This window comes from Perissodus microlepis, chromosome 23 (assembly GCF_051167445.1).
Source record: "Perissodus microlepis isolate ML-2025 ecotype Zambia chromosome 23, ASM5116744v1, whole genome shotgun sequence".
Taxonomy (NCBI): domain Eukaryota; kingdom Metazoa; phylum Chordata; class Actinopteri; order Cichliformes; family Cichlidae; genus Perissodus; species Perissodus microlepis.
Window position 1 is genome coordinate 13,490,619 of NC_140482.1, and position 57,354 is coordinate 13,547,972.

Sequence of the window (57,354 nt, forward strand, 5' to 3'; positions counted from 1 at the left end):
TATGTATTTATATGTATTGCATTTATTAAAATGCTAAAATTGGCCTACCATAATTTTCTACTTATTACAGTATGATTATAATTGGTAGAGGATTATGATAGTTTATGGAGATAGAACCATAACCTACTACAGCTGTACACAGTTTAAAAAGCTATGGATTCTAATATTCAGCTTGACATTAGACTAGGATAAACGGTGGTTGGCCTTTACAAGTAAAAGGTTTGCTTTTGCAAGGTCATTGACCGTTTCAGGTCACTGGCCGTTTCAGGTCACTTACCTTCTAACAAAACAATCCAACCCCCTGTTCCAACAAATGCATAATCTGTTCAATAACAGCACGCAAAGAGCTGCCAAGGTATTCAGTGTTTCAGCTTCTTCGCAAGTGGCAAGCTGTGACAATCACCAGGGATTAAACAGCTTCATGTTAGGATACTGGACTGCCAATTTAATCTGACTTGGATTTATGATACACCTCAATCAAGGATAAATAGGATAACAGATTTGTAAGATATTCTCTGTGCAAAAAACAAACAAAAAAAGCACTCTGGTACTAGTGGGATTTCAATTTTGTTTTCCTTTTCTTTTCCTAGATGACTCAACATGCCAACGGGATCTGTGAAACTGCAAAGCATAAAACAACTAGGACAGGAAAACCACAGCTATGAGGTTTCAGATGAAGGTAACGTGCTATTTTTTAATGTAGAGAACTTATTAAGAAAACTGAGATATAATCAACAATGAAAATTATGTTAAACTTCATTTTATAAAAATTAGTTTCAATGACAGATATAAATAATGTATCTGTTGTCTTACAGAACCAACTGGCTCATATATGTAAGTTTAATGTTTTATTTATTGATCATGAGAAATTTTAGAATATCTGAATTTTCTAAGTAAAATGTCATAATCATTATCAGTCTTATTATTTTTTTCTGGATCAACTAATAATTTAATGCATTTTAAAAAGACTGTGTCAGTAGTTTCTGTTCTTTTTGCTCAACACATCACTGTCTTTAGATTCAACTCAATCACTTGAAAGTTTGGTATATCGCAATCTTGTTAATACAAGTTTGAAGGGATAGAAAAGTACTCTGTTTTACATAATAATCTAATCATCTGATTTTTCCTTAAATGACACTTCTTATGAAGTCTTGATCTTCCTGAATATTTAATAGATCATTTAATTTCAAATTTGCTTTAAATGTTAAGCTTAAATATTCAATTCAATTCAATTTTATTTATACAGCGCCAAATCACAACAACAGTCGCCTCAAGGCGCTTTATATTGTACAGTAGATTGTACAATAAATATAGAGAGAGTTGATAAGCAATCATCAATTGATGACCCATTAGGTATAAAGATATGACTTGTTCATTTCTTGATAAATACATTAGACTCATGAATTCGTCATAAGCCCTGCATGAATGTGTTTCTCAAGTATCTGTTTGTCTAATTACTCACTGTCCTGTTTTCCAGAACAATTACACATTCCAAGAAGGATGAAAAGTAAGTAGCAAAGAGCAGGCTCTGAATACTTTGTCACATTTGAGTAAATAATCAACTCATTGGACTTTTATGTCAAATAGAGCTCAGAAAAATGATGAGCAACCAGCCATTAGAGTCGGCTTCTTTGAGCTGGTAAAAATGCCTTACACTGTTTGCAACGTGCCCTCCTTTATCAATTTGGATCCACCTAATCTAGTGTGTGCTTTGTGTTGATGCACCTGCCCAGTTCCGCTTTGCCACGTGCAAAGACATACTGATGATGGTGGTGGGTTGCTTGTGCGCATTGCTGCATGGCTCAGCCCAGCCTCTCATGCTGCTGGTGTTCGGCCTGCTCACTGACGCCTTCATCGAGTACGACATTGAGCTACAAGAACTGAGTGACGACCGCAAGGAGTGCGTGAACAACACCATCCAGTGGAAAAAGAACTACACTGCAGCGTACAACCTGTCAGCGCCCATAAACCAGTCAGATATCGGCCTTCTCAATTCAACTCTCGAGATGTTCATACCGCTGGAGAACAGAACATGTGGGTAAGTGGGTTGTGAGAAATAAAATATTTCATTTGTCAAAATGAAATATAGTTCAAGCTGTGGCTTCTGTATTGTAATCTCTATGTGTTTTGTAGTCCTCATGTGTGACTTTTGAATAATATGTGTGACTTAACTTACAGGCTTCTTGATATTGAATATGAAATGATGATGTTTGCCTTCTATTACGCTGGGATTGGAGCAGCTGTGTTCTTGCTAGGATACCTTCAGGTTAGTCACGGAATATTTTAATATAAACAAACTTGTGTTATAAGTCATCCTTTACTCATTAAAAACACCCATCAACTGCACTGTGACTCAGATCAGCACATCCATCATCAGCTCGAAAAATTTTTCTTTTAATGAAATTGATATTTTTAATGCTAAATTATGATCCCTGTATTTTACTATTTTACAAAAAGCTGAAAAAAAGTAAAACACTTTTTTTTATAGATGCCACAGTAGTTATTTATTTGTATTGTTCTTTTAATTTCCAGGTTTTGTTTGTTTTTTTTTTACCACAACACACAGGTAATGATTGATTGTAATTTGCAACACAGATTGTGATCATTCTAACCATTTAGAATGGTCCCAAAGAAGTGAAGATGTAAGTTGAAAGCGAACAATGCAATCTTCCAAAGCAGGGGTGGGGAAATCCAGGCCTCCAGGGCCGGTGTCCTGCAGGTTTTAGATATCACTCTGGGTCAACACACTTGAATCAAATGATTAATTCATTACCAGGCCTCTGGAGAACTTCAAGACATGTTGAGGAGGTCATTTAGCCATTTAAATCAGCTGTGCTGGACACATCCAAAACCTGCAGGACAAGAGCCCTTGAGGCCTGGAGTTGGACACCCCTGCCCTAGAGTCATAATCAGGAAAACCTGATGAGCCTAGGTCTAATCTATTAACGTGGCTTTCCACTATCTCTCCTTGCTCTGTGCTGCTGTTTCTTTATTCTTATGCTTTTTCATTGTACATGTACAATGACAGTAAGAGGCTATTCTATTACTGCTATTTTATGTCCAGTTCACCGCAAGTAACAACCTGGACCTGTGGCATTTTCTGTTTTAGAAGTGTAGGTGTTAGTGGGGGGATGTCTAACCTAACTGCCAAAAGGACATTTGGAACAATACTAGGGAAATGTGCATTCCTGGAAGAAAAGTAAATAAAAAATGGCATGACCTAAAGAGAAGTTGTATTGGGAGGCTACATAGCACTGAAATTTGAGCAACAGTCTATGGTTTCTAGGTTATTTATCATGATCAGGCTAACCTGAATCTGAAGATCGCTGTAAGTGATGATAGAACCTAAAAACCCTGGGTAAATTGAGAGTTTACTAAAAGCCTCATTCTACCTTTTGAAAAGCTGCACAGGATAAAAAGTGAAGGATTTCAAATAGGTCTGGTGCAGGACTTGAGCAGCTTCTTCTAGTAAAAGATTCCAGGTCATCTTTGATTTCCTCCAGCAATTAAGAAATAAGATGGCTTGAAAATCGTTAGTCACTGTTCTACTAATGCCTTCTTTATTTCCTTACTTTATTTATTTATTTATTTTTTATAAATGTCACTGCTGACAGGGTAACACTTCTGACACACCAACCAAATGAGAGCAAATGTAAATATTCCAGTCCTTTTTAAATCCCAAATATGCCCTTGGTTTCTGCTCAGGAAATATCACATGACTCTGTTGGCTAGTAAAAAATAAAAAGAAATTTTGCACAACATTGCAAAATAACCATCTGGATTATTTTCTCAGCAATGCTCCTCCTGAGCATCAGAAGACTATGTGGAATGTGCATATCTCTTCAAATGCTTAGTGTTAACCTACCTCATAAGCAATGAGTGCCCTTTCATGCGTTAAGTGCCCCTTTAGCTGTTTCACAGGTGTAATTTGTCTTTTTATAAATCAAAAACGAGGTCAGGAGGAAGAGTGCAGGTCCTGATGACACCCTGCTGCCCTGCTTGCTTTTATATTTGCTAATTAACAAAAGTGAACATAACCTCTCTTCAACAACTGACAGATCTCCCTGTGGGTGACTGCTGCTGCCAAGCAGATTCAGCTCATCAGGAAATTGTACTTCAGCAAAGTGATGAGGATGGAGATCGGCTGGTTCGACTGCACCTCTGTCGGGGAGCTCAACACTCGCATGTCAGAGTGAGTAGAACGTGATGATATGGACTACTATGGTTTATCTGTATTACAATTGTTATATCTCTATTCTAGTGACATAAACAAGATCAATGATGCCATTGGGGATCAAGTTTCCATATTTGTGCAGCGTTTCACCACCTTTGTGTGTGGTTTTTGCGTTGGCTTTGTCAAAGGATGGAAGTTAACACTTGTCATCATCGCAGCAAGTCCGCTGATTGGTGTCGGAGCAGGTCTTATGGCTCTGGTGAGACTTGTTTGATATTAAGATTCCAGCTTGATTTTATGACAAAACAGCTTTTTGACTATCCTTGTTGGGGTTGATTACTTTGACCTCAGGGGGTAAATCGTCAAATTCATTTCTCCTGTCTTGTTGAACAAACCTCTCTTGACTTGTCAAGACTTGATTTAACTTTACATTTCAGCTTCACTTCTCCTCTCCATTAACTTGGCATCACTTTGTTGTAACTAGTTTGTGGCTAAGCTAACTGGGATGGAGCTGCAGGCCTATGCTAAAGCTGGGTCTGTAGCTGATGAGGTCCTGTCCTCTATCAGAACTGTGGCTGCTTTTGGAGGAGAGAAAAAGGAAGTGCAAAGGTGAGGTATACAAGAAAGGTACAGCATGTTTGCTATTTTCTTTGTACTTCTAAGGGTAGCTCAAATGAACTCTTCTTTTCTTCTAAAGGTACGACAGGAACCTGGTCTCCGCTCAGCGCTGGGGCATTAGAAAGGGTTTGATTGTGGGGTTTTTCACTGGCTTTATGTGGCTGGTTATCTTCCTTTGTTATGGTCTGGCCTTCTGGTATGGCTCCTCACTGGTTGTGGACACTAAAGAATACACACCAGGAACACTGCTGCAGGTATCACATATATTATGCCAAAATATGAATCGCAGCCTATAATAACGGGTAAATCCTGCTTATCTAAATTTTTAACTTTTTGACTTTTCTGCCCTATTTATTTTGCTTTACACGTGTTTATTAGTGCAAGATAAAACAACAAAGTGGCACTTTAAAATAACCTTTCATCACTCTTGATAAAATCCAGATTTGTTACACTGAAGAGTATAATATACTGACTTTTATATGTTATTTCAGGTGTTCTTTGGGGTTCTGATAGCAGCCATGAATTTGGGGCAAGCCTCTCCGTGTCTGGAGGCTTTTGCGTCAGGTCGTGGAGCTGCTACTATAATCTTTGAGACTATAGACAGAGTGAGAAGACTTGACTTGATATCTTTTAAGCCTTTCCACAGAAAACCATTGACCTTTTTTTAACATTGCACCTTTTAAAATGATACCAGGAGCCAGAGATTGACTGCTTATCTGAAGCTGGATATAAGCTCGACAGGGTCAAAGGGGACATTGAATTTCACAATGTCACCTTCCACTACCCATCCAGACCTGAAGTAAAGGTACTTACAGACATCTACACACATATGCATAGTTGAGATGGTTCTGGTTTCAGGATCTTGTGACAAAGTGTCCTGTCTTTGCTAAGATCCTGGACCAGCTCAATGTTGTAGTGAAGTCGGGGGAGACCACAGCCTTTGTGGGGTCAAGCGGAGCTGGGAAGAGCACCGCCATTCAACTCATCCAGCGTTTTTATGACCCTAAAGAGGGGATGGTAGGTGTGAAGCTCCAAATGGTCACGTTCATCATTCATCAGACTCTTTCATCAGAGTGTGGTGATTACCTGGATACACACCTCCATCCTTTGAAGCTTTATTCTAGCTATTTTTAAAATAACCATCCCCTAAGGCTGATGGAAGTACACGATAATCCATTTCATCATTCAGCAAATGGATCCTAACAGCCTCATTTTTTACTTTTACTGGAATTACAGGCCCATACACCCCACACTGTCTTATTTCTTTAAGCTTCTTGAGTAGAAAATAGCCTGTCATTGCCCGATGAAGGGCATCCATAAGACTAACAACCCTATGATTTGAAACTAGGATTGTTGCAAAGACAGAAAGAAACAAGGAAATACATTATAGCAGCAAAGTGCTGTAATAGCATCATCCATCAATTTTAGCACAAGCACCTGCTCTCTGTGGCCTCCATCTCAGGTGACCCTGGATGGTCATGACATCAGAGGGCTGAACATCCAGTGGCTGCGTTCTCTGATCGGTATAGTGGAGCAGGAGCCTGTGCTGTTTGCCACGACCATTGCAGAGAACATACGCTACGGTCGCCCTGGTGTCTCTGACAAGGACATCATCACTGCTGCAAAGGAGGCCAACGCGTACAACTTCATCATGGACCTGCCACAGGTGCAGATGAGCAATAGGCTTTTAAGATTTATAGGTGATCACAACGTTTAAGCACTGGCTGACAACTTTTTTCATTCCTTGATAGAAATTTGACACCTTGGTCGGGGAGGGTGGAGGTCAGATGAGCGGCGGGCAGAAACAGAGGATTGCTATAGCACGAGCGCTGGTCAGGAACCCTCGTATCCTGCTGCTGGACATGGCCACCTCAGCTCTTGATAACGAGAGTGAAGCTGTAGTTCAAGAAGCTTTGGATAAAGTATGTCTGGCTCATCTACAACTAAATTAGATATTTAATGACAAAAGGTTCAAAATTTGTAAGACTTCTTAAAAAAATGGCTGCCACCGTCACTACAAGGGCCAAATACTGACAAAACTAAAATTTTCAGCCTCTGTTTTGGGAATGAAGAAGAAATGATCAAATATAAGTAAGTCTTTAAGTATTTTAAACTTCCTTACAGGTACGAATGGGCCGCACAACTATCTCCATTGCTCATCGTCTGTCCACCATAAAGAATGCTGATGTGATTGTGGGCTTTGAGCATGGCCGGGCCGTAGAGAGGGGAAAACACAATGAACTTCTGGAGAGGAAGGGTGTCTATTTCACTCTTGTCACCCTGCAGAGCCAAGGAGACAAGGCTCTGAATGAAAAGGCTCGGCAAAGTAGGTCCAGCCCTTTGGGAATGACGAAATCCACTCTGCTTCAATCTAAATGTTTTGAAAGACTTATGCATGTAGAAATTACAAGAATCTAGTGAATGTGACCATCTCCTTCTATTGAATTTCTTATTTCTTAGTGGCCGACCATGAAGACGAGCCTGAGAGACTAAAGCTATCTAGAGCAGGCAGTTACCGTGACAGTTTGAGGTATTACACAAACTCATGCCCAATCACTCCTTCTCTTCATCACATTTGCTCATTTTCTTGGTTGAGTTTTTATCCATTTTCTTGGGCCTGACTGTGCATCTAAATAGGATTATTATAGTAGTCATTTTGTAGCTGAAATTGACTTTTGTCAGTGCATAAACTGGCACCTTAATTTTCTTAATTACCCTTTTGCAGAGCCTCCATCCACAGGCGGTCCAGGTCCCAGTTGTCAAACCTGATCCCAGAAGCCTCCGTTCCAACTGGAGACATTTCTATATCTCGACCAGATAACGACAAGGTGTGTATGTGTGGGTGTGAGTGGGTTTGTGTTTCTTTTATGTATGAAAAGTTTGCCAACAAACAGCCAACAAAAGTTACAAACCAGTGGAGTATAAAACTACTTGTTTGTATTTGTAGTTTTTTTAATCCATGCTTAAACATTATATTATTATAATGCTCCTGCGTAATATAACTTTATATATTTATGCTCAGAATGCATTCCTAGAAGAGGACGATGAACTTGTGGAACCTGCTTCAGCTGCCAGGATCCTAAAGTACAACACACCTGAGTGGCCATATATGCTTTTTGGATCCATTGGGGCTGCAATAAATGGAGGGGTCAACCCCGTCTACTCTCTGCTGTTCAGTCAAATCCTGGCGGTGAGGTTCAAGTCTCATGTTTTGAATCTGAATCTAAAAGCTTGTAGAATGTAGGCATTAAGTTTTGGACCAAACCAGATGTACAAATCAAACGAGGGGCAAAAGCAGCAGTCAACATATAGTCGCACCAGAAGCTGAAAATGCAGTGTTCCCTTCATATTGTTCAGCATACAGTTTAGGTCAGGAAAGCATTTATGTCAACCTCATATAATTCACTCAATAATATTGTGAATTTCTAGTACTGACATTTTCCACAGGAAGAACAGAACAGAAGTGGTAAAATGGTTGCACAATCACCAAGCTAGCAGTTAGATGTAATTCAGTTAAATCTATTATTGCCAAACTGTGTCCTTCATCTCTTATGGTTTGGAGGTGCACTAGTGCTGCTGGAAAGGAATCACCATTGCTGAAAGATATATAGAGCAATGTATGCTCCCATGCACGAAATAATATGACCTGCAACTAAGTGCATAGACTTCAGTGCATTAAAAAAAACAAAACAATGTAACTATATTTACATACAAATAATTAACGTTAGGTACAATAGAATAAACAACATTTTTTTTAAATTTTAATTGTTAAATAACAATTTTTAAAAATTGTTATTTAATATTCATTATGTTGATGTGAATGATGGTTTTTTAATTATTCAGTTGCCCTTTTTTTATATCCTATAATATACTTAAAATTCCTTCCTATATAATGTGTTTCTCTTTTCCTGTAAAATACCCAGAAGTCCCCAGGAAACCACTGTTTATTCCGGGCAGGGCTAGACTGGCCATCGGGCATACCGGGCATTTGCCTGGTGGGCCGCTCGTGATTTTTCGTTTTTATGGGCCGATGGGGTTTTACTTCTTGTCCTTTTTTAACGGTATAAATGAACGGTGGTGGATTGGCCAGTTGGTCATGATCGACTCTGGGCTGGACCAATTACAGCCCAGAGTCTAATTTTAAAGTTGAGTTGAAAAGGAACGCGATTTGTCACATACGACTTCAGCTAGAAAGTTGCTAATTCAATCATGAAACTGATCAATGATCAGCTGATCGGCTTTTCTCTCTGCGCCAGAAAGAGGAAACCGATGGAGGTCGCGCTAAACAACAGCAGCACGTTTAAGCTTGATAAGCTGTTGTTAGAATTTATTTAATATTAATTTCTAGTATCAGCTGATGTTTGCTGGAGCCACAGCCATAAAAGCTGCTGGTCATGATATCAGTTTGTATATCTGGTGAGAGGGAAACGTGAAGATGAAGCCAGGAGATGTCCTTATTGAATCATCAGAGCTGAACAGGTGATGGAGAAACAGGTTTACCCTTTAGGTGACATGAATGAGTTGAAGGGAAGCTATGAACTGTTTCTGAGAGACAAATAACACCAGGATCCTTTTCTAAGTAGCTGACAGCTGGTAACTGTGCAGGGGCGGGTCTAGCAAAGTTTTGCCAGGGGGGCCAGGTAGGGCATTAACAGGGAAAGGGGGGCACAAAGAAATACTTTTCTTTCTTATTCTCATTTAAAATGTCTAGCTTTTAACAAATAATTATCTGAATCTTACAACCAAAGTTTTCATCTGATGTAAAATGTATAGAAATCCATTATTGTATTCAGTAAATATTACGTCTAGTATATACCCTAGTAAGTTATAGTATTCTTTCCTTTGTTAAGGTACCATCTGTGCAGTCTGCAATTCTGTTGAAGAAAGATGTTGAATCTATTTAATTACTGGAGAAAAATTATAGATTTCTGTGCATTTTTTTAATACGTGCATTAAATTAAAATCGGTTTTGTCAATTAATCGTCTTGAGGCAGAGGGTGGGTGAGTGGTTCCCTATTTTTTTTCTTTTCTTTTTTTGCTGGGAGTTGGCAACCCTATTAGTTAGGTATATGTAATTATAAATTAGGTTGTTTTATATTTTTGCTAAGTACTGTTTAGAATACCGGAATAGGGAGGATGGTGTAGGTTTAAGTTTTTTGTAAAGGCTTTATGGCTTTTCCTACAATGCCATGGTGGGCTGGTCACTAGTCAAAATGCCCAGGCTGATTTTTTTGTCCCAGTCCAGCCCTGATTCCCGGTCACAAGGATAATACCGTCCTATTTTTACTCTAGTGTAAATGACAGCTGGACATGTGTGAGTTAGTGTGTTAAGCACTCTTAGATTTGTGTGTCTCTTATCTTTTTTATGACACTGACATATGCACATGAAATATGGCTATAAAGTCATGTAAAACTGTACATGAGACTCAAGCTCTTACTTCAAATCAGAAGACTTTGACAAACGACTGGTTTAAATTGATAGTTTGACAGTGAACTGTGATATTCATTTTGCAAATTTCATTCTAATTAGCAGCAGTGACCAATACATTATCTGTGTAAATGATATGTTAGCTGGCTAGTATAATGGAATGGCTTTTATATAGCATTTTCCTAGTCTTACTAATCACTCAAACCCCAATATTCAAACAGCCCTTTATTCTATGACTCTGAGTTTAATCACATGACAGCTTTAAAAACTCTAACCCTGTCAGTTTGGTTTGCCGTTAGTTTGCTGACTTATTAAAATGAATTTTAATACCCACTAAATATTTTCCAGTGTAAATGTTTCGTGCTATCCCACCCTTGAGGTCCTGTTAAACCATCATCAGATTCTTTTAAGTACAGTGACACTGTGAGCTGAAATAAAATAAAATCAAATAAGTCAATGAAATTCTTCATTTATTTGAAAGCACTTTTTAAATGCCTATATGTGTTTTAGACTTTCTCAGTACAAGATCCTGTGGCTCAGAGGAAGGAGATCAACAGCATCTGCCTGTTCTTTGTTGTGGTTGGCATTGTCTCTTTCTTCACCCAGTTGCTGCAGGTAGAGTAGTTTGCTTGCAATACTGATTTCTTTAGTGCTTCTTTGCAGCCTTAACACCTGCTGGTGGTCAAGGTTGAAGGAAGGTCATAAGAGACCTGTTTATTTTGGTAAATAAATGCCTTCTGCTGAAGGAAAACATTTCCTTACATCCTGCAAAGCAAAGGCGGTTCTTAATACTCAATTTATGAGTGGGAAACCTTTTTTTTTTTAGGTTACTCATTCAGTAGATCACATTCGGTATGAAATCACTGTGGAAGTGTTTTGGATTTAATATTTTGGGTGTGCCTGTGTCTCCAGGGTTACGCCTTCTCTAAGTCTGGAGAACTGCTGACCCGCAGGTTACGTCGGCTTGGCTTCCAAGCCATGCTGGGCCAAGAGGTTGGATGGTTTGATGATCACAGGAACAGTCCAGGAGCTCTGACCACACGTTTGGCCACTGATGCCTCACAAGTGCAAGGAGTGAGTTATAGCTTTAATGAAAAAAACAAAACAAAAAAATAAAGTACATGTTCATGTATATTGGGCTATAAAGTTATGCTTATAATTAAATCAGCTACTTGGATGCTGAAACTAAAGACAGTATAAAAAATGGATATGCTGTGATGTCACCCATTGTTTCTGATAAGATTATTTATAGTTTTAGCTTTAGTTTAGCCTAACCTTGGCTATCAGCTAGCCATTCCTTGATATCACTGGTATCACTGGAACTCTTGCTTAAGCTGCTGAGCTTTCTGTTTCTTTTTACACGTTTCAATAAATTCTAAAAGGTCATATTCAGCTTAGAATGTAATTTCTATCATTTATGTAGTTTATGTCTTTTCTTTTTAAATCACAATTTTAGCCTAAATTGCACGTTTCTTAATTCTAGCAAGTTTGAGAATAAACAACTGAAAATAATTTTGTAATAGCTTGTTTGTTATTTATAGAATCTTATATGTATAAAAATTTTGTTCAGTCCATGTGGACAATCACCAGAAGTCTGAGTCAAGTGACATCATTGCTCTCTTCCTCCAAGGCTACGGGCTCACAGATCGGCATGATCGTCAACTCTCTGGCAAACATTGGCGTTGCACTTATCATTTCCTTCTACTTCAGCTGGAAGCTCACACTGCTGATCCTTTGCTTCCTGCCGTTCATTGCTCTGTCAAGTGGCTTCCAGGCTTCAATGCTCACAGGTTTCGCCAAACAGGACAAGGAGGCCATGGAAGCGGCTGGACAGGTCAGATATGATTCCTATTTTACTTGCATTTCATATCAGTTTACGTCATCCTCCAGTCTGAAAATAGTACAAGTGCATTATTCAGATATAGAATGACAAGTAAAATGCATCATTACAGTCCCTAACTACAGTTTTAGGCTGCAGGTTTCATCCCTGCAAAAACCTGCAGCTGAACATTTATCGGGGTCCAGGGTTCAATTTAATAATTTTTTTGTTCCTGTAATTTGGGGAGTGAAGTATTCAGTTAATACTATCAGGCTCCAATGGTGTAGAGGCCAGCCATGTTCAAAATGCAGTCAGGATGCTACTGATAAAATTTTAGGAGAATACAGTGGGCTGAAAAGTTCACAGTAAAAAGTGGACTACAAACTTTCTTTATGCTATGTGAATTATCCTAATGCAGTAAGCCCAACCCATTTAAGTAAAGTGGATTAGATGTAAATTTAATAATACCTAAGGGCGGAAACTAGATAACTGTAGCTGCAAAAAACAGGACATAGATAAGAAAGAGCAGCTACGTTATCTACATCCTTTTCTCCTTTGCACATTAAAGCACACAACAACTAGGCTTGCTTTAGACTTTACTCTAGTCCTTTATGCGCAGATTTCTGGTGAAGCTCTGAACAACATTCGCACCATCGCTGGCTTGGGGAAGGAGAAGACCTTTGTGGAGATGTATGAGGCCCAGCTGGACGCGCCATATCAAGCAGCCCTGAAGAAGGCGAATGTATATGGAGCTTGCTATGGTTTTTCCCAGTGCATAATTTTCTTGACAAACTCAGGCTCCTACAGGTTTGGAGGTTATTTGGTGCAAAACGAGGGGCTCCATTTCAGTTTGGTGTTCAGGTGAGAGTCAAGTCAATGTATATGATGTGTATGTCTAATACTAGTCTGCATCATCTTAAAAAGATAACTTCAGTAAAGAGTTAAAAATTATTTGTAATAAGGACATCTTTTTTTAAAGGTCCCCCAAAACACATACTTGAGACAACTTTGTAGATTTTTCTTCTTGTAAATTGTGCATAAACTTGTTGATGGCTCCCAAAAGCATTTGGTCAAAGTGAAACTTGCTAAGGTACATTTAGCCTACAATTAGTGGGAGTGTAAGTATAAATTTGAGCCTGTATGTATAATTTCAAACTTGTATATAATTGTGGACAACAATTGAGTTGTTAAAAAAAACAGCAAAAAAGATTGTTTCGTTAAAGTCATGAAAAATGCATCTTGGAGGAAGAACAATTCAAAGGGTTAATTTAAGTCCAAAGTTACCTTAATGTTACTGCCCACGATGAGTGAAAAAGTCTGACCACACTTGACCAATGTGTATCGTGTGCATATGTGTGTAGGTGGTATTTCCACGTTCCCACATCATGGTGCAGTACAGTGGGTTTTCATTGTTGCTGGGGTCTATTTGTGCTTTTGTTATCTCTTACAGGGTAATTTCAGCCATTGTCACCAGTGGCACAGCCCTCGGCAGAGCCTCCTCTTACACACCTGACTATGCCAAAGCCAAGATCTCAGCAGCACGTTTTTTCCAGCTACTAGACCGCGTGCCTCAGATCAGTGTCTACAATGACAAGGGAGAAAAATGGGTAAGGTGGTGCATAAGTTATGTGTGAAGTACCATGCACTTTGAGGGTGTAAGAAATGTGGGTGAATGTCTTTTTTTTATGTGTTTTTATCCTCTCTGACCCTCACTCTGCTTTGTTTTCAGGATAACTTCCAAGGGAACATTGACTTCATTGACTGCAAGTTCACCTACCCCTCTAGGCCAGACATCCAAGTCCTGAATGGGCTGAATGTTTCAGTGAAACCTGGCCAGACACTGGCCTTTGTGGGCAGCAGTGGCTGTGGGAAGAGCACTAGTGTACAGCTGCTGGAGAGGTTTTATGATCCCAACCACGGCAAAGTGGTAAGAGAGACAAAATACAACAGGCTTAATACGCAACAGGCTCAATATGTAAACCAAATGAGTATGTTATGAATGGCTCATATTGTAAAAAATGGAGATACCAATAGTATCTTAGAGCTTTTATTTTATTATTGAGGTGGCTGTAGCTCAGCATGTAGAGTAGGTCATCTACTAATTGGAAGGATGGTGGTTTGATACCTGGCTGCTCCAGTCTGCTTGACTGGGCAAGATACTGAACCCCAAGTTGCTCTCTGATGCGTTCATCGAAGTGTAAATGTTTGCGGCAGAAAAATGCTAGTGAAAGATAGATAGAAAGCACTAAGGTAGAAATTCTCTTAAAATTTGCATCTACTGAGATCTGCTAAGCTAGCTACCTTTAGTGAAAGTCTGCTTTACCTGCTTCTTTTTCATGAACTGAATTAGCTCCTGTCTTTTTAAGGATGCAGAAAATTATTTACTAAAGTATAATAAACCATATGCTAAAGTATAGAATTTTCATTTGACTTTCTGTTGTAAAGGTTACAGTATTACAGTGTTTTTGCAGCATTTTTCTTTTTGTTGTTTTGCTTTGCATTTTACCACAACTCTTTTTTTTTGATGAATTATTACCATATGTAGTTTCATTGTAGAGTAGCAATCCTTTAAAAAGTGACACTAGTCCACTCTATGCTACTTTAACTTAAAAAATATATGCTGTTACAAGTTACTTTTTAAATTTTCATTTGATATAAAACCATGTACTTAAGTTTTAAAGTGTAACTTTATCTAGTTAAAGTAACCAACAATCTACAAAATGGAACAATTTAATTTAATTGAAATTGAAATTCAGTTTTCCATGCGTACAAGTACTGCTCATCATTTGAAAAGAACTGTATGTTCAATACAAGATTAAAAAAAAACGTGCAGCTTTACACACGTACTGTAGCCTTAAAAAAATCTGACTCTGCACAAAATGGAGAGTTCTGACTTAAAACTGCCAATATTATACTGTCACAGCAGTTGCTGACCTTTTTGGAAATGTCAGATATCTCATTTTGGAATGAATGAGTCACACTGTGTATATAGTCTCTGCTTTCATCTTTTTTTCTCATGAGGCTCATTTATACTTTGATGTCACTATGAAAGTGAAACTTGTAATTTGTCTCAGTCAAAGAATAATTGCTGGACATTCAGTGAGCACGGTGGTGGAAGTATTTCATGTCACTTCATCTTTCAGTCAGACATTCTTGCTGACTCTGTGCTGTATTTTATAAAATGGAGCACTCTACCCAGGATGATCGTTTTGATTTTATGCCATGAAGATATTCATGCCAGGATTCAAATGGCCCTAATTGAGCTGGAAGTGGTTTGGAAACACATAGTCCTGATTCTCTGTCTGAGATTTAAAAAGGACACGATCACCTCTGCATAGTTATGAGAGAAATTACAGTTCAGATAGTAGTCTGATGGCTCATTAACTGGATTGTATTTCTAGTCTTTTGATTATTACATTGCTTTGTACTAATGGAAAAATCAATTACTTCCTGCAGCTGATTGATGGCCATGACACCACTCGCGTCAACGTGTCTTTCCTGCGTTCCAAGATTGGCATCGTGTCCCAGGAGCCCATCCTGTTTGACTGCAGCATCGCAGAGAACATTAAGTATGGCGACAACTTGCGAGAAATCAGCATGAATGAGGTCATCTCTGCTGCAAAGAAGGCCCAGCTTCATGACTTTGTTATGGCCCTTCCTGAGGTACGATAAATAGTTTGTATATGATGCTTGTGGCTGGGATTCAAAAAGAGACAAAATTAAATAAAGTTTACTGTTTGAGCAGTAAACAGGCTGGCAACATGTAGTCAATCAGGAAAGGTAAACAACAGGGAAAAAGGACTCTATGCACTGAGTGACGATCAAGTGCACAGGTTACAGTGTCGTCCTACTTTCTTCTTCATTATAATACTTGTTCTAACATGTTGATTAGGCATGTTGAAATGTGATTAGTCCACATTAATATGGACATTCACTTGTGCTTTTAGTAGAGATGAACAATGGGCAGCTTGGGTTTGATTACAGTCAGTCAGTCATCAGCTATTACTTATCTAAATGATTGTTTTAAATACCTTCTCAGCCCTGAATTTTACCATTATGCATCCCTAACTTTTGCCTACTCTTTAGATGCCAAATGTCAAAGTTCCTTGTAAAATCCATTAGTTTTCACATTATAAGGCTTAGGTTCAATAATTTATTCTGTAAGCCATTAATGTGTCATTTATACCCCATTCTTCCAAGACTAGCCGAAGAAGCTTCACCATTAATCGCTGACTTTTATAGAAAGGCAAACAGAGACAGGTATAAATCATATGTTTGTAGTGATTGTCCTGTGTGGACCACCTTATCTCTGAAAACAAACAGTTGTTCATGAGCTCAGAATCCAACCCAGTATCAAGGCAAAGTGAGTAATAGACACGTCAGCACACCATGTGAAATGGACACGCATGCAAAAGGTACAGTAAGTTGCATTAAGCTGCAGGACCAGCAGAGGGAGATGTTTTATTATAAGGCAACATAAAAAAACCCCAGACATTATGAACACAGCCACCTAACTTAATTGTTTCTGGCGATTAAGGACTCTGGGTATTTTGTGGGATTTACCGACAACAATAAAGTAAACAATTAGTATTAAAAACGCAACATGCAGCTGCTCCCTTGTTACAGATAATCAGCACATTTGATAACATCAACTTTGATTTTGGATGTTTATAACAGACGCCTTTCCAGCTTGAACTGAACCAACAATCTTTCATTTCTTAAGCAAATATGTAAATCACAGTTCAATTCAGCTTTATTTATATAGTGCCAATTCACAACAATAGTCGTGTCATTTATATTATAAGGTAAATAATAGTAGAAAGAATCCCAACAATCAAATGACTCCCTGTGAGCAAGCACTTGGTGACAGTGAAGTGAAAAACCCTCCAGCAGAATCAGGTTCAGGGAGATGTGGCCATCCACCATAACTGCTTGAGGTTGATGTTAAAGAGAAGAGAGCACAGAGATACAGGGCAGAAAGCAAACTATAATTGCCAATAATTTAATAAAGTAGCATATAGACACACAGAGAGTGAAAAGAGATGAGGAAAGCCCCCCGGCAGTCTAAGGTCATTGCACGATAACTAAGGGATGGTTCAGAGTTACCTGATCCAGCCCAAACTACAGTAGCCTAATCGTAAAAGTAGTGCCTGTCTTCCAAATCCAGACTGGGAGCTGGTCCCACAGTGGAGAGGCATGAAAGGAACCACAAGTGCTCTGTTAGGATAATAAGGTACTATGGAGCCTGATTACTCAAGATTTTGTATGTGAGGAGAAGTATTGTAAGTTCCACTCTCAATTTAACAGGAAGCTGTTAATAGTCAAGTCTGGGATGTTCCAATGTAATGCCAATGTCCTTTACGTTTCTGGACTTAATTCAATTCAATTCAATTCAATTCAATTCAATTTTATTTATATAGCGCCAAATCACAACAAAAGTCGCCTCAAGGCGCTTCATAGATACAGAGAAAAACCCAACAATCATATGACCCCCTATGAGCAAGCACTTTGGCGACAGTGGGAAGGAAAAACTCCCTTTTAACAGGAAGAAACCTCCGGCAGAACCAGGCTCAGGGAGGGGCGGCCATCTGCTGCGACCGGTTGGGGTGAGAGAAGGAAGACAGGATAAAAGACATGCTGTGGAAGAGAGACAGAGGTTAATAACAGATATGATTCAATGCAGAGAGGTCTATTAATACATAGTGAGTGAGAAAGGTGACTGGAAAGGAAAAACTCAATGCATCATGGGAATCCCCCGGCAGCCTACGTCTATTGCAGCATAACTAAGGGAGGATTCAGGGTCACCTGGTCCAGCCCTAACTATATGCTTTAGCAAAAAGGAAAGTTTTAAGCCTAATCTTAAAAGTAGAGATAGTTTCTGTCTCCCGAATCCAAACTGGAAGCTGGTTCCACAGAAGAGGGGCCTGAAAACTGAAGGCTCTGCCTCCCATTCTACTTTTAAATACTCTAGGAACAACTGACACATCTTCAAGTTAACAATGACAATTGCTTTGCTAAATGCCCACACACCCTCACAAATCCCAGTTATAACCTCCTAGGACCTGGCGTCCACATATGTGGACATCACATTTTGGGTTATTTAGACCAAAATACTCAATTTTGCTCTACAAGGGCCTGATATCCACTTACGAGGACATTATACTGCTACTGTTCTATCGAAATTTTAAACGAATGTCCTCATTTGTGGCTCTCATTTTTCTTAGAAACAAAAATTAGGTAAAAAAAAATCTGGTAATTGTTTGTTTTTACATTCATCAGGTCCCAATCAGCCCAAATATCAAAGAATAATTAAAAACGCATGCCGTGGAAGAGTTCGGGTCTTAGGAGGTTAATGAGGACACACGCGAGATTTCTCCTTTAGTGTTTAATTTGACAGGAAGGTTGACAGAATAATGCTGTTCCCACAGTGATTCTATTGAAACAGGTACAGGTAGAAATGGTGGCTACAATGCTACAAAAGCCTGACTACTCATCAGTGTTTTTGTTAGTTGTTGAAATGGAAAATTTGGCTTCCTGGCTGAGTTCCACATACACTCAGCTTTAACAGCACTCTGGGTTCGGGGATCTTTCACTAATAGAACTCTTGGAAAGAGCTCATATTGTGTTATCAGCAGTAGATAGCTGTTTCTGCGATTGCACAAAAATCATTTTTATGCAAGATGGAAGTTTGCAATCAAGTGTTACGTACATGACATAACAGCTGAGCTATGTTTGGAGAATAAAAAAAAAAGCATCACTAACTACTGATGTTTTCTGCTGACTCTCATTGTTTGTTTATGTCGTTTTCAGTGTCTACTTATTTTGGTGTTGTATTGAAAAATTGCCTATAGACGCAAATTTTGTTCTCTCCCCGTGCTTCAGAAATACGACACCAACGTGGGCTCTCAGGGGTCTCAGTTATCTCGTGGCCAGAAGCAGCGCATTGCCATCGCCAGGGCAATCATACGTGACCCTAAGATCCTGCTCCTTGACGAGGCTACCTCCGCCCTGGACACCGAGAGCGAGATGGTATGCTTCGCTGAACTCTGAACAGCTTCCATTTGCTGAGTCCACAAACTCAACATCACAGCGTAGTGCAGCTGCTTGATATTCTCCGGGCACACAGAGCAAAGAGAGCAGGCACTTAATTATTATTATCATTAACATCACTACCATTCATCATCCCTATTATTATCACCAACAGCTTACAGTTCATACCAACCCTCCAGTAGAGCCTTTTTAAGATGAATACAGTCAGTTTGGCCTGTGCTGTAGCTTTTACAGCTCAAATAGCTGAACCACGCTGAGGAGCAGAGGCCTCTGCAGTGTGCTGAGGAGCAGAGGCCTCTGCAGTGTACTGATCCTCTGGAACATTCTAATGATAGTAATCAACCCATGATTGTGAAATTGCTATAATTGTGAGGCTTGTGTGTCTGCTACGTGAGATCATGGCTCCTGACTATGTATGTGTGTGTGTCTTTGTGAGCACTAATTCATGTGTCCCGTGACAGACTGTGCAAGAAGCCCTGGACAAAGCCAGACAGGGACGGACCTGCATCGTCATTGCCCATCGCCTCTCTACCATCCAGAACTCTGACATCATTGCCGTCATGTCCAGAGGCATTGTGATTGAGAAAGGAGCACACGACCAGCTCATGGCCCTGAAGGGAGCCTATTACAAGCTGGTTACAACAGGAGCACCGATCAGCTAACCGCTCAGGGAAACATTGTTACTGCTGTAATGTCAAGAGAAGTGAGGACTTGATGCCATACTTTAAATAATAAAGTATGTAGAAAAGACCTAAGAAGTGGTTGACTTAGCTGTTTACTTCTACAGTATTTATTTTTGTGAAAGGAGTCTTTTAAGAGGTAAAAAAGTATTTGCCCGGATTTCTTATTTGTCACAGTTTGGTTTTTTTCCAATTTAAACAAATGTTATTATTAGACAAAGGTCAGACTAATCAGTGTAATCAGAGTAAATACAAAATTCAGTTTTTAAATCATTTTATTTATTAAGAGAAAAAAAGGCAATTCAAACCCAACTGGGCCTAAATGAGATTAACCTCATTTTTTTGTACAACTGAGTTCATTATCATGAACCCCACCCAGGCCAGGTCTGTTGAAACAAGATATTCAACAGGACTTGAAAAGAACCTGTTTGGTAAAGTCAAGTTCGCCTAAAAATCTTAAAAATGACACAATCTAAAGATGAAGCTGAGGAAAGGGTTACCTTTGTGAATCCAGCAAATCAAGGTGAGAGCCAATATACACACATGGAGAAAACCTGGAACAGGAGTGACCCTGCCCAGAAGTGACTGGCCTACCAAAATTACTCTAAGGAGGTCAGAATCATCCAGGAGGAACTTGCCCCAATGCTTGAGCTTGTTAAGCTCAGTGTTCATGATTCAAAAACAAAAAAGAGACTGACCAAAAAGGTCATCCATTGGGAGAGTTCCAAGGTGAAAAAAAAGCAAAAAGACTCATCTCACATTTGCCATCCTTTGGACTGATGAGACAGAAGCTGAAGCTTTTGGAAGTCTTTAGTCAAGTGCACTTGGGTTATGCAGCAGGACAATGATCCTGAAATGACCTGAAATACACCAGGAAGTCCATCCTCCAAAGACACATTGCCAGTTATTGCAGTTCCACAACGGGTAGGATTGGATAACCTTTTTCCCCCTAAATTAAATCATCATTGAAAAACTGCTTTACTTGATTTTTCTTTGTCTAATTATAAAATGTCTTTAATGATCTGAAACATTTAAAGGTGACAAATATGCAGAAAACTAAGAAATCAGTAAGGAGGCAAATACTGTATGTGATTCACACATCTTGTATGGTGGTATTTTAAGCTAGCCAATCAGTGTCTTTCTTTTATTTACTCCGTTTTTTAATCTCGTTGATACTGGCTTTGTCTCATTGCCTACACCTTCACTCTTAGCAGCCAAATATTCTTTTTATACATCAGAAAAACTGAAAAAAGTCCACAGCTGACCATTGCAATACAGTTTTTAATGGAAAATGGCTTGTAAGCTGGTTTTATATTCAACCAGTGATGGTGAGCAACTGAAGACATTGATAACAGCATAGACTTGTTTACTTCTGTGTTATCATTTTGAAATTGTATTTTTTTCTTTTACTTGTTCAATTTTCACCATAGTTATTATATATTTATTACTGACTTGTAATTTTGCAAATTAAATTTTCAAACAAAAGACAACATCAGATTATTTGTTTTAAATTCCCCTAAACCAATTAAGAGGACCGATGCAACTAAAAATATGCTACATCACCAATGGGCACATTAAAAATGCTATTTTGGTATATTAATCCAGTAATACTTTTATACTTGAGTAAAAAAAATGCAGAGGATTTAGTTTTATAGGCAATATAGTGTTACCACAGAAGCTCTTTCCAAAGATGAATTAGACTACCAGCATCTGTAAAGCTTACAATTTAATTTTTATATTTATCTTCTTGTTGTTTTGGGGGGGTTTTACCCAAAATTGTCATTGCTAAGTTAAGCTAATCACCTGGTGCCTTTAGATCCATATTTAGACTTCCATATAATTGTTTTATAAGATGCAGTTTTATTTCCAGTTGTAGTGCTCCTCAATGAAATAGTTTCTTTAATAGATTGATAACACATTGTTTTCAACCCATTAACGTGTTTTATATTTGTGAAATATTTAATAATGCAGTTATGGAATCAGTTTTATGGGACAATAATTACAAAAACCTATCATGAAAATGAGATCAAATTCTGCCAGTATGTCTGCTTTAATACATGCTCTTTTCAGTCAGATATCTGTGGTCCTTTACTCAAATATAAATCTGTTTAAGAGTGTTGCAAAATGGCAATATTGACAATAACAACAAACATTTTAAAAAACTCAATATTGCATTAAATTAATAAATACCCCCTTAATTCCTAGTGAAGCATTAAGGCTGTACTTAGTTTTTGTTAAATAAGCATGACACTCTGTTTTCTTTTTACCATGAATGCATAAGCTTCATAAACTGCACCACTAAATGAAAGCAAATAGCTTCTGCTTTCAGCTGTATTACAAAATAATAATTACAAAATAACTGACAAGAAACAAGGGCAGGAAAATGGTCAGTATGATGGATTACATATAAAGTGAGTTTCAGTCTCAGCACCCAGCTGAAACTAATAAAGTCACATGCTGCCCAGTCGGTACTGTAGGAAGATATGCTTGGAACATTTGTATTTAATAGACTAAAATATTGAAATTGAAATTTCTGTTTCTAGCTGTCTGTAATTTGTCCCAACGCGATACGTTTGCATTAGTGTCGTCACTATTACTCAGTAACAATGCACAGCATGAATGCATTAAAGCCTGCTGCTCTGAAATGCATTCCACTGAGACACATGTAAGGATAATGCACGACAGGGCTTCATGGTATAAGAAGATAAGCTGAAAGTCAGTATTTCAATGCTGAGATAAGCAGAGAGCCTCTTCTAGAACTTTAGGTAAACTATGGCAAAATAAATAAAAAGAAATAAATATGCAGATGGATAGAATAACACAGCTACTTAAGAAATCTGTGACTGAATATAATTCCAAGCTGTGAGAGGAATATTGAACACCACAGAACCACCCTGCTCTCTCCTCCACCGGTGCTGATGCTGCCACTTGTGACAGGCATACCATCAGAGACACTCCATCAGTTAGCGGTAATATGTGATCACACCACACTGACCTCTGGGAAATTGAGTCTTTAATCATGACATCCCCAGACCCAGACTCCTGCAAAATTAGCATTCCTCCGATGCAATCTAATCTAGCAGCTTCTCCTGCCAATTCATCCAGAGAGAGGACACTGTTTGACTTTGTGCCATGTAATGTCAGTGCAATTCCAATTGATGAAAACAGCCGCGGGAGGCTGAGAGATGTGTCTCGGTTGGGTGTGAGAGTGATAAGCAAGGTCCTCTGTGTGGTTTGTATGATCCTAGTAAATATTCACACCGAAAAGCAAGAATTAAGAATAAGCAATTGAAGCAGCTCTGATCTGAAATGTACATAACAATTCCTCATCTTAATAATACACTTAATGTATGTAAGAAAATGTTAATATTTAAATGTGCAGTGATTTTTACACATGCTGCTACGGTCCCTGAATCTGTGGCTCAAAGGTGCTCGAAATATGGGATGACACAACGCTGCTGCCATTCATCAAGCTTTCAATAAAGGGAATGTAGTAACTCACAAAAGGACAGACAGAAACAAAAAGAGATGGGAGCCCCAGCTAAAACAAACAAAATATGAAGAAAACCATGACCCAGCCACATAATTCCGGCATCTCCCCTAACGTAATCCAGGAAAACAAAACTAATAGCAACCAAGACCAAAAACAGTATTGACTGCAACTCCAACACAGCCTATGATACTTGATAAACAAAGCTAAAGCACTGGCAAAAGGAGGAAGCTGGTACTGATGAAGCTCAGGTAGGTGTGGGGGTCATACTTGTTATTAATCTCTGGCTCTCTTCCACAGCATGTCTTTTGTCCTATCTTCTATCTCTCAACCCAGCCGGATGCAGCAGATGGCCCCGCCCCTCCCTGAGCCTGTTTCTGTTGGCGGTTTCTTCCTGTTAAAAGGGAGTTTTTCCTTCCCACTGTCGCCAAAGTGCTTTCTCATAGGGGTCATATGATTGTTGGTTTTTTTCCTCTGTATGTATTATTGTAGGGTCTACCTTGAGGCGACTGTTGTTGTGATTTGGCGCTGTATAAATAAAACTGAATTGAACTGAATAGTGTGGTGTGGGTGGGCATGGGAGGGAGGGGCCAGTTCACACAAAAAATAAAAAATCTGGAAGGGGTCAAATACATTTCCATAGCACTGTGTTTATTTGTGATCCATGCCAATTACCATGACAGTACGCCAGTTATGTTGTTTTTTCATCTTTCTGTCACCTAATTATGTTGCAAACAAATTATTTCATATCCAGATGCTCATTATTGTAATGAAGCTCGTGACGATAAAGACGATGTGCAAGCCAAACAGCAGACGATCGATCACTGTTCCAATCATCTCCCACTACTGTGCAGCTTTGGTCCCTTGAAAGCATTGGTCCATCTGAAGTCGGATGGCTGTGAGATCTGTGCTTAATCTCCTCAGTTCATCCAGAACCGGCTCGGAAGCTGGAGCTGGTTTTACTGGAAGTGTAACACTGTAGATGCTCTGATTGTCCGAGAGGTTTGTGGCACTGGTGTTCATTGATAGTGCTGTCAAAAATAAACAGCCAGTGAAGTGCTATGATAAATTGATAAGTTAAGCATGACCTTTCAGACCTCATCTAACAGAAAAATCAGATCAAAAAATCTGATTTTCTAATAATACGCACAGATAATATGTTTTTATGAAAGTGAAACATTCCTCATTCATTATACTCGTTTAATATGACACTCTGCAGTGAATTACTACTTACTACTGTTACGAAAAAATAATAGCATACCTTTGTGAGATGGATTGAGGGAGACTGTGACTCGGTTGCTCCTTTCCTTTGGAGGGATACAAACGAGAACAGCAAGATAACGCAACACAAGGATGCTGAGCCAGTGAGGCACTGCACTGTACTCGCTAGACTTGAATTGAATGTTTGTGATGAACAGTGTCTCCAACAGGCTGGCCACCATCAGCGCCAGACTGATGGAGAAGAAAACATCTGCAGGAAACAGCAACAAAAACAGGCAGTGTTCAGAACATGTGTACATGTGCACGCATATTCTGGTTCTCAGTCTTAGTTATGATCTTGTTTAGGAAATATTTGGGTTGCACCCATGGACACTTTATCTCCTGCTTGTGCGTTTCCGGTACGAGAACTAGACCACAGGAAAAATAAAGAGACGCAAAAAATAAAGTGTTTTTTTAGGGGGTGGAGCCTCTTAGCAAGTACACATTTAGGTCATAGAGCTGGCATATTTGATTCCCCTACATAGTTACAAGACAATGTATTGCTTTTCATATGTAGTGTCCCTGAAAGTAATCATCGCTCAAACTTCTTGAGGATCTTTTGTCAAAAAAAGAAATATACACATCATAATACACTAAGTTATTTTCAGTATCACTCACTGATGAGGGGTGTTGTCTCCCCAGTGATAGGCAGCAGGTCGTTCGTGATGAGCAGCAAAACAGTGTAGCCCAGGGTGAGGGTCGTCTTGAAGGAGGATCTGTCCACACTCTATGGGGGCAGCATGAAGCTGAAGAGGTCCACTGTGATGAGGAAACAGCTGGGGATCAGCAGGTCCACCACATAGAGAACCGGTCTCCGTCTTAGCGCGATCTTGGGACGAGACGCAGGTACAAACCTTTGAGATTTTAAAGGTTTTCTCCTCCACAGTGATGTGAGACATTGATATATTCACACAGATTAGTGGCTAAAGGTGGTTCTACAAACTACTGAAAACAAATTTTTCACACACTGCTTACATATTTTGGCTTATTTTTTGTATAATAAATAATGACAGGATGATAATGAAGATGCCATGCAGTCTTGTTCATTTGAGATTGTATAAACCTAATTTAAGAATGCAGTGAAACTGAAGTATTTCCAAAAGGGCAGTGCTGCACCACCAGAAAGTGTTACTATAGGGAAGCCCGAAGCTGTCCATAAGTTTGTCATTCCTCGGTGATTAAGAACTAACACAAAGGAAGTTTTTCAATGCATGAAAAAGCACTGTTGTGAGCAGCTTTAACAGTACAAAAATACATAATTAAATAAAAGTATGTAAAAAAAAAATGCTTACATAGTACGTGATCTCTGAGTAGCTTCCCACAACTAATTCCAGGGTGGAGTCAGCTATACTGATATCGTGAGCTCCCACTCTCCATTGGTCACCATCACGTCTCTGGACTCATTCAGGACCTGTTTGGAAGTGGTGCCTTGAATCATCCTAATATCAGTAGCTAGGTTGATATTTAAGAGCATAGTTTTATTTGGAATTATTAGCAAACAGCTTTGTGCTCAGATATGGATTTCAAATTTGTCGAGTGTGAAGTTCACACTTTTAATGATTTATTTTTATTTTTTTAAGTTTCAGAAAGCCTTACCAAAGTGTATATCTGCTCCAAACGTCAACGAGCAGTTCTGGATATCAAAGGGGAAAGTATAGATTCCTAATTGGCAAGAACTGACCACTCTGATGGGCTTATCATCATACTCATGACCTGTGTTGTACGAGTAGACATAAGGAGTTTTGGTGGAGCTGACTTCATCCAGGCTGGAATAGAATAGAAAAGAATAACAAAACATTTTTAATAATTAATAATAGCAATTTATTAAAAAAAAAAAACTTTTAGTAGCAAAAATATGAAATGACAAGTCTTTTAAGAGAGCAGGGCTGAAATTACATATTGCCGTCTCTCCAGTAAGTCGTGATCAGGGTTACCCATGTCAATTAACAGTCTGTTCAATGACCTCCCCTCCACTATAACTTCAAAACTGTCCAGCTTGTAGCCAATCAAAATGTGGAAAACTTACAACTCTGCTATTTGAACATCTGGGACATAAAGTTTTTCCCGAGGGACAGAGACTCGTTCAGCTCCACAATCCTTCTCATCCCAGTTCAGTCCCTCAATATCCCACTCCTACATTAAGCAGAAGAAAAGTAAAACTGTTATACAGCCTGCAAATGCCAGTTTAACTGCTGAAATAGAGGGAAATACAACATCTACTACTATACATTTTGTGTAGAGCAGGGTCATGTTAGCAACCCATTAAAATTTGTCTTAGGTCTGGCAAAGTTTACTATAGGGCGGGAAAATGTTGCTGTTAATTTCAGCATGTTTCAGTTTACAAACGGAGTCCCATAGTCTACAAAGTCAACTTTATGATTTACTGGTTGAATTTTTTTTTAAAAGCCTTATAACTTAGAATCTATACGTGGTTTCTATTGTCAACATACAGAGAGCACATAGTTAGAACAATAGGCTAGAGCCATTTAAATAGATACAATTTGAATACATGTACATACATGTACAATGTTCTTGAATAAGTATAATTTAGTGATTTTGTGAGATCTTTTCAAAACATACTAGGACATAAGACATAAGACAGGGTTTGGGCTTTTTCATCCTAAAGACGAGACATATGAATTAGTATATTAGAATCATAAACATTAAGATTACCAAAATGATGACTTTTAATATCTAGTGTGTGAACTGTGTAGACTTACCACTCCTAAAATTCCCACCACGGTGATACTGATGGTTATGTTAAGTGGATTTGAAAAGCTTTTGACAGGACGAATCCGTTTTTTAGAGAACAAATCTTTGTCAAGCTCATCGAATAGGGCGACAGGAGTTGGACTGGTGCAGTTAAAAGAAACCACAAAGTCTAAGATCTAGAAAATAAAGAGCAAAGAAAACATAATTATCTTAACTTCCTGCTAATGAAAATAGGCCAGTTCTTTTCTTTTAATTGGTATTTTACTCCTGCATAGACAGTAGAGAATGAATATGATCACAACAGTTAAAATCTTGAGATCACAAGTCTGCTGACTTATTCTTTTGGTGTGTACTGAAGACATTATGAAAAAAAACTGGATCTGCTGGTGCCACACATTAAGATGAATAAAACTGATTCTGTATAACATAATGTTCTTGGTGAACCTTCTTTTTTGGAAAAGGAAATAAAAGTGATGAAGCAGTATTTACTGTTTAGCAATTTCACTATTGTAACTATCAAAGTACAACAGATAATATATGTTAATTTGCATGCATAAAAATTAAGGCGATACTTATTAAGGCGACCGTCTTTCAAAGACTTTGTTGTCCTTGCAGCATGAAACTGAATGTAAGTAAAACATTCTCTTGTCTTACCATGAAGCAGCATGAAGCTGATGATGAGTAGCTCAGCAGCCCTCACCCCTGACATCTTCTGTCTCAGCATTAATTAGCCCTTATTAACATGACAAGTGTCTGATATTATAGATTAAAAAAGCTTAGCCATTGTGCGGATGTCCAAGTGAAATCTGTAAACCACCTGCAGAGACTAATATTGACTTTGCAGTGTGATGCATCTACCATGACACACATGTTCATCCACACACTGTGAGTGTTTGGTTTTAAAACAGGTTTTTAAATCATCTGCACAGCATCCAGAGTTCGGTCTGTTTATCTTAGCTCAGGCGGTAGAGCAGGTCATCTACTGATCGGAAGGTTGGTGGTTCGATTCCTGGCTTCCCCTAGTCTGCGTGCCAAATATCCTTGGGCAAGATACTAACCCCAAATTGCTCTCCAATGCATCCATCGGAGTATGAGTGTGTGTGAATGTTACTTAGCACTTAGAAAAATGTGCTTGTGCAAATGGGTGAATGCACAAGTTGTGTAAAGCGCTTTGAGTGCTCAGAAGAGTAGAAAAGCACTATATAAGAACCAGTCCATTTACTTAACACCGACCTTTTAATAAAAATTTTATTTATTTATTGCCTTTCAGAGATCCCCTTTGCTGTCTTTCCTGTAAAATGTGAGTAATGTAAGCAAAATGTTCTCTTGTCTTGCCATGAAGCAGCATGAAACCAATGACGATTAGCTCAGCAGCCCTCACCCCTGACATTTTCTGTCTCAGCATTAATTAGCCCTTATTAACATGACAAGTGTCTGATTTATAAAATAAAACAGCTTAAGCACCATTATATGCAGATAAAGTTGTGTGGATGTCCAAGTGAAACCTATAACCACCTTCAGAGACTAATATTGACTTTTTAGTGTGATGCATCTACCATGACTTGATGATACACACATGTTCATCCACACACTGTGAGTGTTTGGATTTCAAACAGGTTTTTAAATCATCTGCACTTGGGTTTGTTTTGTATGAGTCAAATACCTGTAGAAAAGCAAATGTAAGAACATGATGACTGGTGTCACAGCTTTTTCTTTGTGTTAGTTTCAGTTTCAAATAACATAACAACACAGCTACACAGTTATATTTTGTGATTTTGTGGTTTGATATTGCGATATTGGTGAGGGTGTAAAGGGCTTGTTTATTTTTGGAACATTTCCATTGACAAGCAATTTTTTTTCACAATTTGGGTTAATTCAATTCTATTTAGTTTTATTTATACAGCACCAAAACACAATAACAGTCGCCTCAAGGTGCTTCATATTGTAGGGTAGATCCTACAATGATACATACAGAGAAAAACCCAACAAACATATGATCCCAATCATGTGGTTAAGGCTGGTTTGATGGAAATAAACCAAAATTGCATATGTATGTCTTGATTTATGGGCTTTTAAAAAAGAACAAACTATGCAGATACAACAGATCCTTTTAAAACAAAATGGCCTGCATTTGTATAGCGCTTTACTCAGTCCCTAAGGACCCCAAAGCGCTTTACACTACATTCAGTCATTCACCCATTCACACACACATTCACACACTGGCAATGGCAAGCTACGTTGTAGCCACAGCTGCCCTGGGGCGCACTGACAAGCAGGAAGCAGTTAAGTTTAAGGTGCTTACATACAGTATATGGACAAGTTGGGTCCCCTACACATTATACCTACAGCAGTTGGTCAGGCATGGATGGTAATATAAAGGAAGGTTTGAGGATTGCAGATCTTTGTCAGAAGAGCATCATTTTGCAGAGAAACAAAATAATTTTACAAAAAACAAAAACTACCAGGGTTAAAATTATTAGCCTCCCTGATGCTAATAGCCATTTGTGTATACTTTGGCTGGATAACAGTTTAAGTTGTTTGTTGTACTTTTTAATAAGTATAAACTCAATTCAATTTTATTTATACGGCGTCAAATCACAACAACAGTCATCTCAAGGCACTTTATATTGGAAGGTAAACCCTACCATGCATACAGAGAAAAACCCAACAATCATATGAGCCCCTATGAGCAAGCACTTTGGTGACAGTGGGAAGGAGAAACTCCCTTTTAACAGGAAGAAATCTCCAGCAGAACCAGGCTCAGGGAGGGGCGGGACCATCTGCTGTGACCGGTTGGGGTGAGAGAAGGAAGACAGGATAAAGGACATGCTGTGGAAGAGAGCCAGAGATTAATATCACACATCTCATGAGCAATCTCAGCCCATTCTTCTTTGGCAAGCTCCTCTAGATTTGATGGTCTTCTGGTATGGACTTTGGTCTTTACTCTTTATATTTTCAATGGGATCAAAGTCAGGGCTTTGCACATTACACTCAGTAACATTCACTTTGGTCGTCTGGAGGTAGTTCTTCATCAGAAGCAATGCATGTTTTGGGTTGTCTTGTTGGAAGACAAAGTGATGACCGAGACCCAGTTTTGCTCCCAACTTCTTAAGGTTTACTTTCAAAACCTTAACATGTCCTTCAAACTACGTGATTCCTTTTACCGAGTCCAGATGTACTGAAAGAACCCCAGGGCATAATTCTCCCACCACCATGTTTCAACGTGGGGAAAGGGTTCTTTCGGTTATACACCTGTCCCTTGTTTCTCCAAACATAAACAACATTTTTATGAACAAATAGCTTTAGTTTTGTTTCATTTGACCAAAGCACCTCATTCCAGTTTGAATAATCTTTCTCCAGTTGTTCTTAGCTTACTTCAGTCTGAGCTGAGGATGTCTCTTCTGCAAAAGTCGAGATTTTCTTGAACCTCACAGTTATTTGCTTTGAGACCACAATTGCTCAGTTGGCTAAGTCATTCATTAGTATCTTGGCAGTTGTCCTGGGGTCTTTAGGCACATCTCTCTTTAGTTTTCTTTTTCAATGTTTTGCTTCCTAGCTTTTCCAGGCTTGTTCTGTACTGTGTGACTCTCTTTGAATTTTTTTGATGATACTTCTAACTCCAGTTCTTGACGCTCGGAAACTCTGTGATAACTTTGAATATCCATGTCCCAAGCACCAACAAAACAACAGGCACATAATCCTGGTTCATAACAAATGATCTCCCCAAGGTAATCAGCATCTTAGACTATCTGATTCATACCATTCATACCACAAAAAGGAATGAACCGAAATAATTAATTAATTAATTAAAGACTTTTTAGATTTAACAAGACAAGTTTTTACTCCTTTAAAAAGCAAACAAATTAAAAAAAAGTAGATTCATGCAGAGACAGTATCTTCGGGAATGGCTCAGGAGCTCACTGTAAATAATGTTTGGTCTTTTTCTACACACACACGCGCCAGCTGTTAGATTTCAGGTTTAAGATCGAGTCGTTTGTAATGACGCAGCTAGCCTCTGGATAAATTGTGCACTCCATCTGAATCTGAAACAGTTCCCAGCAATTTCTAACAGAAGACTTCACCATTATAGGAAACCACGATGAATTTTCTTCAGCTTCCTCTGATTTATCTTAACTGCCGTTCTGTTTCTAGAAAGAATCATGCGTAAAACCTGCGCTTACACTGTATTATTTTCATACAGCTGCTCCCTCACACTGCATATCCCTCTCATGGGTTGTGGTCCTTTCCAAGCCTCCAGTTTGTATTGCTCTTGGCAGGTAATTGATGAAATGAACTGATTGCATCTTTGTATATAAATTAACTTTTCATCCCCATGGGTGCATTTTTGCAATACATCAAATTAATTTGCCTGGTGGCTTTCAGTCATAAAACTGACACCAGGCCTCTGTGATAAACCTAATCAATAGCTTTTTGATGTCAAAAGAGGGTTTTGCACTGGTGCAGCCCACGAATCTGAATCTGGCTCTAGACATCATGACAACAGCTTTGATTACTCATTTTGTTTTTAACTTTGAGCTAACTAAATATTTTTATTTCCTCTCCGGGTGAAAAAAAAAGTGGCGGAACATCGCTGTGACTGTGGAAAGACTACACCCCTGATAAGGACAGTTTGTTTTACTGTCCTCCTACCTTGGCCTCATCTACTGCCAGACTGTGGGTCTCTGAAGGATTTAAAGCGCTGACAGCCAAGAAGCCATTACAGCTCACTGAGAGGATAGCTAGCAAATTGGTTGGCTCGCAGGAGCAGTAAATAAGATGGAGGAGACCCTTGTTTTTCACCTTGTCAATAGGGCCTTAAGGCAGTGATGTCTTTAGTCAGAATTTAAATGTGTTCACAAGTCAGGGGAAAAAGAAAGAAGTTAAATTAGACTTGGCTTCAGGTTAGAGAGAGCATAAAGATGCCGGCTCTGAGGTCGCAGTTGGAGGTTATATTCTCATTATGAGCTCACGGGGTGTCTTCACTCAAACACTCACTCTCACTAAAAGTTTGTTATGCTTTCAACAGATCTGTTAAAGTATCATCTTCACTTGAATTATTAAATCAATTTTAAACATACAAGCCTGAACTTTAAAAGGCAAAAGGCAGCTGGTGAAAACTGAGCTACATGACATTTATTTGGTGATTACTTTAGTTTTCTGAAGAGTTGTACAGTGACTCTGCACTTTGTGTCTTGAAAAAACTGTAATGGGACAGGATCATATTAAAAACTGCTTAGGTTACACACCTTTTTTTTCCCCTCTGTCTTGATCAAGCACTGGGAGAGCCATAAAAGTGAAATTACAGCTGTCACTGTAAAATAAATTCTTACTTGAAAATGTATCATTAACCCAAGGGGAAGTGAAAAGGAGTTACACTATTACATGTGGCTAATTTAATCTTTTAATGATGGCAGTCATTACTGTTAAAGCTTTTCATTATCATAATCATTATTACAGCAGCAATAACAGAGTGACTGTGGCTACAGGGACGGCGAAGGGCCTGAAATAGAGCAGACAGGATGTAATGACCTAAATTTGTTAGCCATTAATAAGAGTGTGAGAAGCACAACACATCAAAAGGCATGAAAATTTGGTCCAGTCACAGGTAAAAATTGATGACGCACGGAGCAGAGAGGCAGGTGTGGAGAAGTGCCAATGCCCAAAAAAAGGCCTGGAGATTTAAAAAACTGAGTTGGCTGGGCTCCAAAACGTTTTTTTTTTTTTTGTTACATATTTAGTATAGTTCATGTTTAAAGTTGATGTTGATTTACACTTTGTTTATAATGAATATCAGTTTCCAATTTCTATGTTTATTTAATAGAAATCTATCAAGCAAACAAAAACATTCTGGACCAATAACACATCAATGTCCATTTTAGTATGGAAAATCATTATTTGATCCATTACTAACTAGCAAGAATTTGGCATAAGCATACAATCTAGCAACTTACGCATAAACAGTTACCAAGCCAACTTTCACAGTTAATTGCACCACTTTGTTGAAGGGTATTTAATTGCACTCCTAACATGTCTACATCATTAACCTCACCACCACAGAAAGACCAAAGAGCTGTCTAAGGATGCCAGGGAAAAGATTGCTGACTTTCAAAAGGCTGGAATGGGCTGCAAGAACATCAGCAAGCAGCTGGTTGAGAAAATGACAGCTGTTATAGTACAACTGTTCACAAATGGAAGACAAAATTACTGTCAGTCACTCTCATTCTGAGGCCCCACAAAAATTCCGATAGCTTTCCTGACTAACATAATTTTCTTAACTTTACTTGGAAATTTACTTACCGAGAATGCACCAAGTGAATAACACTGATTATCTCTTATCTCTCAGTTGGTGTGTTAAAAGTAGAACTGTTGAGCTAGTTAATAGGTATGCCCTCATTGTCATCTGTTGTGATTTTATTTTGAAAGGATGCTTCCTGTTATGCTGCGGAGTATACACAGAGTTCAATAAACAAAGTCACCTTTTGGTGTGATGTTTCGGTAAAAGCCGATGCTCCACGTGTGATTATTCCTCCGTCTAGATAATAAGTATCTTCAATATTCATGCAGATTCTGCTGGAAGACCCGTCTCTGCTAAGAGGTTATGGGCCCAGGAAAATATTGAAGCTACGCCAGGGGAAAGTTTACCACCAGAAAAGTACAGCGTGTTCGGTGAGGACTAGCATGCTAAGTTAGCACCATGAGTAAGCTTGCTGGTGAACCCAGTGGCCGATGGGCAAGGTTGGTTTTTGACGGAGATGAGAAGAATTATAAACTGTGGGAGACAAAATTTTTGGGACATCTTAGATTACAAGGTCTAAAAGACACAATATTGAAAAGTGATGACGAAGATGAGGACGACGAAGATAAGAATGCCCAGGCCTATGCAGAGTTAATACAGTTCCTGGATGATAAGAGTTTATCGCTCGTGATGAGAGAAGCTGCCGATGATGGACGCGAGGCACTGAAAATTTTAAGAGACTATTATGCGGGAAAAGGTAAACCAAGAATTATCAGCCTTTATACTGAACTGACTTCTCTGAAGAAAGCAAGCAGTGAGAGCGTCACGGAGTACATCATACGCAGAGACATTTATTACAGCCCTGAGAAATGCTGGAGAGACACTTAGTGATGGTCTGCTTGTAGCGATGGTGTTAAAAGGTTTACCAGAAGCATTTAAACCTTTTTCTGTTCACATTACGCAAAGTGAATCAGAAATCAAGTTTGCGGAATTTAAAACAAAACTCCGCAGTTATGAGGACACTGAGAAAATGCGCTTAGTGGAACGAGGATAACATCATGAAGGCGAGAGTGCAACCTAGCACGAGACCCGCAGCAGCTGCTAGTGACCACAGGAGAGACATGTCAGACATAGTCTGTTTTAAGTGTGGCCAGCAGGGACACAATGTCAGAGCATGCCGCAACAAAGAGTGGTGCGGTCACTGTAGAAGCAACACCCATCGAGAGTCGACTTGCAGGAGACGACAACGTAGCTAAAGGTTACAACCAGACGCTCTATACATTCCCTCATTTCCACAGAATATCTTCTCTGTGAGAGCGGCCACCGTGAATGGAGCTACTATCATCTTTAAGAAAGGAAGGAGCGTCCTTCAACACAGAGACGGTACAAAGTTCTACATCCATGAGCACAACAGACTTTATTACCTTGAAACTGTAATTCTGAAGTTACAAAATGTGGTTGAAGGTATGAAAATCAAGGGGAAAAAAAACAACCAAAGTTTGAACTGTGAGGTGTGTATCCAGGGAAAATTTGTCCAGATTAGGAATAGAAACCCTGACAGAAGAGCCGAGAAACCTCTTGAGCTGGTACAAACGGATCTAGCAGGGCCGATAGATCCAGAATCACGAGATGGACACAGATTTGCATTATTGTTTACCGATGACTTTTCCGGTGCAGTATTTGTATATTTTCTCAAAAACAAAAGTGAAACAATGCAAGCAACTGAAATCTTTTTGGCTGATACAGCCCCACACGGGAAGGTAAAGTGTATCAGGTCAGACAACGGCACAGAGTTCATGGCACAGAGTTCATGGCAAAGAGTTACCAGGGATTGTTAAACAAACATGGAATAAGACATGAAACTTCAGCCCCATATTCCCCTCACCAGAATGGTACAGCAGAACGTGGCTGGAGAACACTTTTTGATTGGGAAGGTGCATGCTTATTGAGAGTGCCGTACCAAAGGAATTATGGACGTATGCAGTTCAAACAGCGGCTATTGTGAGAAACAGGTGCTTTAACAACCGGACAGGACAGACACCTTACTTTTTGCTGACTGGGCGGAAGCCTAATCTATCCAGAATGCGAAAGTTTGGGTGTGAGTGTTATGCTTACAAGCAAGACAAGGGTAAGCTGGATTCTAGGTGTACAAAAGGGATTTTTGTAGGCTACGACAAGAACAGTCCAGCATACAAGGTTTATTTCCCAGACAGCGCTAAAGTGCAAAAGTTTAGGCTGGTTAAGTTTGTAACCAAACACAATGAAGAAAAGCAAACACAAACTGATGCGACATCTGAGGATGAGGACATACAGGTGAGGGAGAGACCAAACATGAACAGGGAAAGCCCCAGTACCAGTTCACAGGAACCAGGTACTGACAACCAACCAGAAGTGAACAGTCAGATGCCACTTAGTGATGAGACTGAAAACTCCAGAAGGTATCCTTCTAGAACAAGAAAGAAACCAGATTATCTAAATGAATATGAGTCAGGAGAAGACATTGATGATCAAGTGCTGACTAACATAGACTACTGTTACAGACTGATAAGTAACTCACCCGTGACATTCAGTGAAGCTGTAAAGTCACCCAACTCTAAAGAGTGGAAAGCAGCTATGGATGAGGACATGCAATCCTTAAAAGAGAACAACACCTTTACCCTAACAAGCTTACCTGAGGGAAAGAAAGCAGTGGGGGGTAGATGGGTATATGTGAAGAAAAACAGTGGTGATGGATCAGAAAAATATAAAGCACGGTACGTAGCTAAAGGTTACAACCAGTGTTTTGGGATAGACTATAATGAAACTTTTTCTCCGACTGCTAACCTGACTAGCATAAGAGTATTGATGCAGTGTGCGATACAAGAAAACCTGATTTTGCATCAGATGGATGTAAAAACTGCATACTTGCATGCACCAATAGATTTTGAAGTTTATGTTGAGCAGCCAGAAGGCTATGAAGTAAAAGGGAAAACAGATGAGAAACTGGTCTATAAGCTGGAAAAGTCACTTTATGGGCTTAAACAGTCAGGCCGAAACTGGAACAGGACATTACATGACTATTGGATAGAGAACGGTTTCATGCAGAGTCCTGTAGATCATTGTGTTTACACAAGAAAAACAAGAAAAGACAAAGTGATCATGATCATATGGGTTGATGATATTGTTATTGCAGCCAGTGATGAAAGGGTTTTGAAAACTGTGAAGGGAATGCTAACTGCAAGGTTCAAAATGAAAGATATGGGGAAACTCAAACATTTTCTTGGTATTGATTTTGAGCAAACCAAAGACTGTGTAAAAATGTCACAAGAGAGATATGTAGAAAACATACTGGAAAGATTTCAAATGCAAGACTGTAAACCAAGATCAACTCCTTGTGAACAAAACTACAATGATGATGCTGAGAAAATGAACAATGTCAGAATGTACAGAGAGGCAGTAGGTGGCCTTATTTACTTGACCTCTTGCACACGACCAGATTTGAGTTTTGTTGTAAGTAAGCTGTCACAGCACTTCAAAGAACCAGCTGTGGAACATTGGACTACTGTGAAACATGTTCTAAGGTATTTGAAACAATCAAAAGACAAGACATTGTGCTACAGGAAAAGTGACAAAGATTTGAGAGTACAAGGTCACAGTGACTCAGACTGGGCTGCAGATGTGACTGACAGGAGGAGTACTACAGGTTACTGCATAAGCCTGAATGAAGAAGGTACTTTGGTGTCATGGCGAACAAAGAAGCAGCCAACTGTTGCCTTGTCAACTTGTGAAGCAGAGTACATAGCTTTGGCAGCAACAACACAAGAATGTTTGTACTTGACACAACTGTTGCAAAGCATGTATGAGCATCAAACGGGACCACCAAAGATTTTTGAGGACAATCAAGGGACTATCGCATTGGCAAAGAATCCTGTTAACAGACAGAGGTGTAAGCATATCGATATCAAGTATCATTTTGTAAGATCAACAGTTAATGCTGGAAATTTGATATTGGAATATTGTTCGACAGGTCTGATGGTGGCCGATGTTATGACAAAGCCAGCAACAAAGGTGAAGTTATTGAAGTTTGAGAAATATATGTTTGGAGTGTAAACAAATAGTAAAGAAAAACTGTTTCTTTTGGAATGCATGTAAAGCTGACAACGTGAGTGCAAGTGGGGGTGTTGAGCTAGTTAATAGGTATGCCCTCATTGTCATCTGTTGTGATTTTATTTTGAAAGGATGCTTCCTGTTATGCTGCGGAGTACACGCGAGAGTTCAATAAACAAAGTCACCTTTTGGTGTGAATGTTCCGGTAAAAGCCGATGCTCCACGTGTGATTATTCCTCCGTCTAGATAATAAGTATCTTCAATATTCATGCAGATTCTGCTGGAAGACCCGTCTCTGCTAACAAGAACAAATGGGCAAGTGGATGAATTGATTTGAGTAAGTCTGACAAGGGCCAAATTGAAATGGCTACACAACTGGGTCATAGCGTCTCCAAAACTGTTAGGATGCCTGGGTCTTTGACCCAGAGGTTTGAGTTTATTATATTATTTATCATTTCTAGTCTTTGGTTTCTTTGTCTGTGTTCTGTCTTATGGTTTACGTCTCGGTTCCCTCTGTTGCAGTGCCTGCGTGTGAGTCTGTGTCTTTAGTTCAGTCTGTGTTGTTTCCTGTTTTATTTTGAAGGTCCATGTCTGATGTTAATGTATCTGGTTTTGCTTCCCCTGTTTCGTTAGGCCTGATTTGCCCCAGCTGTGTTTCCCTCCTGTTACTCATTCCCTGATTGCTCCCTCTATGTATTTAAGCCTTGTGTTTCAGCTTGTTGGTGTTGTGATCTACCCCTATCTAGCTGTGTGTTCTGTCTGTGTAAGTGCATTTTATATTCCTAGTTTTGTTGCCCTTTGAGTTCAGCATTAAAGCTTTTTTGAGTTCACGTTCTGCCTCCGAGTGTCTGCACATTGGGTCCTCCTACTACCACTCCTGCCTGCACACAGCCTGCACATAACAAAAACTGCGGCTCTTCTGTGGTGTATCTAGCAAAAGTGGTCCATGGAAGAAATGATGGTGAACCAGCAATGGGCTCATGGGTGGCCAACCCTCACTGATGCAGGTGAGGAGTGAAGGCTGGCCCGTGTGGTCCAGTCCAACAGACGAGCTACTTTAGCTCAAATTGCAGAGAAAGTCAATCAGTGCATCACAGTTTGTGGGATAAAGGGATTCACAGTTGGCATATGTGAATCTCCTGCTGTTTGCCACCAGCAACACAGCAGGAGATTCACATTTACAACATCCATTTTTTAATGCACAATAAATTATGAACATTGAAAGCCCTGTTCTGGAAATCATTAGCATGCGTCTCCTGTAGTTTAACGTACAAGTGCAACAGAAAACAGAAATTATCGTTTATGTCAGTGCGAAACCCAGTGAAAGGTAGAACTTTACTCATACTATCTATTATATGTGCAATCATAAAAAGAGCTTTTATTTCCTTAGAAATGTCATGGGCATAAACTCATTATGTATTTCACTGAAGCTACGGAGGAACTGGGAGAGCTGCCAATATCAGCATAAAACATACATCTTATTAAAATTACTACACTCAGAACTCAGATATTTTATTGTGTATTTAGTTTTGTGGAAAGCACAAAACAGAGCTCTTAAACTTTTATTTGTATTTATTGATTCGATTATTTATTTTACATTGAATTAGATTGCACTGATGAATTCTAGTGTTTGGTCACCTTCGCTACATCTACATCTATATACTTGTTATACATGTTAATTTACTGCAGAGGGTTGCTGTCTAATGGTCCTTATGTCCAAACAAATATAGCTGTGAAATGTAAATGGACTGGTTCTTATAGCGCCTTTCTACTCTATACTACAAGCCTCATTTACACAAGCACTTTTTTCTGTGCTCAAATGCTTTCTAACAGTCACACTCGGGAGCAACTTAAAGTTCAGTATGGTAAATTGTAAATGGCCTGTATTTGTATAGCGCTTTACTTAGTCCCTAAGGACCCCAAAGCGCTTTACACTACATTCAGTCATTCTTCTATTCACACACACATTCACACACTGGTGATGGCAAGCTACATTGTAGCGCACTGACAGTATCTTGCCCAAGTATACTTTGCCATGCAGACTGGAGCAGCCAGCGACTGAACCACCAACCTTCCGATTAATAGAACCTGCACTACCTCCTGGGCTACAGCCACTCCAAATTTAAGCATTAGCTGCTGGTTTTCTAAAATCTGATCAACTTGCACTACCATAAAATGATCCAGGGAAGTAACGTTATCTATTTTGTTATTCAATTCAGGGTCACAGGGGGATGTCATAAAGCTAGAAAAATAATCAAGGAAGACTGATTCAGGAAAACAAAGCGGTTAAAATAGGGAGAAACAGCTTTTCCTACAAGAGCAAAATCATGGCAGCAAAATGACTTTCTAAAGCTAAACAGGAGAACACAACCACTCACCAGAAGCTTTCAGCACCAGACAACTGACCCACTGACCAAATCTTCTTACCATCTTTTTTACACTTTGTGACTGCTGAGCAGAGTCTCCAGCACACTGTCTCCGCAGGAGACAAAGGGTGGGCCTTAAGGGGAGAGAGCAATGGCACACACAACATGTTTCTTATTTCTCTAATTTATGCCTCTTTGTCTCCTCTGTCCTCTCTAATCCTGCCGGTGACCTGGAAATCAATCTCAGTATGTTATACAAGTGATGTCTTAATTCCTAAAATGCATTAAGAGGACAAGGACAGACAAGGCTTGCTGGATGCACAATAATCGAGGATGTACAGATGTATCCTTTGCAGAACTTTAAGGAGACTAACAATGAGAACGTCACACTTTGTCCAAAGACCATTTCCTTTCCGCTTCCTTTCGCGCCTTCCCGTCTATGTCCTGTTGGACATCAGTGAGGAGAGACTTCACTATAAAATGTCTACCGTGCAAGTTCCAGTGCCACGACAAGACCACCTCAAGTAGTATACTTGGTGACCTCAATAGTTTGCATGATGGCCAAGGTCTTGCCCTTAACCCACACCTTAGCTCATAAGTCTTCACAAACTTAAAGTAGTCCTGTTGCCTTCATTTTCAAGCTCTCAATACCTAATATTTATTTCTTTACATTTTTACAATAATTCTGTTGCTACAGATGATATGATGTCATCAGTGCATTTGAACACACAAAGATCTTACCTTTTAATTTCACTTTTTTAAGTAAAAAACAAAAACTAGAATATTTATAAACATTTAAGCTTCTCTTTATCCTAATTCTTACAATTATGCATACAGTTATTTGTATCTAGCAAGATTAACAGTCTGTGCATCTTTCATAGAGACCTGAAAAATGACAAAGGAGGAGAGTAAAATATCAATCTAAATTATAATAGAGGCAAAACAAGTTAAAAATATTGCTGAAAGACATTCGTGATTGTTAATATTTTATTTCCTGTTTTTATAATTGAGCACTGAAACAAATAGCATGCCAACACCTCACTTAAAGTGAAATGGTAATATCTATCCTTCTGAATGAATCACACAACTATAAGAGCCTAATTTTATATATGTATAACAATAAAGATACAGGAAAAAAAAGGTGCAGCAAATAAAACTTTACAAATTGTGTTTTCAGACGTGTCTTATTAGGAGGAGCCAAGCTGCCCCTGGCTGCTCTGTATTTCAAGTGGGCTACTGGAACAAGAAGGCATCGGTGGGCAAGAGACGAAAACAGGGCGTTGTTGGAATGCTACTACACAAGTAACCCTGGCGGAAGGGGCTACATGAATAGGATGAGGGACCTATGGATTCTTCGATACCCAACATCCCCAATGACGGCGAAACAACTAGTAGCTCAGTGTTCCAACATTCGAAAGAAGGGACTGCTATCACAGCTAGAGATTGACGAGGTACAACATAAATGCTACGGCAAGGAGGAGTCAGGACGCCAGGTCAGGGGGGAGATATCATCACCCCCACCCGAGATTGGGTACATAGCCCCAAGTGCGATAGTAGAAGGATCGTTGAGTGCGAGAGGAACTGACCTGAGAAATAGGATCATGGCCAAGCTTGAAACCTGGATCCCCCGTAGCCGGTTACCAAGATTACGTGAAGTACCCTCAGAAGGTCTGCTAGATGATGTTAATGCAGCACTACGGACGATACCTACAACCACGATTACCGACACTAACAAACTGATCTACAATACGGCAGCAGTGATCAGTGAGATGCTTGGCTACAAGTTGAACAGCCACAAGGGGCAGTACCCTCCATGGAGAAGGAGGCTAGAGAGCAAGATCAAAGCAGCACGGAGGGAGGTTAGCCAACTAACGGAGTTGCAGAAAGGTGTGGCAAAGAAGGTGCATAAGAAATACAGCAAACTGTCCATACCTGAGGCCTTGGAAACTGCCAAGCACAGACTCACAGCCTTGGCCAGCCGCTTGAGGAGGTACAAAACACCAGCTACTGGTAGATAGAACAGTCAGCCGAGACTGCAAGACCAGACTGACCAACCTGTGCACTGCCTGGATTGATTACAAGAAGGCCTATGACTCAATGCCCCACAGCTGGATCCTGGAATGCTTAGAATTGTACAAGATCAACAGGACCCTAAGAGCCTTCATCAGGAACTCAATGGGGATGTGGCGTACAACACTAGAGGCCAACTCCAAGCCCATAGCACAAGTCACCATCAAGTGCGGGATCTACCAAGGAGATGCTCTGTCCCCACTGCTGTTCTGCATAGGCCTGAACCCCCTCAGTGAGATCATTAACAAGACTGGCTACGGATACCGACTACGGAACGGAGCAGTTGTCAGCCACCTCCTGTACATGGATGACATCAAGCTGTATGCCAAGAGTGAACGAGACATCGATTCACTGATCCACACTACGAGGCTATACAGCAATGACATTGGAATGTCGTTCGGACTGGAGAAGTGTAGTCGAATGGTAACGAAGAGAGGGAAGGTAGTCAGAACTGAGGGGATTGAACTACCAGAAGGCAACATTGCAGACATAGAGGACAGTTACAAGTACCTGGGGATCCCGCAGGCGAATGGGAACCATGAAGAGGCCGCTAGGAAAGCTGCAACCACCAAGTACCTGCAGAGGGTCAGGCAAGTCCTGAGGAGTCAGCTGAACGGTAAGAACAAGATCCGGGCCATCAACACCTACGCCCTGCCCGTGATCAGGTACCCTGCTGGGGTAATAGGCTGGCCAAAGGAGGAGATAGAAGCCACTGACATAAAGACAAGAAAGCTCCTTACCATGCATGGAGGGTTTCACCCCAAGTCCAGCACCCTGAGGCTGTACGTTAAGCGGAAGGAAGGGGGCCGGGGACTGGTGAGTGTCAGCACCACAGTCCAGGATGAGACAACGAACATCCAAGAATACATTGGGAAGATGGCCCCAACTGACCGAGTGCTCAGTGAATACCTCAGGCAGCAGAAACCCAAGAAAGAGGAGGGAGACGAGGAACCATCATGGAAGGACAGGGCCCTGCACGGTATGTACCACCGGCAGATAGAGGAGGTGGCTGATATCCAGAAATCCTACCAGTGGCTGGACAAAGCTGGACTGAAAGACAGCACAGAGGCACTAATCATGGCAGCACAAGAACAAGCTCTGAGTACAAGATCCATAGAGGCTGGGGTCTATCACACCAGGCAAGACCCCAGGTGCAGGCTGTGTAAAGATACTCCAGAGACAATCCAGCACATAACAGCAGGGTGCAAGATGCTAGCAGGCAAGGCATACATGGAACGCCATAACCAAGTGGCCAGCATAGTGTACAGGAACATCTGTGCCGAGTATAACCTGGAAGTCCTGAGGTCAAAATGGGAGATGCCCCCAAGGGTGATGGAGAATGACCGAGCTAAGATCCTGTGGGACTTCCAGATACAGACGGACAAAATGGTGGTGGGTAACCAACCGGACATAGTGGTGGTAGACACACAGAAGAAGACGGCCGTAGTGATCGATGCAGCGGTTCCGAATGACAGCAATATCAGGAAGAAGGAACACGAGAAGCTGGAGAAATACCAAGGGCTCAGAGAAGAGCTCGAGAGGATGTGGAGGGTGAAGGTGACGGTGGTCCCCGTGGTAATCGGAGCACTAGGTGCGGTGACTCCCAAGCTAGGCGAGTGGCTCCAGCAGATCCCGGGAACAACATCGGAGATCTCTGTCCAGAAGAGCGCAGTCCTAGGAACAGCTAAGATACTGCGCAGGACCCTCAAGCTCCCAGGCCTCTGGTAGAGGACCCGAGCTTGAAGGATAAACCGCCCGCAGGGGCGAGATGGGTGTTTTTTTTCTTATATATATATATATATATATATATATATATATAGGGGACTGTCACCAGCATAGACCAGCAGCATGCCAACATCAAAGAAAAGCACATGTTCATCTGTGATTTGTGAGTGAGAGCATCCATGAGTGTGCATATTGTAGTCATGAATGAATACGCTACGCTTCTATTAAAACTCAATTCAATTTCTTCCTTATCTTGGCAGTCACATTCTTTCTGAATACACCTGATAAAAATCACAATTATCAAAGCAAGCCACAAATCATTACCAGTGGGAATTGTTAAGTTCCAAGCACAGCAGCTGAGCTGAGGTGAATTTCAGAGGCATTCAAGTGCTAATTTAAGTTTCTGCTGGCAAGTTGTGGCTCAGCTTGCATTAAGCATAGACCCGTGTCACACTAAATAACAGAGAAAATGTTATTAGAACCAAGGAGATTGTTTTCTATAATGGTTTTCCTGCTATTTGTACTCACTTTAGTGCAGAGAAGAAAATCTTGCCATGCTTTGCCTGCTTAAATCATTTTCAGCTGTCTGTTTAAATATGCGAGTCAGTTGAAACAATCTCAGCATGAAACTGGGGAAGAAAGTCCAGTAGGATGTAAATATTCAGGACACGTTTGATTTTCATCCTGAACTAGAGTCATGTTCTGTTCTCTGTTGCTCAATATTAGAGCACATGTTCTGCTTGTATCAAGTCTTGCTTCTGATCTTCTGACTCATTAGAAAGCAAACTGATAGTCAGTTTGTCAGACTTTATCATCAAACCAGAAGGAACGGGTTATGAGGCCTTGGGGATTTTGGCTGTGCTGACCCCAGTGCTAGGAAAATATCCCCATGACTAAAAACAGAGTGTGGACTGCCATTGTTGATTTGGCTGGTGCTCCATAGCAACCACCTTCCCACAACCTCATGTGATTAACTGCACCTCCAACCCAGTTGATTTCTCCTTTCAGCTCACCTTCGCAAGAGATCCTGTTCATTCCCTTTGAAATAACCCAAGATAACATTAATGATCCTTGGTCTAAAGAGTATGCTGTCTGAGAGCAAATTCTCGATCAGATATGGCCTCAGAAGAGGCCCAGTAGTGAGATTAGCAAATAGCTTTTCAGTAAATGAGGAAATAATTGACCTTGCAGTGACACTGGGCTGAACAACCTGTGAGATCAGCCTTGTTGCAGTATGCAGTTGTGACATGCCGTTGAGTGCAGGACTGATTTGCAAGTATGACTAAACTGAGACGTCTGTTTCACAGACTTTGATAACAAAACATGAACTCAGCAGAAATCCCTTCTCCATGGAGAAGAAATTCTGAGTAAGCATGCTTACTCGGAATTTCCACATAAGAGGTTGGTTGGATTACTTTTGTAGCACCTGCTTACATCTTACCCTGAAAGGAAAGCCTTGAGATTTTAATCAAGGGTAGCTTTATTTTGCCAGGCTTCAAGAAGCCAAATCAAGCTGTTTCAGAACAAATACTGAGGAAATACTGCCCAGTAAGTTTGCAGCTACAGGTAAGATGAGACAAACAGTTCATCCATCCTTATGTTCCTTAGGCTTGTTTGGACTTTTTTGTTGATGGTTTTTTAGTTTTTAATGATATTTATTCATTTTTTTTCTTTTTTACCAGAAACAGAAGTAAAATCTCTGCGAAGCACTTCTGTACTGCCATGACACATAAGGAAAGCAAGTCATTAAAAGAAGTTCAAACACTCAGTCAAGCATTATGAATCTACAAAGTTAGTGGTCATACCTGATGCAAGAAAACCTAAACTTAAACTCCAGAAGAAGAAGAAGAAACTCAACACAGGGACTTGGCATCATCAGGTCAATCTGAATTTCAGATCAGGTGAGGCAGACCTTCATGTTGTCATGGTCCTGGCAGGCCTCAGGGTTGCTCCTCCTTGAAAAGAGAAAGTGGGTGAATGCACAAGCTCACTCCCTCTTTCTCTACTCAAAGGTGGAGCTGTGTGCCAGCTCTCCTTACTTGTTTTCCTATGTTTTGCATTTTGATTGGTTTGTCAGCTTACTGCTCTCTCCCAGATTATTGTCACCTCCGTAGTCTGACCTGTCTGAAGCCAGAACGCCTTTCAATAGGTCAGTTAACACATTCAGTTCTATTTAACTGAGTTTTCCTGCTGGTTGTTCCACCTGTAAGTATAAATGCTTACCTGGCTTCCCACTCTCCACCTTTCTTGAAACCCATCTGACTACCAGTTGCCCTTCCGAATGACCTGCTTAAGAAACAAGTAAGGTTTCAGAATTTAATTACCAAATCTGCAAGATCACCTTAACCTCACCTTGGCCATTGCTAACCGCTTCTTTCGTCTCGCCAGTATTACTTACCTACTCATAAATTACACCTTTTACCCATGCAATAAAATTCTAAAAACTGCAGTCATCTTCTGATTCCTGCCTCTTGAGTCCAATTCTTGGTTAATTATGGCATTATGACATGTGAGGGAGGAGATCGCTGTTCTCAGATACTAACTCTATGACTCCCAGCACAGACAGCACCTGTCTCTTGCCAGACTGGCAATTGCAAATAACAGAACTTTAGACTATTAGACTCAGTTGGATCAGTTTTATGTGTTAAAACACTGCGGAACAAATAGAGAACTTTAAAAAAAGAGGACATTCTCAAATCTGAACTGACTGACGATTGAATAGAATAGAACACTGCTAATCATTGTTACGTTCACTTAAAAACTGGACCATCTGGAATCTGCATGAACAGAGCATCCACCCAACTGCAGAGCTGCTTGTAGATTCTTCAACCTAAACCACTGAGGCTTCCTACTCAGACTGCAGTCCAGGAAACAGCAGGAACAGACTGAGCAGTTCCTGAAAGCTCAAAGACACTGAGAGTAGAAGCCTGCTAAACAAAGGGGTGCAGGGACACCAACAGAGATTCCATTGTGAAATTTAGAATTTTAAAGCCAAGCACTGCAACAGTGAGGACTTTTATGGGAAAACAAATTATTTGAAGGCCCTGAGCTTGGAGCAGGAGCTACAGAAAATCAACTCTTCCTACCTTTAAAAAAAGAGGAGAATAGCAACATCACTGATTATGCTGAAAGAAGTTCTTCCCTGCCTGTTTTTTGCAGGTAACTTTGAAGAAAGCAAGAGAAAGAAACCTTCAAGCTCAAACTAAGATCAAGTTAGAGAAAAGGTCCAGAAAGAAGCAACTCTGACTGCTTAAATTATTATAAAGTAAAAATTATAGAAATGATTATAATACTGTCTCCATAAAATGTATAATTGTTTATAAATAAAGAACTTTTTACACTTGAGTTTAAGCACTGGAAGCCCTGCCTAGATTTAGGTTTGGTAAATAAGTTTTGTTTTTTTTCCCTATCCTGAGGTAACGTGTTTCCAGTACCTGGCCACAACCATAAAAAAGTTCAATAACTCTGCAGTCAGCAAATAAATATTGTAGAATCTGGTAAGAAAAAAAATGTGAGTGAACATATTACTGATATATTCACTTTAAACATATTTGAGACTCACCAAATATGTAAATTAATGTTTCCTTATAATCAGAGTGCTACTGCAATCCCTTTAAAAACTCTCTTACTATTGATATTCAGTTATGTTTTAGATCATTAGATCATTTGGGAAGAACTCGGATGATCAAATAGTACCAATAAATATAATTCTGAAATAATATTAAGCCTCCAGGTGTTTTATATTGTAAAGTATCAACCCTTCAGTAATAGAGAGAAACTAGCGAACCCCAAACAATCAGATGACCCACTATGAGTTCATAGGAAAATGATGCTGGCCATTATACAGAATATAAACTATTTAAAATGATCTTGACTTTAAACATATGCCGCAATATCATCAATCCAATTAATGCTGATGGTGGGCGCTGTAATTCTCTCTGCTTGCCTTTCTGTAAAACTCACTGCAGCCAGTCTGCAGTCTGTATTTCCCAGTGACAAGTGAAATGAGAGTTTTGGCTTTCCCCCCATGCATTGCAACAGCAAGGTGGTATTTCATGAGACTGTGGTGGAGCAACAAACTCCACCTCAAACCTCCACATGTTAAAATGCCTTTCTGCTTGCTGCAGGTGAACCAGCTGGACCATAACTACTTTTCATTTATTCATGACTTATGTGAAAAATTGATCTGTGGTCTTAAACGGTCTTTTCATTGTGTAAATGACAGTTTAAATAATTATGATAGCTTTGTTTTCAAGGATGAACGCCACTGTAGCCACACAGTGTGTGTTTATGTGTGTTGGTAAGTTGCAATTACTGTGCTGGGCTTATTTGCATAAGTAATTATCACTGACAGACGCTGGTCTTTTCCTGTGTTTAGTCAGCCAGCTGAATCCCAACAAAAGGAGGAAAATGCTGTAAAGTGAATGTAATTCACGATGAACATGCGCGGGGGTGGAGGTGAAAAACATGTCAAAACATTCAAATTTAACGTCACAAATTGTGTGATTAAACTGCATCAAACTGCTCGCTCGGCACAGCTGCCTTGCCCATTGAGTCAAAAGAAAACAGATCAACTGTGAGATGAAAACAAGCCAGATTAAAGTCATTTCTGGGGAAACTTCATTCAGCTACAGTCTCCCCGATAAAACTCTAGAGTGTAATGAAATAAAGCAGACCAATAACATGAAAGTAAAAGCGCTCACAAGAATCAGTGGTTCTGTGTGGGAGAGATGCCTCTTTCCTCATCTGAGCTGACACTGTTGTTACAACCCCCTAAGGTGGGGCAGCCAGTGGAAAGGCTGATTTGTCATGACTGGGTAAATGTACACTCATTCTGTGTGTGTGGGTGTGGGTGTGCATGTGGAGTGTGGGTGTTGGAGTTGATATTGTTCCTGGAGGCGCTGCTGAGCTGACAGTGGCATAAGTCACATGTGGGCTTCCTGTGTTTTACGAAAGCAAGACGGATGATAGTGAGTTTATGCGTTTGCAAGAGCAAGTGCCCACGAGCTACAAAACGGTGCCCGTGTTATCTGACTTACCTACAGCGCCAGACAAGGATTCAGTTACTATGACCATAAAGAAGCCGGGAGCAATTCTCTTGGCAGAGATTATTATGCCGTGCGATTATCTGCCATCAACACAGAGCTGTCACATTCTCCATAATTCGCTGCTGACACTAGCCCACCGCCATTTAATTTCGTTGTCAGTTATGTTCTAGGACACGGAGGAGAAAAGCCTGTGTTAGGTAAACTGGAAGAGAAAGCAGTGAGGAAGAAGCTCAACTTGTGCCTGACCCAAGCCTGCTGGGTTATTTAAAAAGAGTTTTTCTCCCCAGGTTCATTTAAAGCAGTTTACAGAACAGATTTTGGGCTTTTATTGTCTTTTAAAAATTATTATCAGCAGCTCAGGCTCTGCACAGGAAATATAATCTATTTCTATCACATTTCATGCACTCACATGAACCGCATGCACGTAGCACCTTGAGTTGAGAATGAATAATGACAGCTATTAATCTCCCAGACACTTGAGGTTTGATTGAATTTTCCCTAAAGCTAGCCTTGACACTGCACACTGCACAAGATTTCTCATCTATTCAGGGTTTTTCCCCCATATAGCTGTTTTCATTTATTGAAATTTGTGTGATAAATGGGAAGAACTGCAAGCAGAGCAAGCTTATCGGTCCAGGGATAGTAGAGAGAAATTGACAATGGAGATGAGATGATTACAGGAGGTCAGGCAGAGTGAGAGTGACACAGCATCGGGCTGAGAAAAGAAAAAAAATGGATTAATGGAAAAACTAAATCACATCAAGTGGAAATTAAATCACTAGTGCTGACATTTTGGACCTAGTATCAAAATGGGCTCCAACATTATCTAATTACTAAAAGCTTCAAATAAAGCAGCATGACTGAAAAAGTCCAAACTCAACAGAAAAATGACACCGTTGAGGATGGACAAGGTAAAAGACTCATGTTGTAACTGACGTCAGACGCCGGAGATTTTGGCGGAAAATTAAAGCGAATGGTAGTTTAGAATTGAACAAATTCCTTTAAGCTTCAGTATTACCAAATACACTTATCAATTGTCTTATAACTAACAATATTTGTCTACATCATCTCCAACACCCTGGAGAACAACGGGGAGAGTTTAGAGGCTCTCCAAGATTACATTGATCAGTGCTTCCAGGATCTCATAATGAAGAAGGCTCAGAGTGCATCTTCCCCGGCCAAATCTGAGACGCCATCGTCGTCAGGCACAACATCGCCAGCCGGCAAAGATATTGCCGACATACTGGAGCACAGCTCAATGCTAAACGGCTAATGTGCTCATTCACATATTTGTCATGGGCTCATATGTTCTCTTGGGTTTAATGAATATTCTATCAGATTCTCAGGATTGTCCCCGTTTCCCTGTTGGGGTGTGTGTGTGTGTGTGTGTGTGCTGAGGTGTTCGCGCTTTGCTGCCACACCAGGCCTGGAGAGTCTTCCCGCCTTGGAGCCAGCCACACCTGGAGTAATCACACTTACCTGTTGCCAATCAGCTTCGTCAAGGAAGCACTACCTAAGAGAGCAGTCGGCACGGGATTGTTCTTTTCCTAAACCTATACAAGCAATTTTATTGCTCTCAATCTAAATCTAATTTCAAATAGCTGATATAGACTGATGTATCAAACTGCTGCATGCACTCAGTGTCCCATTTGGATTTCCATGTACAACATCTGCATAAGCTGACCTATTTTTCACAGATATATATATATATATATATATATATATATATATATATATATATACACACACATCAGATCATCCTACATATTAAGCTATAGCTCTTTTGCACACATCCCTGTTTCAAATCTCCATATTTTGTCTCCCTTTTTGTCTTCATTTATTTATTTGTACTATTTGTATTTATATGTTCTGTTTCTATTGTATATATTAACCGGCATCTGTAGGTGGACAGCAAAGAAAAAATTTCATTGCACAGAGAAATGCCTTTTTCTTGTGTGACACATGACAATAAACACTTTGAATCTTTGAATCTTGAATAAACTATATGGAATGTAAATTTAGAGCGCAGTCTTAAAGTGACCACAGCACTTGGGAAGAATGCCAGTTTCAGCCATGTACACTTTATCAAACACCTGTTGAGCCTCTCACCATACACTAAGAAATTCTTCCCTATGGAAGATGAAAAATTAATACATGCCTTGATGCTTCTACCAATGCTACTACCTTCCACTTACTGCCTAGTAACCTTTCATTACTTAGCCAAGATGCCCACCACCTAAGTTGAGAAGTGCAGTTTTCCACGCTCAACATTTTAACAGTATGACAGCACCAACCAGGTATTCTTAGTGCATTGCATGTTTCCATACTAACAATAGAAAGTATAAATATGTTAAAAGGGAGTATTTTCCTTCCAGTCTGACAGAGTGTCAAATTATTGGGGGTTTCTCTGAGATATGGCAGGATCTTTACCTTACATTACAAGAAGCAGAGTTCGAATCTCTGCTAAGACAGGTTACACACTGGGCAGTTTTTATGTTTAAGGGAATAGTGCTGAATGTTTTGTATATTCATTCATATTCATTTTGTTTTCTTTGTTCTTTTTGAGCATTCTTTAACGCTTTAAATCAAATGAGGATAGGATGACAGTTTACTTTGATTTCACAGACATTAGGAAGAGGTAATGGATAATAGGTGCTGATTTGTAAATAACTGAACATGAATAACTTGAACTTATTATATATATTATCTTGCAGTATATTTCTAACTAAGCAGTTCATTCTTTCACTTGACAATGCTTTCTTTAAAGATATAACACACATTAGTGTGAACTTTGCAGAAAGGGCAGATGTGAAAATGTAAAAATGTAATTTATGGTAAATTACACACACTGAGCAGGTTACATTGGGGAGCAATGTGGCTGCATAATGACAAATGTACTGGAAACAAAGGATCTACTAAAAAAAGATTCAAAAGAGTGGAATTAAAGGAACAAGGTTAGGCTCCTAAGGTTAATGATTATGGTCAGGGAAACCTTGTAATTATGGTTAATAAAAAGACAAAAGCTAATTTTAGAGCTTTGATTCTTTCACACCTTTACTTTCTTTGCACTTCAGTAAAAATACAAAGCTTCCTCAACCCTGAACAAGCACCAAACACTTGGAACAGATGTAATTTGTGAGGTGCAGACATACCCATTGTGCCCATTATTTTCAGCTAACAGAGTCCTATTTTCTCTAAATAATTAAATTAGCAGTATCATGAATATTCAGTGGACTTGTGGTTGTTTTCAGCCTTCCATATTTGCCAGCTATTTAATGTAAGATGCCAGCTGTGAAATTCTGATAAATGGAAACATATTTGTGATGCACATCCATGTGCAGTATCTTAGGATGAAAGCCCTCAGAGTGACAGGCACAAAATGTTTGCATTTTTCTCCATGCTGTTCTTACAAAGCATTTCGTGTTGACAAGTTCGGAGAAAAATGTCAAACAAGTGCAGAGAGAACATCTGAGTTTCTTCTACCCTCTACACTCTGTCTATAAATTCATACATTCTATCACTGCAAAGCCAGCTTGAAATAGCCTTGTTTTCACATTCGAAGCTGTGTTGTCTGTCAACAGCGTGGAACCAGCCGAACACTCTCTCAGGCATCTGCTGAGGATTTCCCAGGCCTTGGAGTAAGCATGGAATCAGAGAGGAGGCAAATGTGAAATGCAGATAGAGTAGATGGAGGCTTAAGCCTGGCTTAGATTTTCAGAGACAGAGAGAGATGGAAGAGGCTGTGGGAAACAGAGAAACTGGGCCACAATGTGTAGACAAAAATAAATAAATAGAAAAAGATACAAAAAGCTGACATGTAGTTATAAAGAGAAAGCATAGCTTCTTTTATTGTTGTGAACCTCTGGTCTTTTTCAGTCATCTGTCTTGATTTGATACAGTTTTCTGTGTGCTGTTGCACTTTTTTCATTATCATCTCTCTTGGTTTGTTGCCAGTGGTTTGTTCACTGACGTGCAAGGTGGGAACTGGTTTTAATGGAGCTTAATCACATGTCAGATGATGATTTGGGTCATTACCACAGCGGTTATTGACAGAAAAAATCTATTCTGCGAGAATCGTATAATAGTTACATAGACCCTGTGAGAAAAGTGACCAAACCTGATAAGCTTACCCTGGCATGAAAACAGACAGAAAAACAACCGGCCTTCATGTGGAAAATATCCACAAGAACAATCACTCTAACTGCAACTAGGACATCCACTCCTTCCCATGAGTGCAAGTACAAGCAAATTAGGTTCTGCAACAGGAAATCTACAACACAGCGACTCAAAAAGAAAAGGTAGCTGCTCATTCAAAGTCCCAACATCAAACCGGCTTAAGTGCTGTGGTGAGACCTTAAGAGAGCTGTGCAAAACAAAATGTCAACAAGCCTTAATGACCTGACACAAAGCTGTAAAGAAAGTCGGCCAAAGTTCCTCTATAATAGTGACACAGAAAACATGACTTGAAGTTATTGCTGTTAAACACGACCCTACACACTACTGGTTGTAGGGTTGTGTTTGGTGTGCACTTAGTTTTCACACACACACACTTCTGTATTTTGGCTTTAGATTTTGCAAATTAAACAATAAAACAAAACTTAAAGATAGCTTCATTTATTTTCACAACTATATTTTATGACTTTGACATACAGTAACAAATAAATCATAAAAGTAATAATAATAATGGATTGGATTTATATAGCGCTTTTCAAGGCACCCAAAGTGCTTTACAATGCCACTATTCTTACACTGGTGGAGGCAAGCTACAGTTGTAGCCACAGCTGCCCTGGGGCAGACTGACAGAAGCAAGGCTGCCATATTGTGCCATCAGCCCCTCTGGCCAAAGCCTACTGGCCAGAGGGGTGGCTCTACCGCCTACTGGCGGTACCCTTTACCCTACCGCCTACTGGCGGTACCCTTTACCCTACCGCCTACTGGCGGTAGGTAAGGGGTCTTGGCCAAGGACACAGCGACGAGGACAGAGAACCCGGGGATCGAACTGGCGACCTTCCGCTCTCTTACAGATGCACTTCCCAACCCTCTGAGCCACAGTCGCCCGTATAAAAGTATTGACAAACACACTAAGAAATTACAGTCTTAATAAAAGAGCACCCTCATGTGATGAGGTTTGGAATTCCAAGTGGAAACTGTTTAAAGAGAGGCTGATTCAGTTCTTTGAGTACATGCAATAACTAATTAACCATTTTCCCCAAAGTATTGTGGAAAACACCTTCAGGCCTCGGCAGCGTCATTTCACTAAGCTCTAATTAAGACAACAAGGATTTAGTATCCTCCTATCACATTAGCCGGAAGAAGAATTTTAAGTGGCCAAACTGTTTCTCTAGAGTTTGGAATAAATATGAAAGGGGTGCATTTACTGCTTTTGTTTTTTTTAAATAAGTTGTGTGACTAATATATATGTTCCCCTTTGAAATGTTGCAAAGATGGTGGATCACAATTTCAGTAATGGAACTCCCAAGTCTCAGTGTACTCAACCATGCAACAGTCAGTTAGCATTCACGATTTAAAAGGACAACATGAAAGAATACACTGAGACTGACTATGCAAGTGATTCACCAGCAGGCTCTCAAACACTCCAGGGGAATTTCTTCAGTAAACCCCATAATTCAGTCACTTGTCAGCTTCAGCAGCCATAATCTAAATTAATAATTTTCTGTATGACTTTATCTGTTTCTCATTGTTTCAGTTCTATGAGATATGCCAGCATTTCTTTGTGCACAGCACTTAAAGGTCCTGTCACAGCATTTTAATTGGGTCTGGACTTTTACTGAGCCATTTCAACACCCTTGATTCTTTTCTTTTTCAGCTAGTCTGTAGTGTTTTACAGGAATGGACTGCAGGGGTGCAGGGTAAATCAGGTGTGGACTATTAAACATTAGGTCTCATTCTCTCTTTTTATTAGTGAAACATGGTTAGAGTAGGATGAATGTAACAATGTAATGTAAATGACTCAACATGCCCCGAGTCATATTAACTTTCAAAATCCTCAACACAGGCCAAAGAGGAGGTGTGACAGCAATCTTTCACTCTAGCTTGTCAGTTAACCAAAGACCTGGACTGAGTTTTAGTTCATTTAAAAGCCTGGCTCTTAGCCCTGTCCATGGTTGTTGCTCAGGCGACCTCTTTAAATATTTGGAAAAGGAGTCTGATATGAGGACTTGGTGAATAAACTCTCACATTTCATGGTGTGAAAATGTATTTAAACTGTTTATAAGAGGAAAGTGTGATTTTTAGGCTAACACCACCTGGCATAATGTTAGCTTATATCCAGCTATTGTTGTCTGCCTGTTTATGTCTAATCTACTGAGAATAAGTAATTGCAACAGTACTAACAATAAAAAAAGCATGTTTACGCACTTTTTTCTGTGCTGCAGCCATGACCTAAGTTCAGAAGATGAGACTTTGAGGTGAAGAGGAAGAAGATGATGATGAGGTGAGAATGAAGGAGCAGAAAGACATAATGAGAAAGATTTTGAAAATATACATGTATCAATGTTAAATCATCATATAGAGTTTGAACGAGCTATTAGTGATCTTCAAATTAAAAGTGACTTCTAAGGTGTACTATCTATGTGGCTAGTCTCTGACCCCATACACAAAACATGATTAGGTGGAACAATAATGTGGGACAAGATGGCAATTTACATGGAAGCAAAACTATATCTTAACCAAGAGGGAGCCTTTTATTTATGGCCAGTGTTGGGAAGGTTACTTTTAAAATGTATTCCACTACAGATTACAGAATACATGCCCCAAAATGTATTTTGTAACGTATTCCATTACGTTACTCAATGAGAGTAACGTATTCTGAATACTTTGGATTACTCAATATATTATCATGCTTTTTTACAACTAATGAATGTACTATTGCTGTGTGATTTATTGCTATTACTGAAGGCTACTCGCCACACCAATAGCAACTAGATTTTTAAATCTTAATATAAAATGAGTAACAGTAGGGTGGACATTAGGCAAGGCTGCACTTTTTGCAGCGATCTCGTATAGAAAACTATTCCACACTTATATAAAACAGGTCCGCGGCTCCGAACCGTAGTAAAGGGACCTCTGGCTAATAAGTCGGGTTCCGTGTCGGGCTCGTAGCTGAAAACTAGCTTTACTTTGTTGTCTGGGTCAACTTTGCTAGCGAGAGACAGAGAGAGGTGTTAAAAGGCTGCTCCAACGGAACTTATTGTTTCGGAGAAAAACACAAACACAGTGTAGAGTCGAGTCTTAATAGCTTACTTACAACTGGGCTCGTCAGGCACCCTTTTTGGCTGCAGTGGTTATTATTATATTTACATGCTTCCAGCTCCCGTTTCTGCTCGGTGACAGCTCGTACGTTTCCACTCTCCTTTTTCTCCCTCCTCTTGCTCACAGACAAGATGGTATTTTGTTCTTGCCTATGGTAGTCCATAGGCAAGAACATAAAACCTTGAACATGGAAAAAACCTGAACGTGAGAATGTGAAACTTGACACGAGATAAACAGACGGCCTGACGAGGGACAAAGGGAAAGCAGACACAATATATACACAGAAGGGTGATGAGGGAATGGAAACACGTGTGGAACACAGCAGGAAGAAATCAGACGTGACGACACAGGGGGAAGGGAAATTGAACGCGCCGAACACAGTAACGAGACTGTCAAAATAAAACAAGGAACACACTGAGATGCATACTAAGACACACAGGCTTGACACTAAGGTCGGGGAAGAAACAGAGATGGATGAAGGCAGGCTGAGGAGATAGAGAGGGCGAGAGAGGGAGGGACACATAGACGAAGACAAAGGCACAAAAGGAACTAAAAGACAAGAGAGCATAAACCGCGAATTACAAATAAACCCAGTAACATAAAAAGGACTAATCTAATTACTAACTGTAAAAACTTGAACTTAAACATCTTCCAAGTGTAGCAAAAGGACTCATGAATAAAAAATAAGCTCAAAATCCTGGATCAACGACTCAGCACCCTGACAGTAAGAGCTGCTGTTTATGCGTGAAGCAGAGTAATAATTCCCTTTGTACACGTCACATAGACAGATTCATAAATCCTCTGCATACTGTGTAGCTCATGTAAAAGTAAGTGTCATATCTGTTTCAAGTTTACTAAATTATAACAAACACTCATATCAAATTCTCAAGAAGTCTTGGACACCTTGTTCCTTTGCCTGCTCTCTGAATCAAATGATCTTCATATTTCTAGCCCATCAGCTATTTATGAGACTGCACACTCATGTACTCATGCAAATATGCTCCTATTCCTCTGAAGCGTGCAGCTGGTCATAAATATGAGACTGCTGCTTTCAGGAGAAGGTGAGGCTGAGCTCTGTGCTTCTATCAGTTCCATGAGATCAGCTTCCATCCCAGGGCATTAAGAGTTAATTTATAGCTCACGCAATTCAAATTCAGCCCGGCTGTCACACTTATCTCTGTCAAATGCTTGCGGTGCCCCGCCTCACGTCCTGATGCAGGCCTCCTATTTAAATTCCATCTATCTGCTGTGGGTGACAGAAAATAATTCATGCTGCCGAGATGCTGTCATCGACAAGGACAGTTGCTCCTGAAACATATCA

At 39.8% G+C, this 57,354-nt stretch overlaps 1 protein-coding gene and 1 pseudogene across 1 annotated transcript; one reads left to right on the top strand and one right to left on the bottom strand.

The window, feature by feature from the left end:
* Positions 1-374: 374 nt before the first annotated feature.
* LOC146361030 (bile salt export pump-like) lies at positions 375-21,790 on the top strand. Its single transcript, XM_084921861.1, has 29 exons — positions 375-503; positions 591-679; positions 816-834; positions 1,478-1,507; positions 1,588-1,639; positions 1,734-2,038; positions 2,179-2,266; positions 4,059-4,192; positions 4,262-4,433; positions 4,659-4,783; positions 4,872-5,046; positions 5,284-5,397; positions 5,487-5,597; positions 5,684-5,809; positions 6,255-6,458; positions 6,544-6,714; positions 6,917-7,118; positions 7,253-7,322; positions 7,518-7,620; positions 7,815-7,982; positions 10,731-10,835; positions 11,133-11,294; positions 11,851-12,054; positions 12,659-12,900; positions 13,490-13,646; positions 13,769-13,966; positions 15,496-15,702; positions 18,922-19,068; positions 19,551-21,790. The coding sequence occupies exons 2-29, from the start codon at positions 601-603 to the stop codon at positions 19,749-19,751; spliced, it is 4,071 nt and encodes a 1,356-aa protein (XP_084777987.1). The 5' UTR covers positions 375-503; positions 591-600; the 3' UTR covers positions 19,752-21,790.
* Positions 21,791-23,982: 2,192 nt separating this feature from the next.
* On the bottom strand, positions 23,983-27,940 carry LOC146361031 (5-hydroxytryptamine receptor 3A-like; annotated as a pseudogene).
* Positions 27,941-57,354: the final 29,414 nt, after the last annotated feature.

Coding starts and splice junctions, on each gene's coding strand:
- LOC146361030 (XM_084921861.1), top strand. CDS start 601: ATGCCAACGGGATCTGTGAAACTGCAAAGCATAAAACAACTAGGACAG. Junction 5,398..5,486: donor TCTTTGAGACTATAGACAGA/GTGAGAAGACTT, acceptor AAATGATACCAG/GAGCCAGAGATTGACTGCTT. Junction 6,459..6,543: donor TCATCATGGACCTGCCACAG/GTGCAGATGAGC, acceptor ATTCCTTGATAG/AAATTTGACACCTTGGTCGG.